The sequence below is a fragment of the Echiichthys vipera genome (assembly GCF_963691815.1).
Source record: "Echiichthys vipera genome assembly, chromosome: 6".
Lineage (NCBI taxonomy): Eukaryota > Metazoa > Chordata > Actinopteri > Perciformes > Trachinidae > Echiichthys > Echiichthys vipera.
In genome coordinates this window covers 29,610,085-29,682,173 of record NC_139831.1, presented here as the reverse complement: position 1 = coordinate 29,682,173, position 72,089 = coordinate 29,610,085, and positions in this window count along the sequence as shown.

Below are 72,089 nucleotides of genomic sequence, written 5' to 3'. Positions count from 1 at the left end.
GGGACTAAACATGTTTTGTATTTCTACAATAAGAAGAACCCTTTCAAAATCATACGTCAACTCAAACACCCCACTAAAAAATACAAGTTGAACCCAGCATGTTCATAGTGACAACATGCCCCACAGTTGGTACAAATTGTCTGTGCGTTAGGGTGCTCTCTGCTGCCCAATAACTTTTTAATCAGAGGTGTTACAGGGATGAAAGATTTACCACTTCCCGCCCAATACTTAAAGCCTTCTCTTGATCTTGAATCTCAATAGATAAATACATTTGGAGAACTGTACAAGAGTACAAAGTGTGCCAACAAGCTCTGGTCCCTCGGTTTGAAGGATGATTTGCTTTTTTCTCTGGTTGTTGCATATCCAGCCAAATGTTCTTAGGCACAGTACTTCTACTGCTCGCTCTGCTTCGAAACTCAGAGTTCTTTCCTTACAGAAGCCAATACATTCAAGTTGTTCTATTTACAGGGCTAAATCATTAATGTGATGCATAACTGTAAAAATTAAGCCACAACAATTAGTATAATATCCTACTAAATATGACATTCTATTTAATGCTGTGAAACAGTAACAAACGGTGAAAGTTAAGTTTAAACAACAAAACGACTTGGTTAGGATAGAAAAAAAAGGTTGTGGTTTGCAGTGGCGTAGCTCAATTATCCGGGGAGTCCAACCATGAGGCCCCTCACACAAACCAACATAGGCCGACCACTCACTTTGCAGATTTAACCCCAGAATTCCACATTCCTTAACTGGCTGGCAAGCAACGCATTAATTCTATGTGCCCACATTACATCTAGTTCGCTGTATATGAATCAATTAATATCTTTATGGAAATTAATGTCATAGGAGTACTGTCTAATTAGTGTACACATTAATTTGTGTCAATATTTGTTCATATCTGTTAAGCAACTGTAGGTTCATTACACACAAAGGGCTTTTTTCTACAAGCGCTAACCAATACAGACATTACAGAACATACATGTTTTAACGTGTATGCAGAATATTGTATGTACAGTTATAAAAAAAAACAAAAAACATTTAGGCTGGGCTTAAGGCTATATCGGGACGGACAGGCAATAGGCTTTAACAAGCCTTAACAGTGTCACACTAGTCTACTGCTACTACTATTAATTCAGATCCTTATTAATTCTCAACATTGTTCATACATCACAAAAAACAAGGCTTTAGCCTTTTCCTTCTCCTCCTGGACACTACTCATATTTCCCTCTCATTTTTGCTGTGTCTGCTTTTTTAAAGTCTACAAACTAACATGTTTGCACATATACGGACACAAGCATGCGAAAGGTATACGAGTGTGAGCTCAAGCGTGAGTATTGGCAGCGGTCCTGATGTCTATTTATATGCGTCTGTTTCCCGCGACGGACATTTAAAAAGATGCAGCCGGACGGAACACCCTAAAACAGCAAGTGGGCACTGGGGGCAGTGTGGGACCCTACCAGTAGCTAGCCCCCCCTCCTCCCACACACCACGGGGCATGCGGGGGCTTCCCTGACACCAGTGGTGGTTTGGTTTAGTACTTCCGGGACATGAACACCGGTCTCCCTGTGAAAGTCCTGTGTTTTGTGACCTATCCACCACCCTGAGCATTCTTCATACACAGATTGTGGTGCTCTTATATTGGTTTTCTGTAATTTCTCCAGTAATTAATAAGTGGATTGCTTCTTATTGATAGAGGAACAGTAAATTAGGACAGCCTGCACAGTTACAGCATGGTCTTGTCTTTGAATCAGGCAGAGCAACTTGTATCTTGCTGCCTCTCCTTCCATCTCCAGCGTTCCTCTAATGTGGTTCTGATATAATGGATCCCACCAGAGACCAGTGACACTATTACAGGTGAGATCTCATCTCTACAAAGGCTTTCAATTTACCTCCACCTGCATACACCAATACGGCAGGTATGACAGATTCTTCAGTGGAGGATCCACGCTGACTGCGCCTTGTGTGCTTTATCCTGATAGATATAAGTGCAGCCACATGGTACATGTCTCCTTTTAGTTCCCTCAGCTCAAACAGTGAGGGACACAGAGTGGTACACACATCATAACAGTCTGGAATCCAGCAGAAAAGGAACTCTGGTTTGGCAGTGTGAGGGGAAGGAAGAGTGTAACAGAAAAAGGATCTCAGAAAAAAAAGGAGCCAATCCTTTGTAGTGACACATGGAACAAGATGTTTCACCAAAGAAAAATGCAAATTGCTATCAACGGGAACAAAATGAAACAGTATCAAACGCTCTTGACAATGAAAAGTCACACAAGACATGTCCTAATGAGGAGGAACAAAAAAAATGAACCTCAGACATTTTAATCTTTTAAAACCCCGCCAGGCGGTACATTGTTAGACAAACCGCATGTCAGTGTGTTGATTTTTTTCCTCCGCACTCCCTTCCCTTCTTCTACCAGCCTTATTTATCGCTTTTGAGCCCCTGCAATGCATTTTAACAAGGTTGTCTGTCTTTGAGGACTCATCACATGGGATCAGCTGTCCTTTCTGAACTTGGGGACAAACAGGGACTGTAAAACCTACCTCGCTGACAGACAGGGGCACATGTACAGCTAGCTATGTGCACACCAGTGTACACTGAAGTCCGTACCATACAAGCTAAAACATGAAACAAACACACCAGATCACATTATTAAACTTTGTCTACATGAAAATTATAATGGCCACAGAGGCATTACTTTGTTGATCAGTGGTGGAGGGAGTATGCTGACCCTGAAGTAGCAGCATAGTCATAAGAATGCATAGTATGCCCACCTACACAGCCCTACACCGGTGGTGGTGGGGCCAACCTTTAGCTTTACAACACAAATTTTGACTTTGCATTGATGTAATGGTTTGAACTATGGGTGTCACAATTTCAATCCTTGATCCAAAATCGATCAAAATTAGGTCTCAGTTTCAATCACCGAAATCAAACTAAGAATCAGGTAGGGGTGGGTGGTATGACAATATTAGATCGTGAAGGATTAGAGCGTGCTGACGATCTGCCAAAACAGAGAGACCATAGTATCGTCTATTGGGGCACATGCTATCTATTGGTGTTCTATGCTCTGTACAGACATATCATGTTTTTTTTTCCTCAGCCAAATCCCACTATTGGCTAGTCTGTTTCATGCACCACCCTAAAGACACGCCGATCAACCAATCATAGCAAACTATAGGCAGTGACAAGGCTGTGTCATCCCCCATCAAGTTTAATTCAGAAAGTAGCGGGAAGTCATGGCTGAAAATGAAAACCGAACAGAGGAGTTACGTCATGTCCTAACAATACGCGAGCATCCGACTATCGTATCACATCTACGCTGTCTCCCCACACTTATTCATAGAATATGTGGAATAAGCTGAAAATATGCCCCAACACATAGCAACGCACACACAGTCACACAATCACTTTCAACGCGCACAACAGGAATAAAATAGAAACCAGGTAGTGTGCTGAGAGTGAAACGACAAGGAGTCCAGCCAAACCACAGCCAGCAGAGGAAACAGGGAGCTGTAGGAAGATACAGAGTCCATTGTGTTTGGCACAAGTTGGCAAAAGTTCAAAAACTGATTTAAATCTGTTCAGAAAGGTTCTTTGGCCTATATGCTCTGTTATATTTGTTCTCTTTTAGGGCTATAGTTTTACATAGGGAAATAATTTGGTTGCACTGTTCAGTAACTTGCAAAATAATTAAAAATCAATGTAGAAAAACCGTGATCAAATTTTGATTGTGATTTTACTGTAAAAAAAATTGTGATATGTTATTTTTACAATATTGCCCACCCCTAGAATCAGTGATTCCCACATTTGAAATCAATTTATTAAAATGGACCTATGGTACATTCCAAATAACAATTCAAATCTTTTTAGAGAAGAATTTAAACGTGAATTACTGGGCATAGTTCAGGGGGACCTTTGTCTGACTTCTCTCATCTGAGCTCAAATGCATTCCAACCATCTTTTCATCCTATCTCGACACGGCTCAACTTTTCAGCACTGGCATAAGAAAGGCATCAGATTGTTTAAAGACAAGTTCAAGGATAAAAGTTTGATTTCTTTCAGTCAAGTGTAAGAAAAATAAGTTTCTTTTGATATTACATGTCGGACATTTTGTATGCTCTATTTTTATCTTGCTTTCCTGGAGAACCCGACATTAACCCGGTTGACACATTTCTTTATTTTGACCCACTATCTGAAGATGCATTGTCTACACTACCTGCTAACCAATGAGATTAAAATTCTCACATCTATACACAAATCTTAATAAAACAAATTAAACAATTTCCCCCCGGGATTATTAAAGTATTTCTGATTCTGAGCCTCACTCTGTGCAAGACATTAAGGGAAGTACATATGGCCCACATGTTCCAAGGTGAAATTGTCTTACCTCCTGATATCACCTCACCTCACCTGTGACAAAAGCAAAAACTGATGAAAAAAAAAATGATGCTACCCTTATTCACATGTACTGGCTGTGCCCTCCTACAAAAATTCTGGAGAGATGTTTTTCACAGCCTTTCCAATGTTTTGGAGCAGAATTTGGATTCCCTTGGTAGCTCTGTCTTACTTTGTTACGGATATCACTGTATGTTTATCGTATATATATATATATCTATATAGATATATAGATATATATATAATATGTCTGCCTAATTCTGGGAATTTTTGCTGGAAATCTCAACAAGATTTTGAAAAGAAAGAAAATGCAAATGACAGTTGTCAGGGACCACCGATCTCTTAAGCTTTACGAATCAAACCTTGATAGTCTAACAATTGCATAGCCGTCAGTGCAGAAAAAAATAATGTAAATTCCTTAAAATTGAAAGTCAAATTAAATTGTAGATTTGCAGAATCACCACGTCCCTTGTTCGAACCATCAGTGGAACAAAAATGGCATTCCTTAAACTATGTCTTGACTAAATCGGTTATTTTCCAGAACATACATTCACAGACAGTGGTTCAGATTCCACTGGGTATCTATGTCAGTGTTCACATGTGCAGTTGGCATGCACTGTCTGTACGCTGCAAACAGACGTCCCTTGCGGAGATGGGCAAATGACAAAATTCATGTCACATGGATCCTCACAGCTATAACACCAGAGTAAAATATGGCAACAAGCCAACTAATTCTAATAACACTGTGAGAATTAGGTTGTGAATGAAAAGCCACACAGTCCCTCTTCTTCTTCCTGTTAAAAATGTTGTTTGCTGACTGAAGAGAGGTTGCTTCTTTATTGCCACACTATCCTCTATGTCCACATGAATCAATGAATGTCATTTTCACATTCTCAGATTTCCTCCGTCTCACTAAATCACGAGGCTGGGGTTTCAGATTTAGCTGCTTGAGTTTGAGCACTGTTTTGATATCTGTGAGTACAAAGGACATAGTTGGCTGAAAGGCAATGACTAAAAGCTAGAATCTGACAAAAATATTACCATAGTAACTGAATTTATTGGTAACTGTAAGCCGACAAGTAACAATAAATTGCAGTAAATTCCAGGATGATTGTGATGAGTAGAAACAGTGCCTAGAAATGAGCCTAATTTAGGACGACTTACATAGAATCATATGCAAAGGTGCGCCTTGGAAATGGTTTGCCTTGTGACACACACACAATTTTTTTTAAGTCATCCTTATGAAAATGATGTATATATATATATATATATATATATATATATATATATATACACAGACACACACATATATATATATATTTTTTTTTTTTAACTCTCAAAAAGTGATACCCTTGATGGTATACATGTGTTACCTGTGATGCGGGGATATAAATGATGTATTTTTATACAGAATATCTGCTAACCTAAGCATTCTAGACACAGTAACACTATGCTTCAGTGCCAAATGATAGTGTTGTGATTGTTCTGACCTTAGTTCATTTTGCAGCCACTGGGCACTGCTCTTTCAGTTTGCATAATACAGGCCTTATTCCTGACATTTGAACTCTGTAGGCCTACACTTACGTTGTTTATAGTTTGTGTTAGTGGTGATGAAATCGAAGCTTCATGAACCAATGAACTTAGTTGATATAGAAGCTCATAAATGACACACTGCGAACAATTTCATACAATCAGAAGAGTGACATCTGCTGGCACAGTGTCAGAACTGCATCAGAAAGAAATGCTAAAAAACAAGCCTGTGAATATTCTCATTTGTCTGGGTCATCGTTATCTCCGAAGCAATTTCAGTCAAAAGCAACTGGACAGTCCCAGCCTGGTCAGATGCGTACATGAACTGATGAAGCCTCTTGAATGACAGGTGAAATGTTTAGTTGCTTTTAACTGAAATTGCTTTGGGGAAATGCTAAAAAAAAAAAACGGCTTTATGACTAGCCTGGCTATTGCCAGAAAAATGTGCAATCTTCATTTTCTTCAGAACAAGAGGCGGGCGTAGTTCAAATAGCTGCACACAATTGGACAGTCCTTCAACAAATCAGCCCAACGATCCGGACGTCATGCTCCATTGGTTTGGCCTCCAGCAGGGCTAACTGGTAGATTAAACTTTTAGCAAAATGAGTCGGCAGTAAAACAAATACATCCTTTCTCTGGAGGAATTTCTCCAGGTAAAGTTTCTACTCAGTTTTAAAGTAAACTTGCCCCTGATATAATTCAAAACTGCAGTGACAGGTGCTTCAACAGGTAGGGATTGTTGTGCTCCGGTGGCCGCCATGTTGAATGTAAATTGTAAACATGAAACTGCTTGCAAAGCTTCTCGTCATCGGGTTTAACCTACCAATAGCGTGCCAAGAAAAAAAGCCAGCTTTCTGATTGGATCCAGAAAAAAGGATAGGAAACTGTTAGAACAGACCTGCTCTTCTCCAGACCCAGGTGCAGGGCAAATTCAAATTGTTGGCAGAAGGGGGTAGGGATACACAGCCTACTTTGTGACGTAACAAGGCCTCACTCGCAGTGGTCACAAGATTGTAAAGCAAGGATCGGAACAGTGTCTCACAACACTCCCACTTTATGAGATCAATGTGTCGAGCAAGCAGGCTCGAGCATAACATCACATACACACCTGTCCTGTTGTGTATGTGTAATTCCGACGTAAAACCATTCCATGGTCAGCACTTACATATATCAAATAAAGTCTTGGACAAAGATGGAACAGTTCTCCATATCAATGCAAAGTCAAATATTACTTGTATTAGCATATGCATTTTTTAATATAGTTACAAACTTGTTTTTTCTTCAAAACACAACTTTTTAACTAACTTAAAGTTCATTAACCCTGTGGAGTTTTTACAGCTGCTATAGAGCAATGTTGAATTATAGTATTTCTGTAAGCACTCTCACAAGAACAGAGATATACACACAAACACAACAGGTGAGTAAATGATGCCGGTCAATTTCCTGTTTCCTGTAGGTGAAATGAACCTGGTGAGGAATATAGCAAAGGGCAAGGAGGAAGAATAGTGCCAGCTGATGCAAACTGCAGGTGTCCAAGTATTATGAAAATCTACTTTGCAATTAGAGAATAAACACATTCAACATGTTTGTTTGGCATCAAAGGATAGGCACAGTGAACTGTTGCCACGGGGTAGATTTAATTTAATGGCCCAAATCCAAGGCAAGATCCCAATTTTCTTCAAAGGTAAGAAACAAATGATTCCTCCTAAGGTTTCTACCTGCCAACACAAACAAAGCAGGTAAAAGCCAGGCTCATTCCTGCTCATGTGTATTCAGCTTGAAATCTTATCGACTTTTGCTTGAGGTGGTTAAAATAACCCGAACAATGCTTTAGGTATCCTCAGTTACAAAAAGACCAGTCGCTCGGTTTAATCATCTAGAATTTCCATTGTTTTCCCATTTTTTTGCCCTCCCAACGCTTCCGAGAGCTTACAGTGTTATTCCGGCGTAAAATCATCCCAGGGTCTTTTTCGGCAAATACACTCATCACAAAAGCCATCGAGACAATTTTTTTCGTGTAACAACTATTAACGGAGATATGCCGTAGAGTCGCTAATAGTCACTAACAGACGAATGCGGCTAACATTGATCAGCTCGGGGTAGCACGGTGGAGGCATTAAAACAGCTTTTTTAACCACTGGTACTGTAGTACTGCATGATTCCTTACACATAAAACAAAGCACCCATGGGCTCCTCCCTATTGGATTCCATTTGCTAATCGACTTGGATGGACTTTACTATGAAAGGAGCTGGTTTCGAAACACACTTTTAGTAATCCCACTGCTCACTCCATTGTTGGTGCTTTGTTTTATGTGTAGGTACTCTTATAATGCTACTGCAGAGGTTTGGTGTTATCATAAGCAGTATTAGAGGTTAAAAAATCAGTTTTAATGCCATCACCGTGCTGCCCCAAGCTAATGAATGTTAGCCGCATTCGGCTGTTAGCGAATGTCCTGGATATCTCCGTTAATAGTTGTTACACGAAAAAAATTGTCTCTATGGCTTATTTGATGAGTTTATTTGCCGAAAAAGACAATGGGAGGATTTTACGCCGGAATTTCACTTTAAAGCCTCAACTCAGCAAGTGAGTGGTGTCTGTCCTCAGTCCTCAAGTGTTGCTTAATTTAAAAGGTAATGCATATCCACAAAGTTTCCATCTCTGTCTAATTATTGCACACTTGTAGTTACAAGGGTTAACCCTTCTATCTGAAAACTCCTTCATCCCTCTAGTCCGGCAGCTCCACTCATTAGACTGACTCTATAAAGCAGTATTTGACCTCACAGGGTCATGGGTTGTGATAGGGTCGACAGCTGAAACCTGTTCCTGTTTAATCTCCAGCCGAAAATTTAAATTAGTGAGGCAGCAAGTTTCGTGTGATAGAACATGAAACCTCTCTGGGTAATTCTCTCTTGGTCTCTTGTCTCTATTCTTATATCTCTTCTTCATTAATGAAGGCATATGATTTTAGCACTGGTCTATACTTTCTTTCATTTTCAGAATAACAAAATCAAGAAAAGAAATACCACCGTATTTTAGTTAACAAGTACTTGGCCTTCTTTCTTATCACCAAAACCACTTGGCCTTTGCAGAAGATAATCATTGACATCACATTTTCATGGAAATAAAAGCCAACAGGGAACAGCCACTGATTTGGCTAATGTCTTTTGTTCCATTTTAGAGTAGAATTACTGATGTAAAAATACTCAAAAGTACAAAAAAGTGACATTGTTACAGTAAGTCCATAAGAATAAAGTCATTTGTTCCTTCCACCCCTGTATATAGTCAGGCTGTCGTCATTCACTACTACATATGTCTACGAAACGTAATACACAGTAATTTGTATGTAATCCACCTATTTATTACTGTAGAAATGAAAGAAGGAAATCAGGTGACGTAGCTCCAAAATCTGCATAGGGAGGAGGGTCGGGATGGTGGATGGATCCCAAAACACTTTCACTACAACTTTTTATCTAATCTTGACCAAGTTGTATTGCTGCATAAACTCAACTGTCACCTTTTGTTACCTAAACTTAACTGTCATCTTTCGTTGTAACCATTTGTCACCTAAACTTACCCCAGGCACATGGCTAGCTAGTGAAAGACATCAGTTAGAGTCCTTTTAAAACGGGGGTTCGGGGCTTTCCTCACGAAAAAAATAAGTAGGTAGTAGGCAAACGCTTATGTTAAGGATTGGAAAGTGCACCACAAACACAAGCAGCGAGAATGAGACATCAGAACAGCCTACAGCCTCAGAAAGACTGTCATGCACTGACCTGATGTCAAGTGGGTCTGATTGAATCCACTGCAGGTCTCCTGAAACTGTGCAGACTAGAAGACATCCCTGCTCCGACGGACGTTTTCTCTCTGAACGGTGTTTGGGTTTAACAAGTGACCTCACTATTATTGATTTTGGATAAACTAGAGGTGGGTTTTTTTATGTGGTTTATTGAATGGTCACGGACATGCATCATTGGAAAATTGATGCATTTAAGTCATCGTTTTGCAGTCGCCCATTATATATATTTTCACCTTAATAGGCTATAGTCTTAATACGATTAACATAGGCGACATGGACTGGTCTCAAGATGATCTGGCAACCTCGTGTTTTTAAGGGAGAGACTCTATGAGATATGTTTTACTACACCAGGGTAATGGTGGTGCACCAGGTTAATATCTTGACTTTCATTTCAAGGTTGTTTTTTTTTTCATTTTTGAAGTGGTGCATAACATTCTACATGACACACAAGTTTACTTAAACAGGTTTCAAAGACAAATAGATGTATTTAGAAAATGAATTAGAGATAACTATTATCAGGGAGAGTGACTCGCCCTCTTCCTGTTTACTGTAACAACAAGCAACGTACAAAAGGCGACTGACACATTTACTCAAACAAAACTATAAAGACTGATCAGGGAGGTCACGTTATGTTTAACAGTGTCATGAAAAACTAAACATAGAGGCATTCACGAGGAGAGCTATGTATTATCTTCCTGTTTTGAACATCTGGAGTCACTACGGCAACTGCACACGCACTCAGCTGAAAGTCCCCAGTTAACAGGATCACTCATTAAACCGAAACACTGGCAAGTCAGTCTGCTTTAAGTTTGATTCTGAAGTTATCAAGTCAGTCTGCTTTAAGTTCGACTCTGAAGTTATCAAGTCAGTCTGCTTTAAGTTTGATTCTGAAGTTATCAAGTCAGTCTGCTTTAAGTTCTATTCTGAAGTTATCAAGTCAGTCTGCTTTAAGTTTGATTCTGAAGGTTATCAAGTCAGTCTGCTTTAAGTTTGATTCTGAAGTTATCAAGTCAGTCTGCTTTGAGTTTGATTCTGACGTTATCAAGTCAGTCTGCTTTAAGTTTGATTCGGAAGTTATCAAGTCAGTCTGCTTTAAGTTTGATTCGGAAGTTATCAAGTCAGTCTGCTTTAAGTTTGATTCGGAAGTTATCAAGTCAGTCTGCTTTAAGTTTGATTCTGAAGTTATAAAGTCAGTCTGCTTTAAGTTTGATTCTGAAGTTATCAATTCAGTCTGCTTTGAGTTTGATTCTGAAGTTATCAAGTCAGTCTGCTTCAAGTTTTCTCTTGTCAGTGTGGACACGTCAGAATTTTGCAGTTTTCACTGCTACAATGTTGCATCTTTGGCTGCTGATAATGCAACCACATACAAGTTTACTGTACTGGGCTGTTTTCATCATCATTAATTATTATTATTATTGTAATAATAATAATAATTATTATTGGACGGCACAGAGGTCAGGGCTATTCCCAACAAATCCCGGGCTATAGCCTCGAACGCCCAGGTCTAACTCCTAACGAACTTAACTCAACTAGCACATTTTGTTGTAACATCATGAAACTTGATGGTAGTTAAGCTAAACCACAACCTTTTTTTCTAATCTTAACAAAGTAATTCTAGTGTCTACACTTCACCATTACATACACACATATAGAGATTTCTTTTGGAGGCTGTCACCTAATCCCTAACCTGTTTGTGGCCTCCCACTGTCTGACTAAAGATTTTTCCCTTTTAAAAAATCTAAAATATGGACTACAGACATGTGTTGGCTCTTACATCAATTAAAAATATGTTACCCTACTGAAATACTTTACTTTTATAATGGACAACTGTAAAACAATGACTTAAATGTGTCCATTGTCCAATGATACATGTCTGTGACCATTCAATAAACCACCTCTAGTTTACCCAAATCAATATTAAAACAAAGACTTGTAGTATAATAGTGAGGTGTGTGAGCTAGCCTGGAACATTCTTGTAAGTGTAAATGAAGCTGCATTGTAACTGAGGAGCAGCCACCATCTCCTATATACCTATTATATAGTTGCAATACAAGCACAAGCTAATAATCTAATAATCTTATTTAGCGTATTGTATTTGCTTGAAAAGAATGTATAAAAATATGTTTCTTCTGTTAGACAATATTTATACCTCATGGCTGTAACAAATGTCTCCATGACATGAGTAAGAAACCAACACGGTAAATGTAAAACGTATACATTTTCTGCAAATTGCATGAACTCAAAGCCTCACTTTAGACTCTTTTACTCATGTTGAAAGGAAATAATGTCTGAAAATGAAACTTTTACTGTTTGAGGAAGAACCTAACAAGGCTGTACTAAACAGCTTTAAATGTCAGTGGGAGCTAACTCAAGTGTTCATCTGGTCACTACCATTAATAAGCTCAGCAGCTCACAGTTGGATGATTTCTGCTGCCTTTTTATATTTGGATAATCAGACTCTGTTAGCCTGAATTCTATTTTTCTTCTTCTGAAAAGTTCACATGATCCATATTAAACTTCCTCTGGTGTTGTTTGTGACTTGACCTTCCCTCAGACCTAGTCTGACTCAAATACATAATGTATTCCTTTAGTTCAGGTCACATCATGTGACAGGGATTGACAGGACCTCCTGTTAAACCAAACATACACAGCAGAGACAAGTGAGCTGGGCTGGTGGTGTTTTGCACATTGACACCACTGATATCAGATTCTAAAAAGTGTTGACCTAAAAAAAAAGCGCTATCTGCTCGGACTATTATCAATAAGCAGTGCTCATAAAGCATTGTGGGTAGTGAGGTGACAAATTGCTTGAGCAATGCAAAACCTAACTTCATATATTCCCTGATCAAATAAAAGATTCATTGCTGATCCGAAAATGTAAAACAGCACAGCCGAAGGCAAGACCTCATGACATCTATGATGGCAGTGTTGTGAGTTAATTTCTGTTCTGCATAATGGGAGTTAGAATATTAACATAGTGCAATCACAATTGTACACTATTAAATAAAAATAAAATAAACTAACATTTGCATTGAGGGTTGCACTAGAACAAAGACTATGGGTTCATCCCAATCCCCAGGTTTCATTATAGAGCAGTTTGTCATCGGTTTAGGAACACACCGTGTTAGCTCTGTTATGCTAATTAAACAGTCGCACTTGTACCATGACTTGCAATAAAGCCTACTATCTATGGCACATAAACTAGATGCTATTCTGGAAACCTGGGAGGATTAGGGCCGTGAAGGTTGGTGTTTTACAGTCTATGGGCACGGTACTGTGTTGATCACTTTAAATCATAGATCATAAATGCTGCCTGTACTTCACTCCCGGAGCCGGTGTGTTTTCCATTAGTGACCAATATGGGAGTGCCTGCGCTTGACTCTGCTAGAGACTGACCTCCCGTGTCAGTCCCTGGAAAAAATCTCAACATTGACTCCCACTCCCGTTTATGTAGAAATGTGTTCTGTTAGCCTAGCTCCCGGCCAGTGGTGCTTATGTTGCCAATTCAGTAAACGTCAGCCAGATGGACGTATCCCCCCCCACCCCCTTCAACGTCACATCAATGCCCTTTTTTAGTAAGAGGAAATGAGGCGGAGTAAAATTCTGACAAGATGGCGGCTCCCAAAGGTGAGTATGATTGGATCAAGTTGAGAGAGCGGACCTTGAGGGAGAGGCTACTTCCATTTTTTATACAGTCTATGGTTCATCCCAATCACTTACAAAAAAGCACATGTGAATTTAAAGGAAGAGTTATGATTTTTTGAAGTAGGATTGTATGCCAGTGTGTTACCTTCAGTAGATGACAGTTAGCATGCCGCCATTTTGGGTACTGACCCAGATGCTGCTGAGCCTACTTTAGTCACCTTAGTCACTTCTGCTGCCCCCGTCCCGTACATTTTGTAGCTTCAATGGCAGTACTCATGTCTGCTTCTCCAAACTAGCGGCATGCTAACCCTCATCTAGAGTATGTTACACACTAGATACCTTATTCCACCACATTCCCACACTTCAAAAAAGTAGAGAATTCGTGTCTATTTGAGTCTTTGTATTAACTTTGTATGCAAGCGTGCTGCGCAATTTGCACTAACTGTCGTTGGTGTGACCACACCATAACAGCTCTTTTAGCTGGGTGCAGTGTGAAAAGCTGTATAGTGTGATTGACTCGCAAGACAATCTGCTTGTTATGCCAACCTCAACACACACTAAAGGCATTCAAGTTTCCAGGTGAAACTTGCACTTCTTAACTTTGGTTCCCCATCACATCCATCCATCCATCTTTGTCTATGCTGTGGACTGCTGAACTGAATTGCCCTTTTGGTATCAATAAAGTTGTTTGAACTTGAACTTAACCTACATACCATGTATTCTGCTTGTGAATGCATACAAGGGACTCTGTGAGAGATCAGCACAACAACAACAACAAAAAAAAACCCAGCTCTAGTTACAGTAGTTAGTTGCTGGGAAAGCAACAGGAACCTAGTCATCTTTGTTCCGTTTAGTTGTCAAGATAATTTGCTTGCTTCTGTTTAGGTACAATGTTAACATCATGTCATGTGTTTAAATGTCTCCTTTTCTTCTGTCCTTTTTGATGTAAAAACCCCAGAGAAAACGAGACTATAACTTGCCAGAGTGAAGAAGAGAGATCTCTTCAGCAGAATCATTAATCAGAAGGCTTTACCTTGAGTTTACACCATCCAGCATTCAGCGACAGAATCAACACAACAGTGCCCCTTCACATGGGTGTTATTAAATTTGATGAGGCCTTCCTCCTGTACAGAGTAACCTAACATGAACCCACAAAATAGTTCACAGAGAGATTGGTTGCCTGCATTAAAGTACTGCATCAGGGCAGAAGAGTGAGAGTGTGTTGAGCCACTGAGTGGCTCAAATTGCCAATGCTGTGTAAAACTACAGTAGAGCTGCGGCATCAGCAGTTTCATCACTGCTATTTCCGACAACAAGAGTATTTTTTCCGATAAGGCTCCGGTCTCTGCTTGGTTCCCTTTCCCCACTGTGATGAACGGGACTGTTCAAGGTCAACTCAGCTGGCTGGATCCAGCACACACACACACACACACACACACACACACGCACACGCACACGCACACACACACATACAATGGTAGATTAATCATGACACAACATATCCTTTTATGTTTTACCATGCTGTAAAAACTACTGTGTAAGTAATATACTATTCAGTGTTGAGTGGCTGTCGTACTTACCGTATGAACAAGCTCAGGCAATAACATCGCTGCTTCCTGTTACTGCAGTTGTACAGCATATGAATAAAACACAAGCTCATCTTTCTCCATAAAGGGCCTCTGTAAACTTTGTTTCTGTTACTATATTCAGAGTTCATGGGGTAGTGTCTTTGTGATGTGCAACATATTTATATTCAATGCAAAAGGCAGCAATCCCTCTGAAGGAAAGGAATGGCAAGATCATATGAGAAACAGACTGGATCCGGATGCTGTCCGCCTTGCAGTGACACAGAGCCGGTTGAGTTACCGGCTTACACTAGCAAACTAACATTAGCTTTGTTAGCAAGGTGCAACAGGAAGATGAATAAAACATTTTAGGCTACCAAAATGTTACAATTAAGTTGACTACATGAATGGAAAACACAGTCAATAACGTTTACAAGTCCAAAGCTATTCTAATCTGCACAGTGCTGTGGATGCGCATTACTTAACCTCTATTCTGTCAACAACAGAGTTATGGCAACCATGGTAAATTTAGTAAATCTGTTAATTTACTAAATGAACATCATGCTGTATTGAAGAAGACTTGCCACCAGCGATTGAGACCATAAACTCATTAGGAAAATGCTTTCTGGGGTAATAAATCAAGTGAGAAGTAGGGTCACTTTCTCATTGACTTCTATACAAACTGACTTTTTTTAAACCAGTGGAGTCTCCCCCTGCTGGACATCAGAAGGAATGCATTTTTAAGGCGCTCCACCATTGGCTTCACTTTTTAGACCAGGAAGCTACATCCATCTCTGTTATACAGTATGCCTGGGACTGAGTACATGTTTACACAGGAGGTGTGTCAGGTGAGTTTTTCAGTTCTTAATCTGGGGGCATCTGACAGAACAACACAGTCTCACTCCAAACGCGTCAAAAACTGAAGATTGGTCAGGGCCTTTGGCGTTAGTTACGGACTAAAAAGGTCTCCTTAAACGTACAAACCCGACGCAGAGGGCTTTCAACTCATTCCAATGTAAGCCCGTCCGAGGCGATATTTGAAGCTTAGGGCTATCCTTTAACGTCCATATCTGAAGTTTTGGGCTCTCCTTAAACTTCCATATTTGAAGCTCAGGGAAGTCCGTAAATGAGTTGAAAGCCCCCTGCGTCGGGTTTGAACGTAGGCAGGACGTATGCCTCTTTTCGCATGTTTCCATGGTGCATTGTGGGTCTATTTGATTACATCTTTTTTCAACGCTTGACACACGGACTATTAAAGGTAAGTAGCTAGTCATAAATAGTGCTAAAAACGATTTGAGAACGATCAAATGTGTAAATCATTGCATTCTTTGTCCTTTCGCCGTCTATTAATGTAATAGAAACTAGATTATTATCGGCTGTATAATGTTTTAAGAGCTCAGTTAACATTCATTTAACTAAGCAAGCTAGTCAGCTAGCGCGGACAACCGCTAACGTGATATTAAACTTTGATGATGCTTTGTATAAATATCCGTTTTCACAATAGCTAATATTAATTGAAAGAGATCGCTCATCGTTATTGTTTTAGGTGTTTAACGTTATATGCGTTTACACGCTCCCAATTAGTCTTACGTTACATGAAATGGTAAGCTAAAATGATATGTATTTTAGATTTAATCTTTTCTTTTAATCAGGCTGTCTAGTTGAGATTAAAATATATTTTTAGACACCCTAGATTACGTAAAGACACGTACAGGTGCAAAGTCAGGAATACATAAGACACGGTAGAGGACAGACAAAACAGGTGTACCGTCAAATATGTGACCCATTTACTATGTTTGTGACTATTTGTGCATGTTTTAAGGAAGAATGCATTTGTTAATATACCACCTAACGTATTTTGTTTTCAATAGACATTTTCAACGGAATTCCATTGCTAGGCAACAGCCTTGTTCCTTGTTTACTTCCTGACAGCTGGTGTCATTCACATACACTGCAACAGGAAATAAACTAGGACTGTTTTGGAATGTTTAAGTTTACATCTTTGAAAAGGTCTATAGGTATTTCTTCATTCATAACAAGCATTTATTGTTACCTTCTAGAGCCCCCAAGAAACTATCACATATACAGTTTTTATAAATTGACTTGGGAAAAAAAACTAATTTGGGGACACAGGTCCTGAGTAGTATAATGCTGTAGCAGTTTTCTTTGAAGGCCAACATGTAAGAGCACTGTATTTATTGTGTTAATTTATTATTCACTGGTAACACAGCATGCAGTGTTCTCATTTCTTATTTCTGTTTCTGTCTCCAGATGCCTACTCAAAAACAATGCATAACATGCAAGGAAACAATTGGTGTGGCCAGCAAGATGTGTAAGCAGTGCGGGGCCAAGCAGCCTTACAAAAAAAAAATTAGAAAATCAAAAGAAGAAATTTGGCCACGATTGGAAACACACAAAAAAAAACTGCAGCATCAACAAAGTGTATGATGCAACAAATTTACTGGTAGCTTATTTTTTTTCTTTCAGACAGTTGTCATAAATAATAAGTAATTAATCTTTACATTTACATTGCTATATTTCTCTTACCTTATTTGCTTTTGCAGCAATTTAACACTCATCTTTGTTTTATTGTGCAAGACAATCCTGAATTCTCGATTTACTGTACCACTCCCAATTGTCTTGTCTTGTTGTCTTGTTTTCACTCTACCTAAGGGCGCACTCACACTGTCCTTCCGCACCGGACCAAAACTGGTTTTTCGGCTAAAGCCTAGTGCGTTTGACCAGTGTGAGTGCAACCGCTCCGGGTATAACTGCGGCCAGTGGGCCGTCCACAGCCCGCCTGAGAGAGGTGGGCTTTTGTAGAGCCCATTTGAACATGTAAGAGCCAAGCACGATGCCTACGGCGGTTCTGACGTCATTTATGTGCGCCTGTTCGGACATAGTAAATAGAAGGACGGACCATGTGCGGACATTTTACAAAAACAACAATGGCGGCAAAAGGTTCACGGTGGTGTGATGCGGAGGTGGAGTGTTTACTTCAGATTTGGTCGATAAAATATTCAAAAACAGTCGACAAGACGCACAAAAACTCAGAGGTCTATGGAAAGATTTGTAAACAAAGAGACGCATGGCGATGATGTCAATCAATGCATGTGACATGTGAAGCATTTGCGCGAGGCCCAGGCAGTGTGAGTACAAACGGGCCTAGGGCGCAGGGGGAGAGGGAGGGGGGACAAGTATCCTAAAGCCCGAGGCGCGGTGCGGAAGGACAGTGTGAGTGCGCCCTAAGTCACTGGTGAACAGGGTTATGTACTACTAGATCAGAGCCTGCTGTTATTGTGTATATATAAACACATTGCTATCTATCAATTTTGGATAAAATATCCTGAAAATGAACATTGACATTGCAGGATTAGAATTCGGAAGTTGTTCCTTAACGCATATCTGACGGTCTTTGATATCTTATAGTGTGATTTTGACCTGCTCTTTATGAAAAGTGTCCTGAGACTACTTCTGTTATGATTAGATACCATGAATAAAATTTAATTGGATAGTTTGTAGTGTTAGCTGTGTTTTTAGATATTGAAGCATGTGATGCTTCCCTTGTCTCACACTGAAATGGAATAGCTGTGTTTGTTACCAAGGTTTTTTGTTTTTTACATTGCTACTAAAACAGTTTATAGTGACCTCACTCTGAGTCTCAATGTATAGCTTATATTTATAGGTATTAAAGCATAAAATATATATTTTTATGTATTATGACCTTCCATTTATGTATCCAATTTTCTGTCATGTGATTTTGTGCCAATTTTGTTTCAGCTCCACAATCGACATCCCATCCTCCTTGCCAGCAGAGCTCCAGATGGGTTTACAGCCGAGTGTGTCTGTCCATGGGAAATGGACACAGAAGATGCCAGGAATGCCCTTATTGCAATTAAGAGGATTTATGAAAGTCTTCTTAGCGGTAATGTACACAGTGTATGCTATATTTTCAAGACTCCTTTGAAATACTGCCTTTGCAACATATTTCTGCATATAGCAAAGCAAAGTCTTTTTTTCTTTGTTAACATGTGAACAACATGGCTTAGGATGAAAATGCAGACCTGGTTACCCATCAGTCTTTAACTGTGTCCTTCCACAATTTGATGCGGAATAATGAATCTTGATTGATTCCATAGTGGTATTATGTCTCTTTCATTTGGTACTGACATGTTCAGTTTGTACAGCAAACTGTTTTGTGCTCTAATCAAGTGTCACACACTTATTGTTCCTTATATCTTTCTTTCTTTTTTAAGGACCGTGCCAAGGTGTTGGTGCAGTGGCTGCCTTGCTCTGGATGGTGTGTATGTTCTTAAGTTTATTTTACTGTAGATGAGGAAAATCCACTAATAAAAATAGTAAAATGTCTTCAACTTTAACTGCAGTTTAATAAGGGACAGCAAAGTCTGAGGGTCAAGCAAGTCACATAGCAGTCAAATGTTTTGGGCAGTATTGGGCATTGGACTTGAAATAAATTCACAGTATATAACATAATCAAGAAACCCCCTGTGCAATATCACTATAATGTGAAATGATTCAAAATTGTATCACCTTATAAAAGTGAACGCCACAATTTTTCTCAGTTTTGGCCTGGTGTCTAATGCAATCTAAGAAAAAAACATTCCTCATAAAACGGCACAAAACTGCAAGATTTAACTTGGCAAAAAACATGAAGAAAAAAAGATTCATACTGGCAATACATTCTTTAGTCAAATTAAACCTAAATTTACAAATTTTTTTCCCCCATACAAATTTCCCATTTACACAGACGTCGACTCTGTGCTGTTGCGTCTCTGTGACTACCTCCAATGCCAGCTCAGGGGTGTAACAGTTCTGTTGCCCCCATTCCTTCTCCATACCTTTCACACAGACGTTGGGGAGTTTTCTTATACACTGTCTAAATATGAGATTGAAAAGCTCATTTTCAAAAAAGAATGCATGCATACCTGTATAATCCATATCTCATTGTAAATAGTACAGTGTCAGTTATATTCTCAAAAATTATGAACAATTTGACAGTAATACTTCTTGCTGTGTTTCTGTCTTACAGTGGGGACAAATGGAAAAACTCCTGGGAGCCGAAAGAAAATGTTATGCAAAAATAAATGTTTTTAAATCACATATACCAGTTACTGGCTGTGTTCCTTCATATACACTATGATCGTTCAGAACCTTTCAAGAGCGAATTGTAGTAGTTGCAGTTTCCCAAAAAAAAACAACATTTTGTGTTATTTTTACTGTTGGCAAATTTAGTGTTCAGTCACCATCTTAAAAACATGAGAAATAGAATGATTTACTGAAAAAAGGTGGATGTAAAACAATTATTTTTTGGCTTATTCCCTCACCTTTTCTTAAAGCAGAAATAATTTTCCATCCCCTGGGTTTCTTTCTATGTATTATGTATTTGTACGCTGAAGACAATACCCAGACAAGAGGAATAGTACATCCTGTTCACACAGCTAAAAATAAACTTTTAAATGTATTCACAATCACCATGATCTACAGGCACCTTATCGATTCATCTGAAATGCTCATTCTTGGCTGGTGTAATAACACCCATAAGGATAAGGTAAGAACATGCCAGAGAGGGATAACGTTTTAATCGTAGAATCACTTAGCTTAGACTCATAATTGTTGTCCTTTACTAAGTAAATAATTGGGCTTTTGTTTTTGAATACATTTATGACTTGACATGGGTTTTAAATCATCCTGCAGTCCCATTGGAGAACCGAGGACCCGCCTCCCGGAAGCATTTTTTTTCAACAATCTCCTGATAAAGAGTCCTTGATAACTTCACAATACGATGGGTTAATGCAATGGCCATCGATTATAATTATTTCTTTCGGATCTGAGAAATATAGTTTTATTTTGTCAGTTTTGGATAACGGAAGGCTACGTTTTTACCCCCAGCCACCGTTGCGCTTGTTTGGCTTGTGTTAAAGGCGGAAGTGGTGTGTTCGAATACTATTATGAGCTGTCCGCCGTGGATGGGCTGCATTCCAACTCAAATTGCCGCCGGTCAGCGTCACTAGCTCTGTTGATGAGACATTTTATAGCCAGTGATTGTAAAATATGAAGTGGCTCATTAATATAATTTAATATTATATTTTTAAGAATATATGGCTGATTATATTTAAAATAAAATCGTATTTCGTATGTGTCTTCCTCAATTAATATTGAACCACATCCGAATCAGAATGGGTTTTTATTATCATATTGTCATATTAAAAGGAAAAAGACCAACAAATAAATAAAAGGTAAATACTAAATAATAGATAACAAGCTATAGACATTTGAATGTAGTTCCCGTGCTAGGCAACAGCCTTGGTCCTTGTTAACTTCCCCAAATTTCAGTCCTGGAGGGCCACTGTCCTGCATGTTTAAGTTTCTCCCTGGTCCAACACACCTGATTCTAATTATGTGCTCGTTATCAAGCAGCTGAAGCTTGTCACAGGTTTGAAAATCATATAATCTATATATGTTATAATATGTTGCTGAGGATATTTGATCTACATCATCAAATAAAGCACTGTGTGTGTGTGTGTGTGAGTGAGTGAGTGAGTGAGTCTGTGTGTGTGTGTGTGTGTGCGTGCATGCGTGCGCGCGTGCAGCATTTGTGCATCATACATAAAACATCATTCTTAATGCTTGCATTGGCTAATAATAACATATACACAGTGAATATTGTGATATATGAAGGTAACTCATGTCAGTCAACAAAGAAACAAACAAAGAATGAAGGAAACAAACAAACAAACAAACTTTTATGTGTAGAGCCTTCAAAGTGCTGTCTGGATGTAGAGTTTGGATGACCTAAGTCCATGACATGAAAAAATTCAAACTTCTACATGGCTCCAGTTTTGAAATAATGAACTTTGAACCTTGACCTCAGGGCCTGTTTGAGGGCTTATAATTCTGCAATAAAAAGAAATGCAGAAATGGGACCAACTGTTATGTTATAGCTGGGGTCAAGAGCTCTCTATGAGTACAATCAACAATTTTGGGTTTTGTCAATTATGGGTCAAATTAATTTTCACCTATGAAATAATTTGATTTTAAAAATCTGATTACATCAATGTGTTAACTATGCCCTTAAACTCCTCAATGTATTCTCATTTCAACATTTACAACTTCCAATTCTATGAAAAATACAACCTTAATTAAAGAACTACAACTCCAACGAGCCGCGCAATAACGCTAAGTACTGCTATCTGCCATAGTTGTAGTTTTCGGTAGTTCTTCCGGTTTGTGAATAAATGGGTTCACAAAAAAAAATAATTATATATATATATATATACATATATATATATATATATATATATATATATATCTCATATATATGGTCTTTATGTTAAGAAACAGTTCAGATGCTAGGTGTTTGAACAATATTTATTAGTTTTAAGTAAATTAGGGTTTGCATGCAGCGGACTGGCTCCGTCTCTATAGCCACTTCCGGCTTCCGCAGCGTGCGTGGTAACCACCATAGCAACAATAGAAAACGATGCATCTGTGCATTCCAACTATTTGTTCGCTTTGTAATAACTCATAAATAATATATCATAAACATTCACTAGACAAAGCTGTAGATTAGACATTTATTTGTGAGGCTTAATTCTTCATGTCTACATTGTTATTACATACAAAATACAATATTTTTAAAGATTATCTCCAGACATGTTAGATGTATGAAAAAACCTTGTTTGTAATAACAGTAATGTTTGAATGAGCCACCGGTATACTGGATGAACCAGAACACCATGGCACAACAATTTGTGACACAAATAATGTTACATTTCAAAACGCTATGTTTTTATATTCTATGTACTCACATTAGAATATGCCACTCTCATGCAAAATAAAACACATCCCACTGTGATATACTGTAAAACTTACAGAATCTTTAAAATATTTAAGCAAATAATTGGTCACACTGTCCAGCATTAGGCACTATATAAATGCAGCCATTTAATGAACTTCCACGAGTAACAAGTACAGCACTCTGACCAAAACTGAGCACATCTTTCGTCACCTGTTATGTAAACTTTATACAACAGTTAGTTTCCAGCTTACACAAAGTACCAAGCTATTGCACAGACAAATGGTTATGTGTTGCTTAGCCACAGTCCAGTTCCAGTCTGGTGCTTTGTAGAAAGGATGTATAAAAGCAATATCACACGAGAGGTAGTGATGTTGTGCTGAACATCATCACAGCTGTGAATATGTAAAAGGCACACGGCCTGCGGCCTTATGTCCACAACTGAATCCCAGCCTCAAAGGCTTTACATTTCTTCCTCTGAAATATCCGGAGTGCTGTTGTCCTCCTGGTCACTGTCCTCTTCAACGTCCTCATTGTCTTCCTCCAACATTAAAAAGGAGGGTTCAGTGTCAAAATAGGTGTAAGTGCTGGTGACTGCGCTCGGTTTCTGCTGCAGAATGTGCAGCAGACAACAGAGCAGCCCCCTGTATCCCTTTTCTCTCAGCTCTCTGGGAGGTGCTAAAATAAAATGTAAAAAAAATAAATAATAATAATCAGATAGAAAATAAGGCAACTCTTTATGAACATTAAAATGCAGATTGTCTGCCCAGCTCTGAGACTGTACTACTACATACCATACTATGTTTCGTGATATTCTCTTGAGTGTGACGAAGGAGGCTGTATACTTTGTCCAAGGCCTTTCTCAGGTACTGGCAATGCTGGGTCATCTCCTTCACAATTATAACTTTTTCCTCTTCCATAGGCCTGACCAGCATAACCTGGTCAAAAAGTCGCCTCTTCAGGCGAAGACTCACCACTGTTTTGGAAAAGAGAACAGATGGGACAAAAGTAAAACACTTAAGCCCCTTTCACATATACACTGCAAACATAAAATGATCTAGACAATCAGTATGTGAAAACACAAATATTTGATCCAGTCAGACTGTACATCAAGTGGAATTTACCTGGCCAGCTCCCAAGTACTACTACTATGAGCTACATGTCTCTTTTGAAAAACAGAAACAAGCAAAATTGACCATAAAAAAATAGTATTGTAAAACATATAGCGAAATGTACCATAACACATACCAGTGGCTGCCCACTGCTGGACGTCACACACCCATTCCTCTGTGTCCTCCAGAGAGATGTTGAGCTCCTGCTTGAGACTCTCAAGATTAGCTCCTTCGATTTCTGCCCTCTGTTTAGTCCATTTAGAATGTTTAAAAAAACAAACAAACATAGATAAGTCATGGTGTGATCCGTAAAAAGGTATGTTAACATAGGGCATTAGAGATAAGAGAATAAAGATGTTTTCACATTTGAACCCAGAATAATGTCAGAGAATCAGGTCCGGAGATAGTCCCGAGTTTCTCTTTCACACATGCAGCACACACTTAGATCTGTTCACACTTAATGTAACTACTTAGTTTGGTTTAGGCAAGGGGAGCGTGCAGCTGTATTCACACATGTGCACACTTTGGAATTACCCAGTCTTTGCACTATTAAGCTGGGAGGGTAAACTCCATTTGATGCCCGGTCCGACTGAATCCGATATTTGTGTACACACACAGCTGTACCAGGAAATGTTCAGATAGTTTCAGGTTTGCAGTGCATGTGTGACAAGGGCTTAAGATGTAGGACAACTATCTAGTGGAATTTAATACACCAGAAGTATTTCATAGTATCAGAAAAAATATGTTATTTTAAAAAAAGGGGACAATATCAGTGAGTGTATCTCTAATCATGATTGAAAAACCTAAATGACAACATGCAAAACATTCACAAATTTATGAGGATATTCTTAAAGGTATGTCCTCAAAAGAGACTATGTGCCTCATGAAACAATTATTTCCTTGTTATAACAAAGGCTATTTTATGGTGAAAGAATGCAATACGTATATAAGAATGCTAATTGGATAGAAAGGACATTGAGTTGTTTGCAGCAGTCATTCGATGTCAAAAACACTTAATGGTGATTTTTGTGAGTTGTCATGATGACAACACACGCCAGTGGGGCCGTCAAGTGTGCCACAGCTAGTTGGGAGAATGTTCTTCAGAGGAAGGTGTGAGGAGAAGGGACTGTTAAACCCAGTAGCAGTGAGTCAGTGGACCATAAGCCCATTGTTCTGCTCATTTTTTGTAGCCAATGCAGCACAAAAACACAGCGATCCAGCAAGCCAGCGGCCAACCAGCATATGGCTCTGCCATGCCTCCACACCACACCAGTCACAGGACATGAGCTGAACAAAGTTGTCACTCCTTTAACCTGTGATGCCAGTATTCAAGCCCACAGAAAGTAACCATGAAATGATAAATGTTAACTTGCAGTAAAGACTTCTTACTTTGAAAAATCTTTTTGCCAGTGTCTTGTGCAGACTCTCTGTCTTCCTGTTGTTCCATCCCATGGCAAGCACAATTATCATCTCTGCTCTGCCTGTAAAAAAAATATCCACACACACAAAACCCCCCAGAAAATATCAAAATTCAGAAAAATTTTACAATCTGGTACCGTGTCAAGCCTACCCTTTTCTGACTACACACCAACCAGCATCAGCTGTTTTACATTGCTGACAGCAATGTGGAGTTACAGTCTCTGCGCCCAATTTCGAATTCAAGAGCTCTGGCATTGCAGCTCTGAATTCTTTTTCAGACATTAACTGTTTTCTTGTCCATGCTGACATTGTGGGTGTCTCCTCCACTTTAGTCTCTGAAGATGTTGATCTAAAATAATAAAACACAAAAATTGATGTAAAGGACAGTGTATTTAAAGACAGAAAAGTAATTTCCATAATGGCTTTGTTACTGCATGTGCATAAAAAAATCACGGCCACTACTTAAGTCAGTTGCCTAAATTTCCCATTTTTAAATGGAAACATAAAGTTCGTCTTTAAGCTATTTAAGCTATCAGATGTCAATATGTGTACCAAGACTTAGGACATCTTGAGGAATGTCATCTGTCAGCAACTCCTCCACTTCTGGGGGCTTCCTAGCGCCACACGGTTTAACTATAAACACAAAACATAATGCAAGAAACATTACTGCTGACCAACTTGTGATTAACAGTAGAACTGTATTATATTTTACTGACCAGATCGATTCTTCCTAAAGTGTTGAGCTAGAATGTTCCCGTTCTTGTCCCCCCTCCTCAAGGTAACTCTGGAAACTTTAGTCCCTTTGTTTTCTTTTCTTTTCCAGATGCCATTTTAGATGAGAGAGAGAGAGAGAGAGAGAGAGAGAGAGAGAGAGAGAGAGAGAGAGAGAGAGAGAGAGGAAACTAACAAACAGAAGACCAAACAAAGGCTACAGTCAAAGTAAAGACAAAGAGACAAAATGACAAAGCAAAAGCTAAGAAAATCAAATTAGTGCAACAGGGAGAAGGATTAAGAAAATGGCTCTTAAAAGAACCGTTGGATTTGTGATATATGAAGAGAGTTTTTTTTGATAATAAAAAAAATGAAGCAGGATTAGTTGCACTTCCATAAATGTTACTTATTGCCACTAAAAATAAAAATTTAGCAAAATGTAGAGTAAATAATCAAAAGAATAAAAAGAGAAATAAAACATGTGCCTACAAAAGTTATGAGTACACTAACACTAATTAAAACTATCAGGGCTCTGTATTTGAGAAATGATTAAGTATCAAAATGCGCTCTCTAAGTTCTTACAGTGCATTTTCACCTGTTTATTACCAAAATAAATAGTTAACAGATGTCCTAATACTGACGCAAATACACAAAATCTCATAAGGTAGCATTTTTTTGTCAAGATAGCATAAATAAAAAGCGTGTTAGCATGTGCGCTAACCTTAGCGCCTTATTGATAGTTAACATACGACCTCCGTGGCATTCCCAACTGAGTTGTAACTTAAACGTCAAACTGAACTAACTTACTTACACATGATTTGCAGACAATCACCGTGATAGCTCACGCACAGAACACAACATGACCACATAAATTAGTACACAAACGGACTTACCAATGCTACAACGTCCAGTGAAACGTGAATGCCACGCCTCCTTCTGGCGCATCACATTTTGATTGGTGCCAAAGGTTAAAGGGTAGGCGATGACGACATACCCAACACACCGTTTATTGTAGTTATGTACACAACCGCTAAACTCGAAACGTGCCTATGGGTCGTAATAAGCTCCTTGATCAAACAACCTATGTGGTCGTTTTTGGGTGGAGGACAGGCTGCTTACATTGGAATGAGTTGAAAGCCCCCTGCGTCGGGTTTGTAGGTTTAAGGAGCGCTCCGAGGAGCGCCCCGAAGAGCGCTCCGAGGAGCGCTCCTCGAGCTTCAAATATCGGCACGGACGGACTTACATTGGAATGAGTTAAAAGCCCCCTACGTCGGGTTTATACGTTTAAAGACTGCCCTGAGCTTCAAATGTGGACGTTTAAGGAGAGCCCAAAACTTCAGATATGTACGTTAAAGGATAGCCCTAAGCTTCAAATATCGCCTCGGACGGGCTTACATTGGAATGAGTTGAAAGCCCTCTGCGTCGGGTTTGTACGTTTAAGGAGACCTTTTTAGTCCGTAACTAACGCCAAAGGCCCTGACCAATCTTCAGTTTCTGACGCGTTGGGAGTGAGACTGTGTTGGACAGAACAGATACACTCCCATTTTAACCAATACAGCTGTATACACAGGGCACATAACGTCTTGCGAGTAACTTGTGCTCTACGGTCTATTTTTTTCCATTTTACAGGTGTACCTACAGTGTCTGTGTTGGGCGCTGAGCACTGCTTAAACATTGGTGACTTACAGTATAAGACAAAAGAGAGAAAATTGTTGTCCCAATCTTTTCTTAGCCTAACCAAGTGGTTGATGGTTTCAAGCAATCTCCTAGTAATCGGTCTGCATTTGTTGCATTTCCACATGGCTTTTTTATAAAATCAGATACTGCAGATATCTGATCTGTCCAACTACAGAGGTTAAATGAGGTGTTAATGACCTCATTGTGGATAAAAAAGCAACACTGCTGTCTTCCAATAAATATTTCTGAAGCTCAAACACGATAATCAAACTTTTGTATCAATTTATGTGGAGAGTGTTCCCTCTTGGTGCCTGTAATCATGCTGTGATGATGGAATCATGTGGTAAGAACGAGCCCATTCACAGGCATCAAAGTCCTACAAATGCCTTCCCCATCGGCAAAATAAGCCATCTCATTAGTTAAATTAGTTGTGAGCATATTGATTAGAGGTGTTTCATTTACCTCACCTCTCTGACTGAGCAAAAAGGGCCTAAAGGAAGGAGGGACAGAAAAGGAGAGAGAAAGAGAAGAAACGGCAGATTACTGCTGATGCTGATGGGGGTGTCATAATTCTACAAGTTATAAGCCAACTCATTCGATTCGAGACTAATCATTGACTTGTGGTAATAGATATATTCTCCTCTCTCTTTTGCAACTTACTTTCAAATGAAAACAGTTTTTTTACATCTTGTTTATCCTGAAATTTACCTTTCATGGCACTAAAGGGGAGACTCTTCAGGCAAAAAGATTTTTTCACTAGTCAATTTTGAGAGTCTATTTTGCTCCATAATAAGTGGAAAGAAAACATCCAAAATTCACAGTAACGTGTTTATTTTACTACACTTTGTCTATTAGTGTCTGTCGATTTCTCAGAAATTCACCAAAAGTTAGCACTTGATAATTCCTCAGTTGCATATTTAAACAAGTTGAGAAAACTTCAGCACCCGTTCCATATAGGGGTGACCCTGCATAGTTGACTATACAATGATTCAATCCGAGGAGCCTGATTCGGCTGCCAATCTCAATGTGCAAAATGTGGTTATTAAACAATTGATTATTCCATTCTGGCTCTGGGGGTGCTGAATGTCTGATTTTACGTATAAATGTTTGGTTTCTCCCAATAAACCATGATAAATAGCCTATTTGGGTATAAATATAAGCCTATTATTAAATACTGTTGCTAAAAATGTGAAAATAACTCATGTGCTTTTAATCTATCTCCATAGTGTCCAGGATTAACCCCCTCCCCCTTGTAGACTAAGTTGTTCTATCCAGGATCGGCACCGTTAGAGTGCATCTTGGCTGGGCTTTAAATCTATCTGGGTGTCAGAAATACAACAGTCGGCTCTTGTTTAATCATCAGTATCATTTTTATTTGAATATTTGCCCATTTGTTGTTTTTCATCATAGACGTTTAATCCGACACAGTCTGACACAGCGCCGTGAAAGTGAAACTACAGTTCTAAATATACTGTCAGCTATTGTCAAAGTAAGATACAAACAAAACACATTTATGTTATAACAACAAATATTTTTAATAAGATGCTCCTATCAGAAATCAGAAATCACATCTCTCAGTAACCCTTTGACTGACACGCGTAACCACGCAGAGCTGGACTCCTGTGCACCTGCCGCTGTCTGCTTCATGTCCGTGGCTCGCCACCCCGGATCAGAGGGTTTTTCATGAGCAAAAAAATTCGGATTCAACGATTAGTCGACTATAGGCAAGACGTGACCAATCAGATTCAACTATGAAAATTTTTAGTAATGAATGTAATGCTTTGTAGAATGCATATATGATTTAAAGGCAGTTGTCTATTAATCAGTTTTTTCTCACTGAGACACACACATCTCACATGTTTACAACACCCGTCCTGAGTGATCAGATCCGACTGGATAAAGGCCGTTTGAAACATTTTAATTCTCCTACCCTTGATGGCAACAGTGTCTCGTTGTGGAATACCGTAAATGCAGAGCAGAGCCAGCAGGGCTGTAAACTAACCTTTTGGCTCACCTGCCAAGGGGACCAGTAGATGAAAAAATCTACCGGCCAAGTACATTTTTTACCGGCTAAATAATAAATCTCCTCTTTTTCTTGCATATATCTGTTTCAGTACTTTTCATTGAAATAAGTGTATTTAAACAGCAATACCTGATTAGAAAAGAGGTCAAAGTATTATTTAGAAATACATTTGAATATTATTAATTGAATTTCAAAACATTGCAAATTGAAAACTTTGACAAAGGAAAACACGCATTAATGACTCATCAGAACAACAAATGGGACCGATCCGATCCAGTCTGCATCTCTATTCAGAACTCCTCATCACTGTCTTCAGCAGACATCCTATGTGCACCACCATCCATATAGTCAGACTGCCTGCTTCTAACTGAACCCTCAGCATCATAGTGTTGATCAAAACATGACCCTCGTCGAGTCGTCATACTGAAGCCATTCCCTGTCAGCCTTCCACTTCCCACTGAACATCCTCACTTTTGCTTTCTTCGTCAATGTTTCGCCACATTACTGTGCTCCAATCACAGTGCCAGAATTTTAAAGAGCGGTGACGCGTACACTACGTTGCTTCTGAATATTTTAGTTGCATTTGGTGAGTGGTGACCGCTAGTTTACAGCCCTGAGAGCAAGACACCAACAAAGCCAGTAAGTTGCTTTGTGGTGTTGGCTGATGGAGCGAATGCAAACAGTAAGCTAGCGTTTTTCTACAAATGATTGTAATATATTTTACTGTATTCTTCCAACATGAGGCAGGTGAATCAAGTTCTGTTTTGGCCAATACGCGCTCGCTCCTACGGAGTGAGAGCTCGAGCAACATGATGCTGATTGCAGTTCACCCAACGGTCACCAGTGTTGCTAAATACAGGGGTTTTCTGAAAGTTACACAGAGAACCTTTCAGAGAAAACATTTGTAAATGAGGCCCAATTAGTGTGTTACAGATTTCAATACATACCCTCAAAGTATGTCTTTGGAAGTGATTGAGTATGCTGGGATGATATTCGGACATTCACACATAGCAAGGTGCACTACCTTCCCATCCTTACAAATTAAGCATGACAATTTCTGAACATTTACATAATATACTCCGAATGGCCCACGCAAGTAAATTAACATGCCGCATGCTAGTTGCATTATCAAAGACATGCCAATCTCAGAGCACATGAAACACTGCTGCTCCCTGAGAGCTCAAACACAACTCATCCCCCATCCATGTCCATCCACTGGTCACCAGGTCAGAAATTGGCTCAGAGGGACAGATGGACAGAAGTAAATGCTGTCTGTCACCACTCTCTTGTCCAACTTTCTTAAGTTGCCACTAATCAACAAAGAGCCTGTTGGGGTTGCAGCCCAGGGGAAGCCTCAAGCTATTTTCCAATTAGTGTCACCAGAGAGACAAATAGGAATTCTACACAGTACACTCAGGGAAGAGAGTGAAAACAAGAAGGGTGGAGGTGGAGGAGAGAGGGATGAGAGAGGAGAAGACTGTGCTCTGCTGAAGAACACATTGCAAGGGCAAAGAGAGATGGGGAGATAGAGAGAGAGAGAGAGAGAGAGAGAGAGAGAGAGAGAGAGAGAGAGAGGAGGCAGGCCAAGAGAAGACCAGCGAAAGATGTCAAGGCGGGTATCTCTTTTCTCTGGGGTGAGCAGATTAAACGACTGTGACAGCAATTTGGGCAAAACAACACTCGTAGTCAAGACAGACAGATAGACAGTGGGCCAAGGCCTGTCTGGAAGAATAGTCATTCATTACGGCAGCCATTGGAAGGGAATGTGGAGACAGACAGGGCTCCAGCTCGGTAGTATCAATTAACTGCAGCTCGCTTTGTATGCTGGGGCTGTGTATGAACAGACAGTTCTCCAAGTTCTCTTGGCTTTTTAAGATGCAAGGCATTTCTATCAAACCCACTCTCACAGCTCAAAGGGCTTGTAGTGCTCCTCCAGTGGGTGCGCTTCACACACCTGGATCAGAAAACAAAAGGCAGAGTGACTCAGCTGGTTCATTTAGAGTAGTGTGAGCACATTGTGTAGGTAAAATGAAGGTCAGTGTTGTTGCAGAATGATGCAATTTCTGCACGTGCTCTCTCACATTTTTCACAATGTATGAACCCGTTGGTAATCAAGAAAGAAGATCCCATAAATAATGCATTGTTTCAGAACCATTATCCAAATAGGAATGTTGATCACAGGGCGGACCTAAATCCTCAGGGCTGGATTGATCCAGTCTTTTGCACCTTGTTTCAGACACACCTTTTCTTGAGAAGGTCATATAAAAACACAAAGAGATTGAATGTTGCATCACAATTTCATCACTTTGGTTTATGAGTTAGCTGGATGGAGCACACAAAAAAATATGATTAAAGGTGTGACACTTTACAATATGGCACACAACAATATGAGCAGTAGAGAAACTAGAGTTGGAACTGATCCAATCCAATATTGGCATCGGGTGCAGATACTGACATAATTCACTCATCGGATATTGGACTGACATCATCGATCCACCTATGCATCCAGATTCCATTATCTGTTTTTATATTAATATGTAATAATGCAGTTTGAATTAATTCATTTGAAATTAAACTGTTCTACAGAGATATCCAGTAGGGATGCAAATTATCGAGTAATTAATTAATCGATAGTTGTTTCATCTTCAATCGATTAATTGATAAGCAGCAATTCTTCTGAGAAGCCGAATATCCCTCTAAATAAGTGGTAACTGTTTAGACCTTTTTAATGGAATTCCATTACAAGGCAACAGCCTTGGTCCTTGCTAACTTCCTGTCAGCTGATGTCGTTCACATTCACTGCAACAGGAATCAAACTTGGACACATTTAGGATCTTTATGCCTACAACTAAAATGCTATCTTCTTTATGATATAACGAAAAAATGCAAATCATATTGTCAAGACTCGTTCTGTCAGTATCCTCCTCTCTTCCTTTTTGTGTGAGTTTGTCTCCCTCTGTCTGTGTATCCCTGCATGTGTTCTTTTACCTTGTCTCTGTCACTTAGGTACGGTAGGCGTTCTCCCAAGCTGCAGCATGTTACGCTGATCACCTGTACCACCATAAATACCTTGAACTGACAGGCATGCAGCGCTGGACCATTGGAGACCCTTAACTGGTAAAACTATTCCCCCCGGATTGGCATACCCTTTCTCGTTGTGGTTATCACGCTCCCCGTCGTTAAGTATATACTAATCGTGATTGTTGTTTCTCTCTCTCCGTAGTTTCCCGTGTTCCTGTTTCCCGTCCGTCTCCCTGATTCTTCCGCCATCTCCTCGTTCCTGTTTTTTCCCTCGACCGTCTTGTCATTTGTGTTACCTATTTACCCTGTAGTGTTTTTGTGTTAGTTATTATCATTAAACGTTTGTTTGTACTTTTACTTCGTGTCCGTGTCTGCATTGGGTCCACCATTTTTGTATATTATTTCTGTACCGTACGTGACACATATTCCTTAATCACTCACTTGAGGGCAGGGGATTTTGGTAGCATATCAATTTTATTCTGAATAGAAAATATCAAAATAGTACAGGCTACTTAACATAAAAATAAATTGGGTATTCTCTCATCTGCGACATTAGAAAATTAATAGCAGCAGCAGCATAAACAAATTATTCCTGAATAGAAGAATACAATACTCTGCCAGTGAGGCCGTATGCCTCAGTGACATGCTCTCTGTGAGTAGGACTGCTGACATTACCTGGTCTGGTTCAATGTAGTGGCATGTAACTGTGATGTAGCTTTCTGTAGTCAAGGAAATCCAACAGTCTGTTGTATGTCACATTTCATGGCTCCGATTGGTTGTATGTCACGTTTCATGGTTCCGATTGGTTGTATGTCACGTTTCATGTCTCTGATTGATTGTAGGTCACGTTTAATGGCTCCAATTGGTTGTAGGTCATGTTTCATGGCTCTGATTGGTTGTGTGTTGTGTTTCATGGCTCCAATTGGTTGTAGGTGGCTGTGTAATGCATCCAGAAGCATTTTGCTCTGCACCACTGATAATGCCCCTTGGAAATAAAAAATGAACTGAGAGGGCCTAGACTAATACACAGTTGTGATTAGTCTGGTGATGCTAGGCTATCTAAATTAAAAATAAACAGAATCAGATTGGAACTGAAAAAATGTGGATCATAAATGCTCTATAAAGAATTACCTGATAATGAATGATTCATTAAAGCAATTCTTACCTTTCTGGCATGTTTACATTGTCTTTTGTAATCTTTAAATGCTCCTAATAGGCATTAGGCACACTTAAAAGTAAAAGAAACCCACCAGGTGTTGAAAATCATCAAAATGTAATGCTTATATATTTCTGATATTTTTATTTGGTCCGACTAAAACAACAAATTTTCCGAGCTTCCTGCCTGTCATCTTCCCTTCCAGTTGCCTACCGCTGTCACTGCTTGCGAGTTGCGCGCCTCTCTGGCAGAGTGGAAGAGCCGTCTGTGAGAGATAACAAGGAATGGCCAAGAACCGACAATGACTGACCAAGGCGAACCACCACTTCCACCTCCAGTTGCTCCCACAGAGAAAACTATGAACGAAAACAAGACTATTTCGCAAAACGCTGCACAGAAGAAAAAAGCTGAGGCAAGACGCAGGTTTATGTGGTGACTTTTCACTACTGATGACATTAGCTTCAGCCTCAGTGTTTATTGCGAAGTTGTCATTAACCCCCTTAGTTTTCACTTACCGGTGCATCTTATGACTCCATCGACCCGGTTCACTTGTGTTGCTCACTTTCTATCTGCACGCGTCAGGGGAGGGTGAAAGAGAGTCGGACTTTGAAAGGGAGGCAGAGTTGTTCATGTCAAATTTTTACTAAGTGCTGAGCAACATGCTATAAAGGTCTGAACTGATTTAATAAGTAATTCTGGAATAACTGTGTTTCAAGGACTAGATGATCCTTATGTCATTGATAAGTATGGGTTACTAGAGAACAAACTGGAAGATATATACTAATGAAGAAAAAGAAAACACAATTGGAACAAAAGGGCTCTGGCAAAGAAAATAACCTGGCATTGCTACTTTTCCAGAACATAAGAGCAGTGCAGATGGATGACTCAAGCTGCTGATGCGCTTCTGCACTCCATATAGTTGTTTTTCTATTTGCATTGCAGCTCTACACATTAATAAGAAAATCTGACAGCCCCAAATATATATCATACAGTGACAAGATTGTATTAGACCCATCTTGCAGTGTAACATGCAATAAGCTTACACCATCATTGTTGTCACACTGTCTAAAGGCAGTTTTTTTGCTGTGGTATTATTAGTTTAACTACTATTCTCAGTTGAATGCATCACAAACATCTTACTGATAATTTTAAGGCCACATCTCAATATGATTGTATAAGTGTGCACAACATCACTAACCTGACTCTCGCCAGATAAATTTTGTTCCGCCTTGCTTCCGTCTTGACTCCGCCTAGCTCCACTCAACCATCTGGATTTGCTCCTTAAGAAAGTGATTTCAGGGTCCGCAAAAAAAAAAGGTCAGGCCACTCAGGGCCGCGGGGCGGGTTTTATAGATGTGACGTAGCAGAGAGACGACTGTGGTGGCTTGCATCAAGGAAGTAGGCGTCAACATCGATGCTGCTATTTCATCGGTGTTGTACAATCTTGCGAATATTTCGAATATTTCTTCTTTAAAAGAACACCAGAGAACGGCTCTGAAGGCTTTTGTTGGTGGAAACCATGTTGGCTCTTCTGTTTGGCTTTTCCCTGCATCGCTCTCATCAGCGTCACAAGTTGGTTTCGATGTGAGTGGTTTAAGAAGCATTTCAATAAAGATGACGGACAAGTGGTTTATCCTCATATACAATCATATACAAGGATTTTTGATAAGGCCCAGCCTCCTGAGGAGGCGGATTCAAATTCATCTGGCGAGAGTCAGGTTACTACATTACCGCCACCTTTGAAAAATAAACTTCAGAAGATTTATTGTTTGTAAGATCCTGCTGGATTCGATCTCACCAGAAAAAAAAACCCATAGACTACAGCAGTCTCTGGCAGTCCTGTATTAATTAAGAACATCAGCACCAAGGTAACAGTTTGTATTGGGTTGATCTGAAACAACTAGTTACAGTGAGCTCATCTTAGAAAATAACTGAACATAAATATCAAGGGGTGTTCCCAAAAGCTGTGGATATAATGATATAATTTAGCTTTTAGGAACCCCCCTTGATAATTATGTAATCAGTAGCGATTGCTCTAAGACTGCAAGGGAAGCTCAGCTTTCCCTAAAATGTCACCCAAAAAAAATTGGTGAAATATGTACTGCTGTGTGTACATTTCATTGACTAAATACGCGCTTGTAAGCCTTCATCTTTTGTTCAGAATCAGCTACTTATCACAGGTAACCGGAGCAACTTCCTTCTCATTCATCCCCACAGCTCCACAGCTCTTTGCACAGTCGGACGCTCAGCTTCTACTGACTTCAATGGGTAAGCATAGGATGGCTGCATTGTTTCGCTGCAGCCATACTAGATGCTCACTGGATAAATTCTGGGCTTAGTCCCGCCCATTGGACGCTTAGCATCTCTGGGGGTCTATGGGGCAGTGGGCTGGCCCGGACACTCAGCTTCTGCATGATGATTGGATAAGCTGTCTGAGGCGAATCCTTTTTTGATTGACAGCTAAATGAACGAATCAGCGATCTTTAAGAATAAACATCCATCGGAGCATATTCCAAGTTTTTCATTCCATTGTTCTGAACTGATCCGGAGACTTTAATGATCCCCACTGAGTTTGACTTTGTTAAAAAAGACTAGCGTTGTGTTTGGCGACTCTGTTCTGTCACTCAGCGGTTTCTTGCCCCAATGAGCAGCAGCAGCCATGGAGCTTCTCCCCCCGTCACGATCACTCACACTTAAAGGGCGGTCACACTTCACAGTAGCCTGGCACAGGAGCTCCAGCTGGGCCAAGGCCGTTTAGGCAGCTTAGCTCTGCTGGCCATTGAGAAGACACTGGTCAAGTCCCTGGAAAAGACGCCTTGTTGGTACGACAAGGTCACAGATCATTTTCTTGAAAAGGAATGAAGGGTAAAATTTACATATTAATAAACAAACACATGTATGATGTAGGCCGGAAAAATTAGCCTCCACTCCTTGATGGACCAGCAGCTGCCACTGTATGTAGTGTAGTGCGCACTTATACAATCATATCCACCACAGTAGATATTAGGGATGGGTACTCGAGTAATCGTTGTCGATGTCACTTTTCAAGTAACAGCTCACTATTAGTGCTTTGTAGGCTGTAATAGAGTGAAGCCCTCTGTACATGATACCTGGGAAAAATGCCTTTTGGGCTACAGGGCGGTGAGGCGTTGCTGTTGCCAAGCAACAGTGGCATAGCAACAGTGTGTAGCACAGGCTTAATAAGCTGTGGAAAAATTAAGATGAAAAAGGGGTAAAGGTCCGTTATTTAGTCTGAATGAGTGTGTGAGAGAGATATCTGGCGTTTATAGAGTTAGCTGTGCGTATTGCATTGCAGTTGCACACAGCCCTATAGGAGATACGGTAGAACGGGAGAAGAGACCACACCTGTGACTGCATGAGGAAGGCTCTGTCTAAAAAAGAGAGAGGCTAAAGAGTTTAATGAAAGTGAAAAAGTCGCAATTCGCACAGTCTACACGAGTCCATGGTTGATGTTACTCGCTCGGCGATGAGTGTATTGCGCATTTTGAGGAAAAGAGCGTAGAATAATAGAATAGAATAGCTGCAAACTGCTAATTGAATACCTTGTGTGTTAGCTGCTGGGGTAGGGGCGTGGCCTCTTGAATGACAACTAGCCGCTGGCCCTCACTTCTCCTCAGAGGTATACGCCAACCAGATGGATGTATCTCCCTCCCCCCTAACGTGTCCTTGGGCAAGATACTGAACCCCAAATTGCTCCCCGTGCTGGGCAGGGGTGTGTAAATGTGGTGTGAATAGTTACATTAGATTAGATGGTATGTAGATGTCCACTGCCATCAGTGTGAATGTCTGTGTGAATGGGTGAATGTGACAAACACTGTGAAAGCGCCTTGAGTAGTCAGAAGACTAGAAAGGCGCTATATAAGTACAAGTCCAGTCCATGCAGCAGCCAATGTGAATTTGTATTGAATTCAGCTAACAACAGAGCTAATGAATGAGTTAACTGATAACATGGTGGGGTAATCCAGACAAAATGCTAAATTACTGTGCGTGTGTGTGTGTGAACATTGTGTATCGGGAGTATATTGTGTGTGCCGCATGTGTGTGAGACGCGTGTTAAAGGCATCAAAAGGCTTGCTTTAAAGAATTTTGTTAGTTTGTAACATTTATAAAAATCTAATTCTGTGACACTATTTAGTCAGAAAGTGACATAATCATGATGTAGCTGTGAGCAAGTAAAAAAAACGGACCTCCTGTTTTTTTAGGTTTTTCTTTTACTCTGAGCACTCAATTCAATTCAATTCAATTTTATTTATAGTGCCAAATCATAACAAAAGTTATCTCAGGACACTTTACAAACTAGGTAAAGACCACACTCTATGACTTATTTATGATAAACATAGACCCAACAATTCCCCTGTAGAGTACAGTGGCAACGAAAAACCTTCCCTATTACAGGCAGGAACGTCAGACAGACCTAGCTCTGTGGAGGACGGCCATCTGTCTTAACCGGTTGGGGAGGAAGAAAAGGAGAGAGAAAGAGAGAAAAGACGTACAGAGGGACAGAGAGAGACAAAGACAGACACAAAGACAGAGACAGACACACTTCCAGTAACTATAATAATATCTATAGTAACTGTGAATAGGACTTATATGTCATGGCAGTTAATACAGCAGAATAGTAGAAACAAGTACACCTAAGGTTATGAATTATAATATAATATAATAATAGTAGAAGCGTCATGCAGGACAATGGCAGCAGGCACCACCACGATCAGTAGAGACCTGTGAGACGACAAAGCACAAACAAGCTTGGTAGCTGAAGGCTCTGCCTCCCATTCTACTTTTGGAGACTCTAGGAACGACGAGTAGCCCTGCATTCTCAGAGCGCAGCGATCTAGTGGGGTAATAAGGTACTATGAGCTCTTTAAGATACGATGGAGCCTGACCAATAAGAGCTTTGTAGGTAAGGAGAAGGATTTTAAATTATATTCTAGATTTTACAGGTAGCCAGTGCAAAGAAGGTAATACAGGAGAAATATGTTCTCTTCTAGTTAGTACACGAGCTGTAGCATTTTGGACCAACTGGAGCCCCTAACAGACTTATTGGAGCAGCCTGATAATAAGGAGTTGCAGTAGTCCAGCCTAGAAGTAACAAATGCATGGACTAGTTTTTCTGCATCTTTCTGAGACACAATGTCCCTTTTTTTCGCAATATTAGGTGAAAATATGCATTCCTTGTCGTAAATTTTATGTGAGAATCGAAGGACATATCCTGATCAAAAATAACAACCAGATTCCTTACTGTGGTGCTGGAGGACAACACAACATCATCCAGAGTAACAATGTCCTTAGCTATTGAGTTTCGGAGGCCTTTGGGGCCAAGTACAATGGCTTCAGTTTCATCTGAGTTTAACATCAGAAAATTGCAGGTCATCCGGCTTTTTATTTCCTTAATGCACATTTGAAGTTTATCTAACTGATCGGTTTCGTCTGGTTTGATCAACAAATATAATTGTGTATCATCAGCATAACAATGAAAGTTTATGGAGTGCTTCCTTATAATATTTCCTAAGGGAAGCATATATAAGGTGAATAGAATCGGTCCAAGGACAGAACCTTGTGGGACTCCGTGACTTACTTTAGTGTGAATGGAGGATTTGTCATTAACATGTACAAACTGAGATCTATCTGATAAATATGACTTAAACCAGCTCAGTGCGGTACACTCGGGTACTGGAATATTGAAATTACTAAAAATGCCCATCCCTAGATCAGATGCGGATTCAAAATCATCAGTAAGATGTTTGTGAATCTGACTGGAATCGGTTGCTGTTAGAAAAACACAATATAACGTTGTCACAGCTCTCCTTGCTCGACTACAAACACTTGATCTTGTATCTAGAATCGATCGCGCTTCCTTGGTTAACCAGATGTAAACACTGAACTTTATACATTGAATTTTGCAGCTGAATTAGCCTGTTGAATTTGTCAAAAGTGAATTTTATATATTGTATTTTCCATCTGAACTGGGTATAAAATACATTTTTTCACGTGGAATTCTTTATCTTTGAATTTAACATTTAAAAATACAGCGTTAAAGTCAAAACATTCAGATACATAATTTCAATGCATAAATATTCAGTTCTAGAATTTCAATGGCTTTTTCAATTCAAAATCCAATGAGACAGATTTTGGTAATTTGATTTAGCCAAATCGATTTTTTTCTATTTCAGCACCATCAAAACTTATTGTATTTTCTGAACGTTTGCTGATAAAAAAATCCAATCTTAAGTGAACTAATTACATTTTATTAGAATTATTCATCAGACCACAAAACATTTCAATGGATATCATTAGCATTATCATTATTTAAAAAAAAATCTTCTTCTCACCCTCCACGAGTGCGCAGGTGGTTGGCCCTCACTCTGAGCTCGGGTCCTCTACCAGAGGCCAGGGAGCTTGAGGGTTCTGCGCAGTATCCTTGCTGTTCCGAGCACTGAACTTTTCTGGATTGAGATGTCCGAGGTTGTTCCGGGAATCTGCTGTAGCCTCCTCCAGCTTGGGGATCACTGCCCCTAGTGCTCCAGTCACCACGGGCACTACTGTCACTTTTACCTTCCAGGCTCTCTCCAGCTCCTCTTTGAGCCCTTGGTATTTTTCAAGTTTCTCGTGTTCCTTTTTGTGGATGTTCCCATCGCTTGGTATCGCCACATCCACCACCACGACTTTCCTCTGTCCTTTATTCACCACCACGATATTTGGTTGGTTTTCCATTACCATCCTGTCAGTCTGTATCTGGAAGTCCCACAGGACCTTCGCTCGCTCATTCTCCACCGCCTTTGGAGGAGTTTCCCATTTGAATCTTGGGGTTTCCAGTCCATACTCTGCACAGATGTTTCTGTACACTACACCAGCCACTTGGTTATGCCGTTCCATGTATGCTTTCCCTGCCAGCATCTTGCATCTTGCACCCTGTGGTTATGTGTTGGATGGTTTCAGGTGCCTCGTTGGTCAACCTACACCTTGGGTCTTGTCTGGTGTGGCATATCTAGGCCTCTACCGCTCTGGTGCACAGGGCCTGCTCCTGTGCAGCCATGATGAGTGACTCAGTGCTGTCCTGTAGGCCAGCCCTCTCTAGCCATTGGTAAGACTGTCTGAGACATTCACTGAGTACGTCATCCTTGGGGGCCTTATCCTTGATGTATTCATGGAGCTTGGATGTTTCATCCTTGATAGTGGCTCTCACGCTCACTAGTCCACGGCCTCCTTACTTACGGCTTGCGTACAGTCTCAAGGTGCTGGATTTGGGATCGAACCCGCCATGCGTGGTGAGGAGCTTCCGGGTCTTAACATCTGTGGTCTGTATCTTGTCCTTCGGCCACCTGATTATTCCCACAGGGTATCTGATCACTGGCAGGGCGTAGCTTTTTATTGCCTGAGACTTGTTCTTGCCATTGGGCTGGCTTCTTAGGACTTGTCTTACTCGCTGGAGGTATTTAGCAGTTGCCGCTTTCCTCGTTGCCTGTTAGAGGTTGCCATTTGTCTGTGGTATTCCAAGGTACTTGTAACTGTCCTCCACGTCTGTTCTTGTTCCTTCTGGGAGTGGGACCCCTTTGGTGTGGACTAATTTGCCTCTCCGTGTCACCATCCTACTACATTGCTCAAGCCCGAATGACATCCCAATGTTATTGTAGATCCTGGTGGTGTGGATCAGGGAATCGTCCCGTTCGCTCTTAGTGTATAGCTTGATGTCATCCATGTAGAGGAGGTGACTGATCGTAGCTCCATTCTTGAGGCAGTATCCATAGCTAGTCCATTGATTATTTGGCCTAGGGGGTTCAGACCTATGCAAAAGAGCAGTGGGGACAGAGCATCTCCTTGGCATTTGATGGATACTTGTGCAAGTGACTTACCATTGGCTCAAGTTTGCAACAAAGGCCCTTAGAGTCCTGTTGATGTTGTACAACTTCAAGCATTCTGTGATCCATGTGTGTGGCATCGAATCGTAGGCTTTCTTGTAATCAATCCAGGCTGTGCACAGGTTGGTGTGTCGGGACTTGCAGTCTTGGGCGACTGTCCTGTCAACCAGGAGCTGGTGTTTGGCTCCTCTGGTGTCTCTACCAAGGCCTTTCTGTGCTTTGCTCATGTATTGGTCCATGTGCCCATTTATCTTAGCCGCAATGATGCCGGACATGAGCTTCTATGTTGTGGAGAGACAGGTTATTGGTCGAAAGTTGGAGGGGACTGCACCCTTCATGGGGTCCTTCATGATCACGACAGTTCGCCCTTCGGTTAGCCATTCTGGGTGAGTCCCGTCTCTCAGCAGCTGGTTCATTTGTGCTGCAAGGCGCTCATATATAAACTCTCATGAAATGCATATTTTATAATTATGAATACAAAATTTGATACAAAATAATAAATAATGTCAAACTCTCAAGAAAATAGCTTAACATGTCAAGTCCTTAAGTGAGTATTCACAAAAAACAATAATAATTACACAAAAACAGTGTGTCCATGGCAAAAAAAAAAAATTATTTTTTAAAATGTATTTGGACCAGTTGCCAGTGAACAAAACAAAGCGAGGTGCTTTTAAATGACAACACAAAGTGTCACAGTTCTAATTGATACAATCACTTTAAACTCTGGTGAATGTTGAGCATTATTTGACAGGCTGTGTGTAGAAAATAGAGAAGGGAACAGGAGGTTTGGTGAAGCTGCTGAGCATCCCTCCCCTGCCTCTTCTGATCCCATCATCACGCCATGCATTAGTCAAGCCCTGTGGCCTCTCTGACGTCTGCAAAGAATATGTGAGCGAAGAAGGAATCCATCAAGAGTAATGGTATTGCTGTATGCCCTCAGGGCAGCCATCTTTAATCCTTACCCATCATGCCTCAGCCATAAACTATGCAATCTCGGCCCAGTTTGCCGGCAACAGGTTGGTCCCACTCAGCAAGCGTGTGGTCTTCATGCTCTATTTAAGGAGTCAGGGGTTTTGCTTTAGATCTGCTCCCTCCCCTCAGTCACTTTTTTATTTTTTACCTTAACCAGATGTGTCAGGTCCCCAGCTTCTCCTCCATTCTCTCTCTCTCTCTCTCCCTCCTTCAATGCTCTCCTCCCCTCCCCTCAGCAGCTGTTCCCTCACATCGCCTGCCATGTCATTTTCTGCCTCTCTCTAGGTATGTCTTTACTGGCTCTCTGTTGAGTCCTCGCAATCTCTTCACTCGCTGCGTTTTTCTGGGTAAAATCATAATAAAGCAGAGCACCGCGGCCTACAGATGATTCTTTTGTACACTGATATTCCTCCTAAATTACACGGTGCTTCTGTGAGCAGCAAACCATCAGTGAGTTGTATAATCTGTGTTTTTTTACGAAAGAAAATATGGAAAAAGTTATCTGCAATGAACACCACCAAAGAAGAGTGTTGTTATTGAGTTATTTGACAAGAGGGGGAAATTCAAAGAGCTGCATGGCAGTACGTATAGTATATGATATCGTCAAAAATGCACCTAGTGACTTTGTTAGTGCCTAACTGTGCCCCAGAAATCCACAATAACACTCTGTTATTGGCTGCTTATCTGTGATTCAGCTGCACCAATCCATATTATTGGATTAGCAATGGGAAAAATGGATAAATGTGAAATGAAATGCATCACCTGTGGCTATACACTTGCACAAAATTACCACCAACTCTGCAGCTCTACCTGTAGACCTCTAGCTCTACCTCTAGAGCTCCCAACCTGTCACACATGGATGTTTTGTCAGGACCATTTGGCGTCACTTCACTATCACACATCAATGCACTGGGTAGCCCTGAGCACCAACAGCATGACGCTCCACTACAGTTGCTGTTTTAAACATGAGGGCGGTTAAATCTGCAGTCGGTTAGTCTGGCAGATCGAATTGACAAATTTCAAATGTTTACAACTCTCACGCCCCTCCCCCTCTACCACGGAGCTCCTCCTCTTCATTCCATCGAATGCTCGTCAGTGCGCGTGCACCAGATTCCTGTGAAGAGGCCTGTGACTTCTCTCCTCAATAAACGGCATGGGGTACATGCTACACCGAGGTAGTCTGGCTAACTTACTCATAGATAGCAATTGCTAACGTCATTTAGTGCATGCTTAGTTTGAGGCGTGTGCCTGTGATATTGTAACATGCTCCGGGCAGGGGGGGGATCTGTGGCGTGTGCACAAACTGTTATCTGTGCTGAGTGGACAGAAATATACGTGCCGTGGATTTTTGCAAAACAAACAACAGGCTCTAGGTGCACGTTTTTTTTTCTAAAACCGGATGATTTATGTTGTTCTATCGGAGCATAGTGTCGACTTCAGTGAATATGATCAAACAAATGTTGCCGACTGCAACTTTAATGTCGAAAATTCACGCAGAACTACAGTACATGGTTAGGGTTAGGAAAAGATCATGGGTGGGGTTGAAATAAGTTTGTTTGTAATGAAGTGGGACATGAATGGGACTTGAACCGCTGTCTCCTCTGGAGCGTCTGATATCACCAGGGGCAGAATAACAGTTGACAGCCTGGTGCGGCACCAACGCACAAGGTATGTGGTAGGTGAAGATGGGGGCCTTGGAAAAAAAGATCTGTATTTGAAACCCTGGGAGTTAGAAAGGACTGGAGCCACCTTAGCCTCTCTCAGCATATAGTTTTGATCTTGCAGCACACTTACAGTTTTGGTTCAGTCCCTCATCAGCCCATTAAGGGAAAAAAAGTGAAGTGAACCCACTAAAAAGTACATCAAACAGCAGACAGGCAGTGAACCGCTGAACATAATGGAACATTTAGCAGCTAAATAGATGGATATTTTTATCAAAACATATATAGATATTGAAAGAACAGATGTGCATATTGAACTAAAATGTAGGATAAGGGGCAACGTGGCTCAGGTCATCTCGTAATTTGAAGATGAAGATCCCCAGGTCCTCCAGAGAGATTGTTGAACCTGTAACTGCTCCCGATAAGCATGGCAGCCTCTGCCATCAGTGTATGAATGTGTGTGAATGGGTCAATGTTTGCACATGTTGTAAAGTGGTCGGTAAACACTTTATAAAAGGCAGTCCATTTACCATGTACAAACACGACTCGAAATGTTGCTCAAGAAACATTTGTATAGGACCACTGAAAGTTGTACACAAAGCACACTCAACATAAACACATGGTAGGACTTCATAAAAGGAATAGGTGTATACCCAATACCTTAATATGCAATCATGTGAAATTAACAGCTTCAGCTCATTTTCCCACATCATAGACAAGTTTTCAACAACTGCAAATTATGTGCCGGCAGCTGTAGATATTATTTTTTTGATAACTTACACTGTTCTGTGTGCCTGTCCTCATTTCTGTCTTGTCAAATTGGCAACCGTGTTTCGTAACTTGCTTGTATTTGAAAGTTTGACCACTATTAAATGAGCTGTAGTTGGCGTCCTGAGCAGAGAATTAAATCACTCTCCCTCCGTGTTTTTTGGGATCCCAGTGTCTCTGTTTGTTTGTCAGTCCAGTTGCACATGCATGTTAGTGCATGTGGCCATGAAATAACGTCAGTATTCCACGTATTTCGAGTACAGTGTGTGGCTCGCACAGACTTTAAAGCCAATTTGACATGGGATTACAACTTCGGCGTCAGTCACATAATTCCATTAGGCCCAAAAATACTTTTTCCCATTGACTTAAATGCAAAAAGAGAAAAAAAGAGTGGATCATTTTCTCCTGCAAAATTACTCGTGTTGATTATAGAACTTGAGCCATTTGGTCCAATAAAATTCTACAGTCTAGAAGAGCCACACAATTAAATTATTTGATTTTAATAATAATAGTTAGCCGCTGTGCTAAACCGGAAGAGGCCAGATGAAGTCTTTATTGCGCCTGCTCTTTGAGTCAGACACTGTAGAAGTAGTGTTGATAATCCAGGTATTTTTAGATGCAATAGTTTCATGCGCCACTGAGCAGCTTTCATAGGAATGAACCTGGTTCCTCTTTGAATACTGAATCCTGCTCTCTTTATACATATACGATTGCCATTTTGTTAGCTTTGTTCTATGCAACTTTACGATTATTATACTGATTATTATATATTCTGGTGAGTGACACTAATTGTAAACAGAAACACTCCACAGGACCTTGTTAATATGTATGCAGGATGCTTTTTTCCTAAATACAAGTAAATTAGAGAAGATGTTTTATTTGTTGATTTACGATTGCTGTTGCAGTGCGTTGAGCTCTATGTTGTACAACACTGAGCATAATACATTTGATATATGAAAATGCATATCTAAATCCAAGTGATATATTTTTGAGAAAAAATATCATTAAAATACTTTATATGTTTTATATATATATATATATATATATATATATATATATATATATATATATATATATATATATGATATATTATATATACAGTATATATTTATATATATATACTGTTATTTATTAACAATGAACATAGAATTTTGTTTTTGTAACGTGACTCGATCAATAAATATTTTTCTGTTGATTTACTAATTGTTGAAGTTCCAGCTATTACTTTATATATTATCCGGAATGCTTTATGAAATGCCAAATTTAACATTACAGCATATACAGTAAAATAATACAGTGTCTGCATAGATAACTTTAACCACAGCTACAAGCAGACTAAATTAATGTTGGCCTTTTATGAAATACATTTCCATAAACTTCCTCTAAAGTGCAGTATCTAATGATTATATGAATGTATTTTGAAGGCCGCTCTGGTGTGCACGACTGAGTCTTCGCACTCAGCAGACAGCCTATCTCTACTGTATGTCTAATTCATTGCCCCCATTCTGTCATGAAAGCTTGCTTTTAAAATGGACATTTATTACATGCTGTTTTGTTTCCAGTTAGTGTTAACCACATTCAATTAGAGTCAGGTCCTCTTTCATCCTCTCTGGACCGCACCTCTCATACGTGTGCTGTAACAGGATGTGAGAGTGAAGGAGCTCTGCGCTGCGAGGGGGGGGGGGGGGGGGGGGGCTAAAGCGATGCTTCACAGCCTCCTGACGGGAACACTTCAATACAGTTGACATCAGGAAAACAGGATAGACAAACAGCTTCATGTCATTTTTAGCTACATTTGACAACATAATGTTGAATGTCTTCGCATAAATATTTACTGCAAGCTTTTTCACTGCTCTTCTGTGCATTAACAACTGGAGGCAGTTACAGTTAGAGCCATGAGATCCTATAAAAGATCCATTATTCCCACACACTATATTTCCTTGTCATGTCCACATATCTGTTTCTTTCAAAATAGCACCTCATCTTACTTTTTTTTGAGAGGCAGGGGTTAAAATTTTTCTATGAAATTCGATCAAGCATTGTGCTGAAACAGTGAAATTTGGGCACAATGACACACAGAACCGCTCTCAACATTACTGATCAGTCTGGGTACTAAAGTATAATCTGTTATTCATAATCTCAATATTCGTTTATGAAACTAAAATGAAAAAACTACCAAATTCTCCAATTGGAATATTGGATATTAATATATACTGTATATATATATATATATATATATATATATGTATATATATATATTTATATACATATACTGTATATAATGATAGATAGATAGATAGATAGATATAAATATTAAAATGCTGATTTGTTGGGCTTTCTCAGAAGTCCCTAAGGGTTCCCCTCTGCCATTCATACACATGTTCCTATAACACTTCTGCCCTTACTACACTTTTGGGATACAATAGTTCTATTTTCTGATTGGCTGTTTTGTAACCCCATTCTTCTTTTATTGGCTGGCTGCTGGTAAGCGGCAGCTCTTGATTCCTGAAGGTTCCATAGTGAGAGCGGCACTTCTTTTGGCGCTGTAGCATACTATAAATTGTTTTTCTGCATCAGAAATACAATGTGTGGCAGGAGCATGACCAAAGAGCGAAAAAAGAGTGACTGTCACGCTCAATGCATGACTTTTGAGAATGACACTTTTTCTTTTGAGAACATCATTGCCTGCCTATTGACATTGATAAACTGCCCACTAGTGGACAGAACATATACAACTTAATGTTGAATATTAATATTAATAAACAAACAAACTTTGGATATATTTTTTTGGCCAAAGATCACAGCCCTAATGGGAATTACCATTATCGCGCTAAAATTAATATTGCATTTTTGATATCCTAACAATCCATTTTACATCACATGCTTATATATTTTTAAAAATTAAAAAATTGTGTCCATATATTTCTTAGTGCTACTAAAGATTGAAAGGAAACGGGGGGACTATACTTAAAGAAATATAGTTTGATAGCAATATCAGTAAGCTTGCACCTGCAAAGGCCAATGGATAAGCTCCAGCTCAACCAATGTCATCATTCACTCTGATCGATGGTTTAAGTATTTTGCTCACTTTCTTACTCAGCATTTAAGCATGTGAACACCTCAGATTTAGGGCTGTGCTGCGGTCTAGCCAAAAAGACAAAAACAATCACCGAAAAGTAGGATACTTTCTGTGTTATTGGTTAATGATGCTGCAACTTTTTTAAAATTTAAGTCAGAATGCTGCTGGGACAGCACTTTTTACTACAGCCAATCAAATCACTCAATTGTAAAGATAATTTCTAAGAACACTGATGACAGTGTCTAACAGGCAGACATCAGCCTGAAGACTGAAGCATCGTCTCCAGGCTGCACACAGGACAACATCCATTTGGGGTTATTCAGATATGTACTGTATAGTATGAGGAAAACATTTGTGTTTCTTCATTTCCATTTTGAACTAAACTCCAAGATGTGCCCTTTGCATTGTTCAGATTTAGAAAGTTAAGAAAGGACTGCTGACTAGTTTGGTGTCGGTGCATTTCATTAGTTGGCCTTCTTTGACATTCGCTACCCAGAAGAAGAAGACATACTTTATTAATCCCTGAAGATATTACATTTTTTTTTTGTTTACATGTTGAACAGACACAGACACAATACACAAAAATGCAAACAAGACCTTTACACATGCATTAAATGGAAAGATGTCAGAGTGTAGGGGCTGCCCGTGAAAAGCGGTTTGCACCTCAGCATCAGCATTACCCAGGAGGAGAACTAACACCACTCCAGCTACCAGTCCACTTCCAATGAACTATTACTACTATTTGAATCAGGGACCCTGCAGGGGTCAAAGTCATCACTCCTTAACCTGAACCAGTCTGAATGCTAAATGTTTATGATGCTGCTCCATGATTTCTATTTGACAAGTTCTACTTGATGATGAGATGGCACGTGCTGTTGTAGTTGCATTACCAGTAACATGAATTTGCAAATATAAATATGTAATGTGCAATTTTGTATTGTTTTGACAGCAACAATAACTTAAAGCTATGGTCTATTATTTGTAATATTGGTAATTAATATTAACATTGTTTATACAGCGATTATAATCCTGTATTCCGATCTACACAATATGAATAGTAAAAAGAACACAAAAATCATCTAAGCAGCTAGTGACTAGCTTAGCAGCTCAGCTATCTGAGCATCTGTTACCATGGAGAAGGAAAAGGCAGAAAACGTAATCTTTAGTTCACACCTTTTCAACTGACTTTAGCAGTTAGATAAAAGGCACCCAACTGTCCTGTAGTTATTAAAGACACTTAAACTAACCAGAGCATCGTAAAAGTGAATATCCTTCTGTTATGGTGGAAATGTGAGAAATATTATCGTGGCCAACCATATATTGCCTTGAACAATAATCTTGACCTACTTTACTACTTTACGTAGTAGTGAACGTTATCAGCAGCGAGTGCACTCAGCTATGACAGCAAACTTGCCAACACTCATATCCCAGTGCCCTGCCGTTAAGATGTTTCCCTCGGGAAACTCATAATTTGCATCGCTCTCAAACGTAATATGAATCATTTACAATATTATCAATAATCGTCCTACATGGAACCAGAGTTTTGTATGTTTGTCTGACATCTGACAAGTTGTCAGATCATCTATGAAACACAATGTACGCACACAAACCACACACAGCAACCCACAATCCACAACAACATCTTCCAGTAAAACTTTTTCCCTTAAGACAAAGTTAAGTCCTGGTGAATGGCCTGATCCAACTGGCTCTCTTTGTCCTTTGATTGAATCCATTAAGATCACTGGAAGGAAATCAGGAGTCCAATTTGACCGGAGTTAGCCCAGCTGTGCTTTTTTTATTTCAATTCAAGCTACAATGCAAATATTTGAACACTACTATAATAAAATGACACAGAGAGGAGCATCCATTATAGCAGTCATTTCATCTCAGCTCAACTGTTGTCAACAGTACGGCAGAACAGTCCCACTGTGTTCTGGATGCTGTATGGAAGCTTTTAACTAGGTAACAGGACTGCTCTAACAGCTCTTTAGTGGTTACTTGTTCATTAAAGTTGGTAGATTTGAGGTTTTATTGATTTATTTTATGTCCCTGCATGGCCTTTCTTCTGCATATTCTTCCAAACCCCAAAACCCTAATTGGTTCCTGAATCCCATTTAAAGATGACAGGGCTTTTGGCTTGAAACCTCATCAACCTTGTTTTTAGTCACCATAGTGGCATGGCACAATCTGTAGGCCAGTCCACCACTTATCTCCAGCGTGAAAGTGGTCATAGACTAGATAATATAATGGTGGGGTAAAAGACAACTGGTTTTCCCACCAAGGCAGAACATTTACTTTGGTCAAGCTAGCAGTTGATCGTGAATTTCAAGGTTAGTAACAGATCTATGGATCAGTGCATGGTTTTGATTGAAATGTCTCAACTTGCTTGAACCATTAAATGCGATATTCAAGTTATCCTGGGAGATTAATCCAAATGACGTGATTTTTCATCCGGCACACCCAACAATTCCCAAAAACAAATGTATCATTCATCAAGTTGCTTTCAGTGAGCTGATTTTGTCATGTTAAGTGATGCTGCTACAGGTCTAGTCTGACGGGGGATAATCCTGTTGCTGATACTCAGAGCTTGTATCCTGTCTGTCTGTACCATTCATGTCTCATCAGTGCATGTTACTAAGGGCGCACTCACACTGTCCGTCCATACCGTGCCCCGGGCTTTAGGGTACTTGTCCCCCCCTCCCTCTCCCCCCTGGGCCTCGCGTGAATGCTTCCTGCTGTCTACACGTCATCACGCCGTTACACGTCACACGCATTGATCGCTTTGTTGACAAATCTTTCCATAGACCTTCGGCGTTTTTGTGCGTCTTGTCCAACTGTTTTGGAATATTTTCATCTGACCAAATCTGCAGTAAACACTCCACCTCCGCATCACACCATTGTTTTAAATGTCCGCGCATGGTCCGTCTTTTTTTCCTTTTTTTTTTTCTATTTCCGAACAGGCGCACATAAAATGACGTCAGAGCCGCCGTAGCCCTCGTGCTCATGCTTGTGCTCGTAAGTGTGCAAATGTGCTTTACAAAAGCCCACCTCTCCCAAGCGGTCCGTGGCCGGCAAACGGGTGGACAGTGTGAGTGGGACCTGATTGAACTCCATGTTTGCCACCATAATTATTATCATTGCCATGTTCTGTCACTCTAGCTATGCCTGTTTTTTGCTGTTCTGCTGTATTAAATGCCATAACTTGTAAGTCATATTCACATTGCTTTGGCTATCACTATTGTACTTTTGTGGTTGCTTGCATCTCTGGAAGTGTGTCTGTCTGTCTGTCTGTCTTTGTGTCTGTCTTTGTCTCTCTCTATCCATCTGTCCGTCTTTTCTCTCTTCTTTTCTTCTTCCCCAACCGGTGAAGACAGATGTCCGTCCTCCATAGAGCTGGGTCTGTCCGACGTTACTGCCTGTTAAAGGGAAGGTTTACCTTGCCACAGTACTCAATGGGGGAATTGTTGGGTCTATGTAAATTATAAATAAGTCATAGAGTGTGGTCTATACCTACTCTGTAAAGTTTCCTGAGATAACGTTTGTTATGATTGGGCACTATAAATACAATTGAATTGAATTGAATTGAATCAAGTATGTTTTTTTTTTACTATTGGATGGATTGCCACACATTTTGATGAACAGATTATTTTCCCCTCAAGACAAATTGTAATAACTTTGATGATCCCATAACTTGGCCATGATAATGTCATTGTTTTAATGACGTCTAATATTCCTGATGAAATGTTACGTTTGGCATTGGTTATGACAGCTGATTCAGTGGCTTTTTAACTAAATTAAGGCACTCCTTTAAAGTCCCACACATGGTTTTCCCACATAGAAAGTAAAAAAACTCAGAGAAGGGGCTGGAAGAACATCTGCTGTTTCTCCCTTGTTGAGAAATTTGCATGTGGCCTAATCTGTCCGTTAGCATCCTGAATCCAAAGTAAGTAAGACTCAGATGAGGAATATGTTGTGCACGTAAGTTATAATATTGTAGATCTTAATAGCCAGTAGGCTAATTTGAATAACTTCTATTTGTTGTTACATATGTTGTATTACAAAGAAATGTAAGTAAGTAATTAGTGAAGCTGTTCAAATATAAAGAATATATGATTTATTTGTTTTTGCAATTTGTTACCGACATGTATTGTGTAATTCAAAATATTACATTTTGAAAGAGAAGAAAACGTCTTTTAGTAAGGAAAAGAACACCTAACATGTAGCAACAACTTGTTCTTATCCTGTTTTACAGGTATTCTCTGTTGGCGGGCTTCCCTCCGGGACCCATTAAAAGTAAATAATCAAATAATCTGCAATCTGGGTTTTTTTAGGTACTTAAACTTATTACAACATGCAATACCAATTCCACATTAAATACCTTCACTAGTTAGAATTTATTTATTTATAACTTGCTTCATGACAGAAACCTTCAAAAGTGCATGTGAAACCACTCCAAGCATTAATACTGACATAACATTTCTTTGCACTATGCATACATTGCAAACATGCCCAAAGGCTTCTTACTATACAGTTTTACATTATAATTAAGTTGATTAAGTGTTAATTTGACAAACTGCTGTACATTATTTGTCATGAGGTCAACATGATATGTGACCAATTACTGCAAGTTGCACTAAGCTGGACGTTCAGATTGTCAACTAATTAACTTCTGGTCACTCAATCAGTCTTAACTGCCATCCATTCGTCCATCCATCCAGCTTTGCACTCGATGAGAGTTAAATTAACATTTCCAGCCATATTCCGTGTCCTGTCATGTTAGATTTTTTTTCATGTCCTCTTTTTCCAGACCTACAATCAATCACAGAAGCCTTATTTCAGTGGATAAAGCCATATTTCTCAGCCGCTGGGAGTTATGTGGATTGACGGATCAAAGACCTCACATTTCTAAGAACAGGCAACCTGTTCTTCTTACCACGCAGGAATATTTTGATAAAAGGGAATGAAGTCCCTGTAGCTTAGTGATCAGTGAATTGCCAGATTTACTTCTTCCTTTGACTTAATTCTACATTGATTAGACACAGTTGGAAGAAGTTTGAGGCTGAGTGTTTTCTTACACCTTCTGAGGTTGAGAAATAAAGTTCAACTATGTAAATGTCATACCCTAGTTACTAAGCCTTTCCGTACAGTTGTACAATGATTTTACCTTTTTAGACTTCTCTCCTTGACAGGAAGCAAAGTTGGAACAAAGTTGCCTTTTAATTGCTGAGAATCACTGACTGGAGTGTTACAAACATGCCTACCATTGTCTATCGATCTTGAGCTCATTTCGCTCAGATTGGATAGTTTTCCGAACGGAGCCTTCTGTCCATACTCTGCTTTCATTTCATCTGCATTCGTACGTCACGTTTTCTTACAGAGTTAACAGAGCAAAGATTACAGATCTTGGTGAAAAGAAGCAGTACCACTGAAAGTCAATATAATATATAGCAAATTTCAAGCAAGACACGAAGAAGGTTTTAAAAATGGTAGAATAGAATGGTGATATGGTCTGCTGAAACGTTGATTAAGTTACTGTTGACAATTCAAGTACATTAAAGTTCTGTTGCCAGAGGGGACTGACCAGAAGAAGGCAAAGAGGAAAGAATGAAGCAGAACAGGCAGAGAGCGGGGTGCTGAGGACGCAGTGGCTAATGGACATATGATTTTCAGAAAGGCATCAAAGCCAGACAGAGTTGCTATGACAGCAATGGCTGTCGTGACCACAGTGAAATTCCTGCCTGTTTATAATGCTACATATTTCAATTAGGAGAGACAAGTAAATGAAGAAAACAAACATTTGTAATCAATGGAGTCCAGACACTGGAGCTGGTGGTGGCAGCTGAGGATTCTGCTGAGACTGATGGAGCTAATGGAGCGGATGAATCTGAAGTGGAGAACAGACTGAAATGACGGCTGATAGCAACAGAGAGGTGGGGATAACAGCAGCATGAACATACTGAAGGCAGAGAGAGAACCATATTTGATGTATGTGGGTCACTGTGCTATAGAAGACCCTACGTCACATAAAAGACCCCGCCCCGTCACAGGTGAAAACAAAGGAGAAGACCTCAGTGTTCTATAGGCGCTAATACGAAAAAAACGCCATGCTGTGTGGTATATTGATCATCGTGACTACTCAGCTCATAATAATAATGAAGAAAGAGATAGTGAGATACTTGCTACAGCTGCATTTCTAGTTGTGATGAAATGGCTTGAATACCGTTTTAGTTCCCTAATTCACTGCTTTGTTCTGGATTATGGCCGGCGCCCCCTCTCCTTATTCATTGTATTAATCGCTCAACCCTCTCTCTTTTTCTCTTTGACGGATTCAGTGAGGTAGGAATAAATGTGTGGATATGTCACCTCTGGCCACTGAGTGGGCTCTTTTACTGACTTCTCCTCCGGTAAACTGGACAAACGTTCCCTAAGTCTTTGATTTTTTTCCATATTAATAAATACATAATATAGCTATATATGCCTGACTAGCGTTAGTCATTGCAGGAGGTTTCCAGGCCGGTTAACTTAAAATAAGTGAAATCAGGACAGAGTAGGACGGGATTTGTATTTACCGTTTGTTTTCACCGGGATTTGGGGCGTGGCCTCATGTGCTACTGTCATCTATTGGATAGATGTACATGATTGACAGCCTCGGACAGAGAGAGCAAAGAATGAGTGAGCATGCATGAGAGGAGTGAATGGCAGGATGCATGAATACAGAAAATACAGACAAAAGGATAGTTTTCCTGAATGAACTTATGCTATAGCTTGGTTTACCTTGGCTTTAAGACATAAATATGAAAAATAGAAAGATCAGGTGAGAAAACAGCATTCAACACTTTAATAAAGTATACAAAATGAGGAAGAGTTCTTTGTACAGAAAAATGTCATGAGTGTCTCCCCCTTAAATGAAAATTGTTTCTGCATTGAATGTGTTTCATTTGCATTTTCAAAATGCAGCTTATGTGTCAAACTGGTATTGTATGTACTTTCCATCAAAGTTGCAGTGTGTTGCTCCAGTAATCAGCCTGATTCCACATATAGGAGATAGGAGACAGAGTCTGTATTTTAACCCTGTTCGGCCATTGTGAGCCTCACTGCTCACAGGACCGACGGGAAATGAGGGAGAGACAGCGTTGTCGGCGGTTAACCGTTTATTCCAGGCTCCCCCCCAAACGTGACTCAACGTAAAACAAGACTACACGAACGAGCAGCCGTCCCTCTGACGGCTGTGGTCAGGCGTCTGCTGCCTCTCTCTGGGTCGTCGCCGCTCTGGTCCTCTCACAGGACCCAGCCTACTGCAAGAGGCAGAACCAGGTTACAAACATGCTTATATAGCTGACTGATTACCTGATTCTGTCCAGCTGTCTGATCACCGGCTGAGCCACTCCTCCCTCTCCTCCAGCAGTCGACACCTTAACCACACCCCACTGCCACATACATGTTTGAAACTTCTTGGCTCAGTTCTCCTTTATTTGGTTTCACAGAATCAATACAAGTGTTTTTAATCTCCATCAGTCTCCAAGTGTGGCTGAACTTTGGTTTGTTTCCCTTTGGGAGTTTTGTTGTCTGAGTTCTGCTCTTGTTCACTAACCATTAGCTTGTGAAGTAGAGGATGTGCACTCAGCTTTTCAAATCATGCTCAGTTTGAAGAAACTGTTTCTATATCAGGATTTTTTTATCAAGATTGTTAGCTTGTCTGTTTCACTTCCTGAATTCCATTCCTCCATTAATCTAACCTTGGACTTGGCATAGACACTTGGCAGCAATTTTGTCTTTGCTTTTACTGAGTAAATTATATTCTATTCAAGTCAAATAAAAAAACAAACATCTTCATTAATCCCATTAGGGGTAATTAAATACAAGCAGCTTGTACACAAAGAGACACCAACATCATATATAGAAATACCCCAAGGAACAAAAATGTGGAATAAAATATATAAAAAATGTTGCTAAATAACTTAAAAGATAAAAGATCAGATTAATAAAAATATATCCAACAATATTGATAAAAAAAAGAACCTATGCAGCATTTTGTATACTGCATATTGAAGAACTGTGGACTTAGCCGTACCCCTTGGTTTTGCACTTTCAAGTGTAGGGATAGGGGTGTCTCCATTCCTTCTGGCATCGAGGGGTAGGACTGAGGGGGAGGGCTAGAAAGCTCTCCAAACAAAGACCCACACCTCAAACAGAGCGGTATGAGATATTATTCATTATTGTATAGAATCCAAAGAAGCTAATGACACACACGATTTAGTTAGCATGGTGTGGTGTGTAGCATTTTCTTTCTATACTACATACCATAAACTGGACAGCCAGCACTGTCATGTTTTGAAGACGTTTTCATTTTCTGACAAGTCTTTACTTTCCTGCAGACAAGCACAAAAGGATGCCGATAGCCCACCACAAGCGATAACAGCTGAGGACGGCATGTTGAATCCCTGGCAAAACAATGTTGCATCTACTTATGTTAAGTACGTAATGATGTATCGCGTTTGAAGGGGTGTCCCATTTTGTAGGGGTAGATTTTCAACCCCTACCCCTTATAACTCTCTCTCAAGGGACAAGGGGTAGGGGTACAAATGAGAAATGGGATTGGGCCTTTGTGACTTGGACTCAAGTCGACTCAAGTCACTGTTTTTTTTACTTGCAACTTGACAGAAAATAAATGACTTGAGACTCTGTTCCCTCACAACTCTGTAGCTAGCTAAAGTTAACCTGATACAGTATGTTCAGTCACAACTCCAGAAAAATTAATAATTTGAAACTCCACTTGGACTTGGACTTGTTTTCAATCTGGATGTTAAATATTAAAAAATGTTTAATGATGTCAGTGTTGATTTTGAGTATCTGTGTAACATTACCCAGTGTCAGTGAGGGCTGATGTTAGCTAACATTAGCAAGATACTATCTGTTCCCTCACAACTCTGTAGCTAGCTAAAGTTAACCTGATATAATCTGTTACCTCACAACTCTGGAGATAAAGTAGCTAACATTAGCCAATTACAATATGTTCCCTCACAACTCTTCAGCTAGCTAAAGTTATCCTGATATAATCCCTTACCTCACAACTCCATAGCCAGGGTACATTGGTCTGATAACAGTAGATATCACTAATCAACCCAGTTGCTTGGCTACAAAATAGTATAACAAAAATCTTGAGTTTATTTATTTCTTACTTAATTCTCATTCAAAATGCTAACATTTTATTCTAGTAAGCGTATAAATATAAAGCCAATTTGATTAGTTCTAATTCATATTAATACTTTTTGAACAGGTTAGATAAATTGGCCAATAATATCATTATTAGACATGCACTAGCACCTTGACATTTCTCTTTATAAAGACTGCAGTAACTTGGGGGAAAGAAAACATGTGACTTGCTTCAGAACAAATTACTTGATGTCTAAAAAAGCCTATTTTTCTTAATTTCCTTCAAGTTGCTAACCGGCAGTGAGCAGAGCTGTTGACTTTCTGGCTTTGGCTTTCTATGTATACAGGGTGTAACATATAATGTATTGTCTCAAAGCTTGAGCTCTTAATTGTGAGTTTCACAACTCAGACACATCTTTCAGCGCGGCGGCTGTGCCTCCATAATAACTTTGTCAAAGCATAAAGAGCGTCTCACAACATTTGCTTGATGTATTGAGAGTAGATAAAACACATGCTTCACAAAAGAGCTGGACTATCTTCACTTTGTTATTGCAATATCCTCTTCATGTCTTTTATAGAATCAGTATGATAGGATCATTAGTCATCTGCACACGTCTGTTTGAACCAAAGAATGATTGCTGTTGCCTGACATCATCTCAGGCTGGTATTTGAAGCAGAAAGAGTCTGGCTTTATCAGAATGAGAGAGACCGGCTGAAAAATAACAAACGAGGGACCACTTTCTCTCCTCCCCTGCTGGAGATAATCTGGTTTTTGACTTGAGTGATAGGCAAGGCTTTCACAGGCGCTCCATCTGTTTCTGACAGCTTTGCCTTTATGTCAAAATTGGATTTCTTTATCTAATCGCAGCGGTTCTAAACTAGCGTTTTAGCTCGCCTCCCTCCCAGCGCAGATCACTGTTCCGGATTCCTGTACCCATGCATAAATACTTATTCTGATCCGCCCACAAAAGAACGGCCCTCAATTACGATAATGCACAATGCAAATTGAAGAAATTATTTGATATAGGGCCTTTTGCAAATCCAACTTAAGCCCTACTTGGAAGTGTATATACTCTGCAATCTAGCCCAAAATTATCTCCTGGATGAGTTTGGCTGCCAGTGTAAAACTGGGAGGACTCAGGGATGGATTGGGCAACAGGATCAGGTGGGCTCGACAGGGCGAGTAGGTTTTGTGTCGACCAGGATTAGAGGAATGATCTGCATCCCGGATGTTTCTTAATGCACTGTCACATTATGTAAATCCCCACTCTGTATGAATGCCACAGATACTGCATTTGTCTTCTTGCTGCACGTTGTTTCCCCATGAGCTCCGTTGATTGACCTCAATTTGTTTCACAACCTCCTGTTTTTTTTATCCAACCCCCCCATCTCACATTTCTGTCAGGGAGACTGTAGTAATGCCGTTGCTATGTTTACAAGATCCGTCAAGAAAGCTCATAGAGCGTTCTCGCTGTGAACAAGACAAAAGTTCAGACAGAAGAAACGTCTGCGAGGCTCTAACAGAGACCAGTCAGCTTCCTGCGCTCTCTTCTCCATCCGCCTCTCGTCAGACGAGTCAGCTCCTGCTCTCTGTCCTCAGCGTCTCCCTCTCTGTCTCTTATCTTGCTTGCCCGCCTCCCCTCTCTGCCGTCCTGCTTCCTGCCTTTCTCCACCTTTAACACCTTTCTCGCTTACGGCTAGAACCAGGCTAATTGACAGACTGACCTGAGGAAAAGTAATGTTACTCCTCCTTTTGTCTCTGGATCAAACATCTCGCAGTGTTCCAGTAATTTTTCCTTCCTCTCTTTACGGGCTCCACAGACTACTGCGGCATTGAAGTCTGCTGCTTCTTGTTCTTACACAGACTAGGAAATGAATCATGGCTGTGAGCGTGGGCAGACGGTCATGATAGATGAGGAGGGCAGGGCCTGGTAAAGGAGAGAGCGGAGAGACAGTTTGACTGGCTTTCACAAGGTTGAACTTTAACAATGTGATGCCTACCACTGAGACCGACCTCCAGCTCTCCTCTGTCAAGAGGCTTTCATCTCATCAGACATTCCTATAGTTCAGGTCTTTGCATGATCCTCTTCAGACGGACGGCGGAGGGGAAGGAAGCAGCACCTCTGCTCTCACTTCAAGACAAATCTTTACGAAATATACCATCTGTTCTCAGCTTCTCCTCACTCCCTGCTCTCTCTGTTCTTTTTCTTCTTCTTCCTCCCCACTCTCCCACAGTACAGTGTTTCGTTTTGCCCATGTCTACCTGCCTTCCTCCTCGTGTGTTTGAGTCTACATACGTATTTAATCTTAAACAAAAAACGATCTTCGTACACAAAAGCATTTTAGCTCCATGTCAGAAATAATTTCCATCCATATTAATACGCCTAAAAACGCATATCAGGTTGCATACACTGGGCATGTGTGTTCCGGACTGAACAGGAATTAGACTGTCTAACATTACTCAGCGGTTAAAAATCATGGATGTTAGTTGAAAATACTTAGGAGGAAGTACAGCATTAGTAAAAAGTAAGACAAGAGATTTGTTTGCTTGGATGGACGACAAGGTGGAACTGTTACTAAAAGTGACATGAGTATAACGTGGTAACGATTGGTGGAAAACACAGAATGGGAGTCGTTTTAAATTAAATACACCTACATATTAAAGTGGTGTGAGGAGCATTATCCACTGTCAGAGGAAGCCATGGCCAAGGGAAAGGAGCACTCACACAAGAAGGATGAAATCACAAAAAGTATGTCAACCATGCATGAGGTGGCGGTCTGCATCATCGTTTCCAAGCGTCTCCGCTTGCATTGTATTTTACTCTCAGATCAGTCTGGTAACGTGCGGATTGGCAGAGAAAATTTAGAGAAGTTTGCCAAGCGACCGAACCAATCAGTTTGTGTTTTTTAGTTGGATTTAAGTGTGACGAAACAAGAAACGATGGAACAATCTGCTCACTGACTATTTTTTCTCTTGGATCCTTCTGTTGGAATATGGACCAGTCACCCGAAATTGTGCCTTTTATCCACAAATTTGCGTACACAAACGGCAAATATCCTTATATACCGAATGTCGGTACCGCAAATACCGACATGTTGTTTATTTTCTGAGCTTTGCCTCGATGCTGTTCGTACGTCATACGCTTCGTTGAGCTGATTGGTTGATTTGGCCCATATGTTGGTGATAGACAGATGGTTTATCCAATCAGCACCCAGTATTTTCGCCTCTTCCCAAAAGATCTCCAAATGAGAGTTCCCAGATGGATATGCTGAGCAAATGAGAATCATGCAAATCAATCCATCTGGAGGAGTCAGGTTACCGTTTTCACTCCTCCAGACTAAAACACAGTTAAAACTAAAACGGGCTGAGTAGCATTTCCAAACCTCTCCATTTCAGGGGCTCTGAAACTGCAGAGTAGTGTGGACGCCAGAGCATATGAGTGGAGTGTGAGGATTTTTTTTTTTTTAAAACATTAGAGCATTGCCATATCTCGGTACCTCTCTATAACATAGCCCTTTTTCTTCTTTTGAGCAAACGTTAAGCGATTTGAGTGGAGCGAGTTGAAATCTACACAGAGAGATATTGAGCAGAGCAGCCAGGAGCGGAAATTCTCCCGGCTCATGGATGGCCACCAGGCGTGCAAGAAGGAACAGATATGTTTTTTTAAATGAAAACGTATGTTGTATACTGTGACCTGCTGTGGATCACCACACTGGTTTTTCCACAATTGTTTTCCCTTTTTTCCCACCAAAGTGCCACTGAACGTTATCTTTATGACTGAAAAACAGACAGCTGTCGGTAGGAGTGAAATAATTGCCCCTGCCAGTGTGACAGACATTATTGATTCACTTTTACAATGGCACAAAAGCATTGTTTTCTGAAGCCATAGGAATCCATGCACTGCATTCATCCAGTGAACAAGCCGGTTGTTTGCAGCTATAGCGAAGGAGTCTAAGATAATAACAATATAACGTTTTGTGACGTTTTTTCTGACTGTAATCTTAAAATGCTTCTGTATTTGCATGTTGCCAATTGCAACAAAAACATCTTGGCAAGATAATTGTCAGCTTTAAAATCCAACCCGCTGCTTTACTGGCACGGAGAAGACCAACATGTCATCACACACACAGATCACAGATAGCCTTACAGTCTGTGGACCTCACAGTGACATTAAGTGCCAGCTGTACTCAGTAGGCAGCTGGATACGTCTCCTCCACTAAATTCACTGGGAAAACCAAAGTGTTCCCTGCTAAACATCATGTACAGGCGTGTTTAACTAACAGACAGTTACACTGTACAGAGGAATTGTTTTAATTCAGTGTCAGTGCCAAGTTCCATCATAACCTAAAGCAATTTCATGATGATGGCTTAGATTATTATTCATGATGAGTGTTTGTGTCATTGCTTATGATGGTTATGTATCAAACAGTTTCATTCACTATCCATTTGATATGTAAAAAATAGCTCTCTGATGAAATCATGAAGATCTGTTGTGGAAAACAATCAGTTTTTTTACTTCATAAGGATGTAGGACCTCCAGAGGATGTGCTGTTTAAGGAATTCTTTGTGGTGGTTTCTCTGCCCAGCGTCACAGGAAAGCAACAACAGATAAGACATTGTTTTACTAGAGATAAGGTGTTTTACAACCTCAACCCTCCTATGGTAATAAAAAACCCAGAACTCCAGAATGAGGTACCCCTTTTAACCTAAATCAACATCGAATTTGACTGCAATTCGTACCGTAGGAACTGTGCTTTGTTGGGAGACAGATGGACTTTCAGTAATAAAATCTACACAATAGAACTTTGTGTAGAAGTTTGGGAAACAGTTAAAGTTCGATGTTTCATCGCAACTGGCTGTTCAAAGACATTCTTGCAAGTGTGTTACAGTATATGCATATTTGTATCTTGTTGTGATTATGTTTATGTGGTTTCAGAAGTGCAAAGTCTCTGTCTTATTCCTGAAATAATTTTTGTTTTAATAATAGGCCCGTCACTATATCTAGGAGAATGATGATGTGTAGTATCTGTATCTGTTAAAAGTGTCTGCCTAAAGATTTTATTTATTTATCCCGAGGGAAATTATTGTGCAACAGTTTCAATAGAAAGGTGGGAAAGGATCAGAGTAACAATAAGCTAACATAATCAAATCAAAATAAAGCTAACATAAAATAAATCAAACAATTAACTAAGTGTGACAGAGTGCAACAGACATTGTGGTTAAGCGTAGGTATATACAATATACAACAATACACAGCGTGCAGTTTAGCAGCAGATTAAAATAAAATAAGTACAAACTAAATAAGTGAGAAGGAGCGATAAGGGAAAACAGTGTTAAAAATGTAGCAGCATTTCCTACAGAATTAAGTGACAGTATGGCACAGTGAAGTGTAGCAGCATTTCTTACTGAAGTAAGTAAGTTACAGTAAAGTACAGTGTAGCAGCATTTTACTGAGATACGTTACAGTAAACCACAGTGAAATGTAGCAGCAATTCCTACAGAACTAGGTTACAGTTAAGCACAGTAAGTGTAGCAGCAGTAAGTTACAGTACCACAAAATAAAGTAATGTAGTGGTGGTATCAAGTGACAGTGTAAAGTGTAGCAGCATTTCTTACTGAAGTAAGTGACAGTACAACTGAATAAAGTGGTGCAGTGATGATATAAAGTGACAAAGTGACATTATCTCAGGGTACAGTGTCTCCACTGTTCCTTACCTGACCGGGGGGAGATGAATTATAAAGTGTGATGGCCACCGGAAGAAAAGACTTCCTCCGGCGTTCAGTATTACACCGGGGGAGAATGAGTCTGTGGCTGAAGGTACTTCTGCTGGAGGTCAGCAGATGGTGGAGAGGGTGAGAGTTGTTGTCCAGTATGCTGTGCAGTTTAGACAGCATCCGCCTCTCAGACACCGCCACCAAGGAGTCCAGTTTGACCCCCACGACGGAGCCAGCCTTCCTGATGATCTTACTGATCCTCTTGGCGTCTCTCAGTCTGCTGCCCCAGCACACAACAGCAAAGAAGATGGCACTGGCTACCACCAACTGATAGAACATCCTCAGCATGGTGTTACATACATTGAATGACCGGAGCCTCCTCAGGAAATAGAGACGACTCTGGCCCTTCTTGTAGACAGCCTCAGTGTTCTTGGACCAGTCGAGTTTGTTATCCAGGTATACTCCAAGGTATTTGTAATCCTGGACAACATCCACAGTCACACCTTTGATGGAGATGGGTGTGGGGGCAGATTTACTCCTGCGGAAATTCACCACTAGCTCCTTAGTCTTGGTGGCGTTTAGAATCAGGTGATTAGCTGCACACCAGTCGACAAAAGAGTCCACAACGCCCCTGTATTCCTCCTCCTTTCCCTCACTGACACAGCCAACAATTGCAGAATTGTCAGCAAACTGAAAGTCTGAGGTGTACAGGGTGAACAGAAAGGGGGAAAGAACAGTTCCCTGTGGGGCTCCAGTGCTGCTGACCAAAGTGTCAGACACTCCGTCCTGCAGTCTGACATACTGTGGTCGACCCGTCAAGTAATCCGTAATCCAGGAAACCAGGGGAGGGTCCACCTGCATTGCCGTCAGCTTACGTCCCAGCAGAGCAGGCCGGATGGTATTGAACGCACTGGAGAAGTCCATGAATAAGATTCTCACTGTGGTTCCCGGTCTGTCCAGGTGGGCGCAGGCACGGTTGCGCAGGAAGATGATAGCGTCCTCCACACCTAGTCTCGGCTGGTAGGCAAACTGTAGAGGGTCCAGTGATGAGCTGACCAGGGGCCGAAGAAGTGACAGGACCAGCCTCTCCAGGGACTTGATCAGGTGCAACGTCAGCGCCACTGGTCTGTAGTCTTCGGAGGTGCTGGGACGCACCTTCTTTGGTACTGGTACCAGGCAGGATGTCTTCCACAGCACAGGGACCTTCTCGAGACTCAGGCTGAGGTTGTAGATGTACTGCAAGACTCCACACAGCTGGATCGCACATGCTTTGAGGACCCTAGGGCTGACACCCTCGGGACCTGCTGCCTTGCCTGGGCGGAGTCTGCACAGCTCCTTCCTCACCTGCTCTGCAGTGAAGGTCTGTCTGCTGTGTGTGTTGGTGGGGGTGGAGAGAGGTGATGGCGGGGGGGAGGGGACAGGTAGGGCAAAATCAGGAAGGAATTGAGGGGGAGAGGGGGGGATGTCAGCAGGGCTGGAGGTTTGGAGGTGGATGGTTGTGGAGGAGCCGTGGGGGGGTGGTCCAGAGCCCTTTCATCAAATCTGTTGAAGAACAGATTCAGCTCATTGGCACGTTCAGTACCACCTCCTACTGTCTGGCTACCAGATGGTTTGTAGCCAGTGATGCTCCTCATGCCGCTCCACAAGTCCTTTAAATTGTTCTGCTGGAGTTTGTGCTCTAGCTTCCTCCTGTAGGTGTCTTTGCCCTGTTGGATCCTCTCCTTCAGCTCCCTCTGGACCTGCCTCATCTGCTCTCTGTACCCTTCTCAGAAGGCCCTCTTCTTCGCATTCAGCAGGATCTTGATGTCTCTGGTGACCCACGGCTTGTTATTTGGGAAACAGCGTACAGTCACTGTCACTGTCCGTGAGATCATCAAGGTCCTCTCCATGTGAATTACAGAGCAAATCCCAGTCTGTGAGTTCAAAGCAGCCCTGTAAAGCTTCATCAGTCTCCTGTGACCATCTCCTCACAGTCCTGGAAGGAAGCCACTGGACTTGGGGCTTATACAGGGGCTGCAGATGGATGAGGTTGTGGTCTGATCTTCCAAGAGGAGGAAGGGCAGTGGAGCTGTAAGCCTCCTTAACATTAGCATACAGCAGGTCCAGTGTCTTGTTTTCCCTGGTGGGACAGTCCACAAACTGCTTGAAAGTGGGCAGTGTTGCAGCCAGAGTGATGTGGTTGAAGTCCCCAGATATTGCAATGAATGCGTCTGGGTGCCGTGTCTGAAGGCCCGTGACGACAGTGTGGATGACGTCACTCGCGCGCGCCGCGTTCGCAGTCGGAGGAATGTAAACAACCAGGACGAACACGTGTGAAAACTCCCTCGGCAGGTAGTATGGCCGCAGACTCACGGCAAGCAGCTCAATGTCCGGGCTGCACACACGCTCCTTTACAGTAACGTGTCCAGGATGACACCACTTGTTGTTAATAAGAATAGCAAGTCCCCCACCTTTCCTCTTGCCACTCTCACAGTGACTCCTGTCCGCCCGAACAGTCTGAGAGCCGTCCACAGTTACGTTAGAGTCCGGGACGTCCTTGTGGAGCCATGTCTCCGCTAAACACAGCACACTGCTCACACGATACATCCACTGACTCTTCACCAGGCCCGCCAGCTCGTCCATCTTATTAGTCAGAGACCTCACGTTCCCCATGGGGATGGAAGGGAGATCTCCTGTATCTCCTCTTCTTTTCCCGGTGTTTATGTCCAGCCTTACATCCCCTGTACTTTCTCCTCAGTTCTGTGGGGATTTCAGACCTCTCCCGCATTAGCGCCGTTGGTTCTAGCGACAACAGCTGTTCACGGGTGTAAACAATGGAGCCGCCGCATTGTTGCGTCCAGACGGAGACGCGGTCGGCAAAAATAGTCCCAAGAATGAGACAAACGGACAAAAAACATGTAAGAAAGTTAACGAACATAGTTGGCTAAGGTTAGCACAACGACTTACAGGAAAAAGCACTAATAAAAAGACAGTAAAATAAGATAAAATAGCAAAAAAGTGCGGAAAGGAGAGAGAGCAACTGTTGCTGGCTGCCGCTTTACACAGCGCCGGAACCGGAATTTGATCCCTTTGTTCTTTTGTCTAACTTTGTTAACCCAAAGTTAGCAAGAGACGTTGTTTTCTTACTTAAGTATTTTCGTTTATTAATCTATTTTTTACGCGCAACTTTATACGTTTCTACGACATGTTTTTATTTTTCCTAAGTGTAGTAAAACCCCTCGTGCCGCCTTTTCCCTTTTGTCCGGTCGACAAATTGCATCAAACTGTAGTTCAGAACCAGCCCCGTAGGTCTAAATCACTCTGGTCTTAAGCTTCTTATATCCACATTTAACCTTTTTTTCACTTGTCTATTCAGTGTTGCACTGTCCTGTATTCTAATTGTTAGGTAGTCAAATAAATGTTTATAACCTTACGTCGTTGTGAGAGTCTTCCGTTCTGTGCAGAAAGTGTTGGTCACTGAAAAGGCTGTGGTACGAATTCACGCGTTCAAGACGAGACTGATACAATTTAAACCATCAATTACTTTAAATTACTAACAGGTATTAAACCTTCACCAAAGTTTAATAAACATCCTGTCTTATTTTGGTGTGGTGCCCTTACTTCGAGGTAAAATAAATCCTAAATGACGAGTCGTGTTAATTCCTAATTAATTCAGCGACTACTATATTCTAGCCATAATAAAAGTAGGCTTAATCTCCTACAAGGACTTTTGCTTTATGATTTAGCTGTTTCTCAGGAGAAGGAAAAATGAAAAAGATTATTTCAAGTCATCAGCCTATTTGCTTCAAACGATTGCTTTAATATTTCCCAGCCTGTATTTTGTCCACATTGGAGCTGTGTCAAAGTTTTTAATTTGTTAAAACAGAGACTGAACATCTCACTTCTACTGTAACTGGATCTTAGTGCCACATTGGACATAGTTGTATTTTGGGACAGATTGGAAAATAGGCTGGATTTCTTACCACAATTTTAAGAAAAAGGGATAACAGGGAGAACATCTGAATCAATCTGTTTAATCTCAATCTCTGTTAAAGAGTGACTCTGCAATATTTTATCGATAAAAACGGGTTGAATCATCATGATTGAGGGCTGTGACTGATCGGACAGGTTCACAGACTTTGATGATATGGCTCCCCTGTTTGATCCCATCTGCACAGACTCTGGTTCTAAAATTACAACATGTCACCGCCCGTATCCGGTATATTTTGGCATCACTTTTGTACTGTGGGGGGAAGTGGAGACATGTCCTCCATCTTTACATACAGTCTGTGGTTGGTGACAAAAGGTGGCTCCATAAACGTCACCTGCCTCCTGGGGCCCGTTTCACAAAGCAGGTTTAGTGAAAACTCTGAGTCTGTTAACCCTAAAATGAGGGAAACTCTGAGTTTTCCGTTTCACAAAGGGCGGTAACTCAAACCAGACACAGAGGGGTAACTCTAGCCTGTTTCACAAAGAGAGGTAACTTAACCTCTCGGTCAGTTACCATGGTAACATGCTCTCTGAACCTAACCTGGTCGGGACCAGGTTTTTCTCAGAAAACCTTGAGTTACTCTCTGTCGCCGCCCTCTTTCAGCCCCACACGGCGACTATTTCACTACCATGGCGTGTCCTTTTGATAACGATCCCGTGGATGAAGGTGCAGCATTACTGCGCAGAGAATTAAATATTCGTCGGGAGATGATTATCAAACTATTGATTATAGATGTTCTTGCATTTCAAGGCAATTATCTTTTTGAGTGGTACAGTTTCATATCACAGCAGATATCCTGTGTTGCGCTGCGTTTTTTTGCAAATGGGTGTTTTTTATACAACATATAAAACAGCCACTTACAGTAATATTTACTTTACAATTTAAAACATGCTCAAAATGAGGCGTCACCATGAGACTGTGCCGATGTTTTACCTGTTTGAACAATGTTTTTATGTTTCATCTTAAGCTGCTGCCGAGTGCGCTTCTCCCCCGTGTGAAGCACCTAAATGAAATAAACTAATAGGCTACCACTCAAGCAGTTCCCTCTGTGATATTACTGTGATTGCAGCAGGACTACATTTAAACTTACGCACTGACCCGAGCAACAATGTCCTCCCGCACTGTCTCCCTCTCTTTTGCTGCTGCAGCGGTGTTTGTTACACTTTCGGCGAAAAACGTGCTTAAACTCTCCGTATGAGCGCATTAATATTTACAGTTCCAGTTGTAGCATAGCCCTCCGCTTCCCTGTTGCTATGGTGACTCGTCGAATCAGGGCTCCATTGATGCTGTCTTTTTATACTTGTGGTGCACGCGCTTAACTCCAGGTCAAACTACTCTGAGTTGATCAACCTAACGCAAATATGCTGTTCTGAAACTGAAAACTCAGAGTTTCCTATCTCAGAGAAGATCAACTCAGAGTTCAGGGTTAGACTCAGAGTTTGTTTAACCTGCTTTGTGAAACGGACCCCTGATCAGCCAATAGCAAAATTAAATTTCAGTAGATGTGTTTAATCCAGTAGAGGGCAGTGTCTATGTTTGTCAGGTCCAGGCAGGAATGAGGACTCAGATGCAGAGGTTCGCGGATCAAAACTGAATTTATTCCTTGACGACAAGAACAGAGACTGGCACAGAGCAAAAGGCCACAAACAAAAAATCACTCCGCACAGGAGGAACAAATAAATATCTATGGTCAAAAAACAAAGTACAAAATAAAGTCACTCCGTCCAGGAGGAAAAAACAAAAGGGCAAAGTTAACAAAATAAATAATTAATTAAACAAGGAATACAAACACCTGAACGTGGAAACAATGAACCCAATGGCACGAACAAGACTGTGGAAAAACGCTGGATACATTCAACACAAGGTGCGAAATAATCTGGCAACGGGACAGGGGAAAATACACGGACTTTACACACGTGAAGGGAGGGGAACTACAGGTGAAAACAATCAAGGAATCAGGGAATGACGTCAGACCGGTGACACAAGAGGAAAGGCAAGTGACCTGGAACGAAATAAAACAGGAAATTCACAAGACAAAAACCCAGAGAAATGACAGACCTCACCACGGCGTGACAATGTTATTTATAACACAATGTATAGAACTCAAATACATTCAGTATAGTATACTACCAGAGTCCATCATTAATACTACTAACTACCAATATACAGTATATTGGTTTTCAACTGAAAAAAAGTGGTTTGGGGGTTTAGTAACTCTTTAATCTCTGCTGAATCGGCTCAAATTATGTGAAACAACATGATACAGTAACGTGACAGGTGGAAACATTTCTATATGACTGAGTGACTAAACAAGTATGTTGAACAAATCACTGACAAAGGCCAAAACACACCACTGCGACTAAAAGAGCTGCTCAAAAGAGCTGCTGTGACCGACTAGCATGTTAACTGCTGCAGACAAGCCCTGTGATGATATTCATTGTGCATTCTTTTTCACACAGATGAACATTGCTGTGCCACAAAGAATAAAGGTCAAAGATCAGTGGTCATCTTAAATGACCACTGAGGGGGATCTCTGGCGTGAGCATGAATTGTGAACTGTGCGGAGTGAACAGGATGATACGGGGTCAGTGGACCAACAAAGTTCTAGGTGCAAAGCATCCGTTTTTTTCTAAAACCGAATGATTTATGTTTTTCTATCGGAGCATAGTGTCTGTTTCAGTGAATAGGATTAAATAAATGTTGCAGACTTAAACTTTAATTTTCCAGATGACCTCAATTGCTGGGTCAGGTAATTATGTCTGCATTGCACAAAACATTTATTGTTTTGATTTTCTCTGTTAGCGTAAGTTGTGATTCATTATCCAAGGATCAGGAGCAGCGTGACTCCTCTCATCCTCCTCCCTTGATCTAAATATATGTGCATTTCATTTATTATTCAAAATGTTTTATGAACATGGTATGCACCATGGCAATGTAAATACTGTAGGCTATTTTGCAAATGTTGAAACACATTTTTTTCGCCAAGAGTGTTCCTCTTGACAGACATAAACCTATACATACATTGTTACTTTCAGATGTATTACAATAAAATAAGACAAAATAGATTAGGCAAAACAATCCCAACTCAAACTTCACTTTCAATAATGAGATGAAATAAGACATTGTTTTAAATGTCAGCAGGAACTAAAGGACTAAAATGAAATTACTCTGTATGACCTTTACAACAAGTAAGGTGCACAGGAATCCAAAATCATATTTCTCCATTCTGTTCTCTTCATTCTACTCCAAACTATGCATCATATTTAATTAAATTATTTACAGTCCTCTCCGGGAACCATCACCTTATCGTGGTGGATAGGTTTGTGTGTTCCTGTGAACCTGAGGGCTGTGTTGTCTGGAGCCTAGCGCTCCTGGTAGGGTCTCGCATGGCAAAGTGGTCTCAGGCGAGGGGCCGGACTAAGAATGGTTCACAAAGACTCAATGGACAAACGAGGAAGAGGAAGAGAGAGCCTGCCCGGAGGAAGCCCGGGGCCCCCGTCTGGATCCAGGCACCGACAGAGGGCTCGCCGGCACAGCCCGAAAAAGTGACGTGGCACCTCCCTCCTCTCCATCCTGTGGGCCCACCACTCGCAGGAGGAACCACTAGGGTCGGGTGCGCTGCTGCACGGCTGGCAGTGAAGGTGAGGGGCCTCGACGGACCAGACATGGGCAGCAGAAGCTGGCTCTGGGGACGTGGAATGTCACCTCTCTGTCGGGGAAGGAGCCGGAGCTTGTGCGGGAGGTGGAGCGCTACCAGTTAGATCTGGTGGGGCTTACCTCCACACACAGTCTCGGTTCTGGAACCGTACTCCTGGATAGGGGTTGGACCCTATTCTTCTCTGGAGTTGCCCAGGGTGTAAGGCCCCGGGCGGGTGTGGGGATACTCACAAACCCCCGGCTGAGCGCCGCCGTGTTGGAGTTCACCCCGGTGGACGAGAGGGTCGCCTCCTTACGCCTGCGGGTGGTAGGGGGGAAAACTCTGACTGTTGTTTTTGCATATTGTAGGACCTCCAGAGGAAGTACTGTTTAAGGAATCCTTTGTGTCTGGTTGGTCTGCTCAGTGTCCCAGTAAGGGAGCTGTAGATAAAGACATTTTTATACTGGTTTCGAGAGGAGATAAGGTGTGTTTTACAACCTCAAACCCTCCTGGGGTAATAAAACCTAGAACTCCAGGTCTCAGGACCCCCTTTTAACCTAAATCAACGTCAAATCTGACCGCACATCGAACTGGAGGAACTGTCTCTGGGAGGCAGATGGACTTTCATGAATAAAATCTAAGCAACAGAACTTTGTGTAGATGTTTGGAAAAACAGTTAAAGTTCGATGTTTCATCGCAACTGGCTGTTCAAAGACATTCTTGCAAGTGTGTAACAGTATATGCATTATTTGTATCTTGTTGTGATTATGTGTATGTGTTTTCATAAGTGCAAAGTCTCTTTCTAATTCCTGAAATATTTTGTGTTTTAATAATAGGCCCGTCAATATATCTAGGAGAATGTGATGATGTGTAGTATCTGTATCTGTCAAAACTGTCTGCCTAAAGATTTTGGTTAAATTGGATATCAGAAAGCTTAATAATGGAAAATCAACCAAAGATAGTTTAATCTTAAAATTAGAATTCCGGCCTAAAAAAAAGCAGTTGATTCGCTCAGAGTCAAAGGGATGGGTTAAACCGAGACCCCCTCCTTTCCTGAGTAGAAAAGGAAGAGACTGCTGTCTCTGCCCTTCTCTTCACCTCGCTCTCTTGACCCCGCTCTCTTCACCTCCTCTCCTGCATCTCTACCTTTTCGCACCTCTAACCCCCCCCCCCCCTGCTGCTCTTGTTAACCCAAACTTAGCAAGAGAAGTTACTTTATATTTTATTTCTTACTCAAGTATTTTCGTTTGTTAATCTATTTTTATCGCGTGACCTTTTTTAAGTTTTCTACGACAGGTTTTTTTATCTTTTATAAGTACAGTTAAACCCCTCGTGCTGTCTTTGCCTTTTTGTCCTGCCGGCAAATTGCATCGAACTGG